Raw genomic sequence first — 72,089 nt, 5'->3', positions numbered from 1 at the left:
ATGTATATGTTTGGGACTTTGCCATGTTACAGTATCTTATTTACTTGATCTTTTTATTTACCCTGTTTGTTATTTCAATAAACCTTGTTCTTTTGTTTGTTAAAATCCATTCCTGGTCTGTGTGACTCCTTATAGGGAATGGTTGGTGGCAGCTTAGTTATAGTGTGGCATACTCCAGTAGGTCTGGGGTTGTCACAGAAACGAAACAGCAATATAAGCTAACTAGAAACACAATGTATTAATTAATAACCTTGTAATCTCCAACAATAATAGGTGCAGGATTTGGTAACTCAGTGAGTGTACCTTACTTCTGGGCCAGGAGTATCATTCATTACTCCTTTTTTGCTGCCACACTTTTTGAGATACTGTAGGAAACCTTTCTGCCTCACTCTTCCCACCATGACCCATGGCACTAAAGACATTAATGCCCAAGTCTCCACAGCAAACCTGTGATCTGTAAATGTTCCGAGAATGGAATTAGGAATAGTGTGTGAACAGCCTCTGACCTGATTTCTATCCAAACATCTGCCATAAAAATGGGACTAAGCCACTCCTGACTGGTTTGGGGTGGCATGAAATGATGTGTTCTCAAATTTCTGTAGGTATTTGTATTTCTGTGTTCCCAAATCAGGAGGGGAGGAAAGCTGAAAGCACGGAAAATTGCCCAATTTTGTGGCCAATTTTGGTAGACATTCTGGTTGTAGGTAAAGCTCCTGCCAGCTGCCTTCGTTCCTTGTACCCCCTATCCCAGGAGCTGTAGTAAGGGAAAATGGGTTCAGGGTGCAGGCAAGATGTCCCCTTAGTGCCCCCAAGGATTAAGCATCTCACGAGTCTCTAATTAGTCCTTATTTAAAAACAACTTTCAAATTAACCGATATGCTTAGGTTTGGGATGTTTCTTTAAGAATCCCAGTATTTTATTCTTCTATTCCTTGCCCCTCATGCCACCTCTTCCTCCATTATATAAGGAAGAATCATAAAATCACACAATACAGAGTTGCGTCTGTCAATGTAATGTATGCACTCCTGACCCAACTTTTCCTGGGGAAATGTTCAAAAAAAATAATAACATACATTTCCTAGAAAGCATTCAAAAGGAATTGTGCAGGGAAGAAAATAAAAAAATAATGAGGTAATAATAGCAGGTTGAGATGTTAGAACACATTCCCCGTAGGCTCAGCTTGCCTCATTGTGTAGATTATATATGGCTTCATTATGAACAAAAAAACAATTTACTGTAGAGCCGTTTTCTAGAAGGCCATTTTATGCATCATATACCTTGCTGACAGTTTACAACCATTTTTAACCTGTATAAAATTAATTATATTTATAGGTGGCACCCAAATGAACCTCAGCGTGTTGAGGAGTATGTCACACATACACAGTTTTCCGAAATAGACGCACAAAGCAGCTATAGACAGCAGGGGAATGGAGGCTGAGTTACATCTTTGGAATCTTTCCAACACATGGCTGGCTGCTGTTGTTTTCCTGAAGCTGGCGAAATAGCTATGAGAGCATCCTGTGCCGGTGATTCATCAAGGAGTGTTGCACCTTGCGGAGGCAAAGAACTGCCATATAAAAGCAGACCGCTCTGGATGCAAATGTGTATCCTCATTTGTATCCAAAAGATGTAGCCAGCCAGTTCTATAATAGGTGAGGAGTGGCACACTTGCAAGGCAGACAGGAATATGCACCAGATGTGTTTGCATTAGCAACATGGGCAGATGGTTTCCTCCATGAATGAACCTCTCTGACTAGGGCAGGGCAGTTGCTGTTCAGTGCTTCTCTTTTTCCCATTGCTGTGCCAGGCAACCGCTTTGATTGTTAGTATTCAATGGCTCCAATCCTATAGAGAGTTATCTGGTATGAAGTGCATTGAAGTCAATGGGAGAAAATACACATATGGTAGAAAGGTTCTGTAACAATGTAGCCCTTTTGAGTTCTATGGGGTTATGGGCTTACTTAGAAATCTATTGATGTTTCTTGCAAACATACTTGATAAAAGGAGTATTTTCTTATTCACAGTTTTATAACAGACAGTGTGAGTAATTATAACAACAGCAAAATGCTAGTTTGTGCACCCAAGGTCTCAGCAACAGCACCAATACAGAAGTTGCTTGTAGAATTGCAAAGTTTAAGTGTCCCTTTAGGCTCAGATAATAATTCAAGACCATTTTCCTCAGCTAGGCTGCGTGTCCAATATATAGAATTATCAGCTCCACATGTGGCATCTTCAAAACCCTAAAATAAAATATCAGTTCAATTGTATGCCATTTATGAATTCACTATGTGGATTCACCCGTCCAACACAAAGAATTGTACCTGAATCAAGCTGACAAGGGCCTTATAAGTTTAAGTGACAAGAAGCAGCTCTGATTTCTTCCATTCTCTAGCTCATTCTGATTCAAACCTCTTTCTTATAGCCCCACTCTTTCTTTGGTCCCCTCTCTGGGGCTGAGCCAATATTTCAAAGAGGTTACAATAGGCACTCTAATAAGATGCAGTTCAGTGGCAGGAAAAGTAAGTTCCTGCACTTAGTCAGGAGAAACCAGATGTACAGGTACAGGAGAAGTGGTACCTGGCTTGACAGTAGTACCTGTGAAAGGGATTTACGTGTCCTGGTGGACTGCCATATAAGGATGAGTCAGCAGTGTGCTGCGGCTGCCAAGAAAGCCAACACTGTCCTAGGATAGTGATAGTGATAGTACCACTCTATACCATGCTGGTGAGGCTGCACTTGGAGTGCTGTGTCCAGTACTTGTCATCACAATACAAAAAAGATGCTGAGGTCCTGGAAGGGGTGCAGAGAAGAGCAACAAAGATGATAAGGGGACTGGAGGCTAAATACTATGAAGAACGACTAAAAGAATTAGGTATGTGTGACGATCGCCCCACATCACTCATGCCACTCATAGTCATGATCTAATTTGCATGAGCCTATGAGAGGATTGGAGGGGAGGAGTCAGCTGCTATCTGAAGGTTTGGCAGGAGGAGGGAGAGTCAGACAATCAGAAGGAGATAGAGAGATAAGAGACTGGTTAGTCAGAGAGAGAAGGTACAGATACTAATAGAGATAAAGCTGGTTAAGATAAATAGAATAGGTGGTAATTATATGGCAAGAGAAAAGTATGAATTGAGAGACTCGTTAATGATTTACTTGTGTACAATGTTCATCTGAAGAACGTCTGTGATTATTAAACTGGCTTCACTTCAATAAATAAATTCTGTTCGCATTCACAAGACAAGTGTTTTGACAAACTTCACGCAGCTCTACATCTCCTTTTTGCCAACCACAGGAGAAGCCATCCTGTGCCTCCAGCGCTGCCTGGGGACTATACTGGAATGGATGCAGGAGAACGGGCTTAGGCTGAACCCGGACAAGACGGAAGTACTGAGGGTGGGCCCCCCCACGGTCGGGGATTTGGGAAACTCCCTCTCTTTTGGGGGGGTGACTCTCCCTGCAAAGGATGGGGTACGCAGCTTGGGGATCCATCTGGACCCGGTGCTCTCCATGGAGTCACAGGTGGCGTCGGTGGTCCGCACCGCCTTTTTTCACCTTAGGCGGATAGCCCAGCTGCAGCCCTACCTGGAAGTGGGGGTGCTCACCATCTTAGTACACGCGCTCGTAATCTCAAGATTAGACCACTGTAATGCGCTCTACGTGGGGCTTCCTCTGAGGTTGCTGCGGAAATTACAGGTGGTGCAGAATGCGGCGGCCAGATTACTCAGTGGAGTGAAAAAATTCCAACATATTTCGCCCACTCTGGCCGCATTGCATTGGCTGCCCATCAGGTTCCGCATCGACTTCAAAGTGCTAACGCTTACGTATAAAGCTGTAAACGGTTTAGGGCCTCGATACCTGGCGGAATGCCTTCTCCCACCAAGCTCTACCCGGGTCACACGGGCAAGCCAGGAGGTGAGGCTGAGGAGCCTAACGCCGAGGGAGGCCCGAAAAGAGAAAACAAGAAATAGGGCCTTCTCGGCGGTGGCTCCTCGCCTGTGGAATAATTTACCTCCTGGTATTCGCGGAGCTCCCTCGCTGGGCACTTTTAAGAATCTACTAAAGACCTGGATGTTTCGGCAGGCCTTCTCACCAGATTACTTTTGATTTTCTTATCTTTTATTGTCTTTTTACTTTTAATTGTTTTGTAATTTGTTGTCTTATTTTTATAGTATTTTATCTCTGTTGTAAGCCCCCCAGAGACCTTTGGGTAGAGTGGGCGGCATATTAAATAAATAAATAAATAAATAAATAAATAAATAAATAAATAAATAAATAAATAAATAAATAAATAAATTATATTGTGGATTGAGGTAATCCACTGGTGGCAGTGAGAGGAAAACACAACTGGAGCCTTTGTGAGGGCACAACACACAGGTGCCACAAAGGGTGAACATCACAGTATGTTTAGCTTAACAAAGAGAAGACTGAGGGGAGACATGATAGCAGTCTTCCACTATCTGAAGGGTTGCCACAGGGAACAGGGCATTAATTTATTCGCCATTGCACCTGAGGGTAGGACAAGAACCAATGGGTGGAAACTCATCACAGGGAGATCCAACCTGAAAATAAGGAGGAAGTTCCTGATGGTGAGAACCATTAAGCAGTGGAACAGCTGGCCTCCCCATGTTGTGGGTGCCCCATCACTGGAGGTTTTCAAGAAAAGATTGGACAGCCATCTGTCTGGGATGGCATGAGGTCTCCTGCCTTGGGCAGGGGGGCTGGGCTAGAAGAACTCCAAGGTCCCTTCCAACCCTGTGATGATTCTATGATTCTATGATGTGTCTTTTTATTTGACAAAAAGCAGCTGTGATTGAGATGGAGCTGCAACATGAAAAGAGGATGATTGCTAGAATGAAAGCCCATAGAGCGACTCCCTGATCTAAATCTCAGCAGCTCAAGACTGTATGGAAGGGTGGGAATCACCAATGACATTTTTGTTCCCCCAGAGGCCCTAGCCAGAAATAAGAAGACAATTTCCATGCCCTCCATTATACATGGGGGAATTGGGTCACCACATGGCTTCACCTCTGAAGCCAAGTATAGCTACATGTGTGTGTCTGCGTACATCTCAAAGCCAGAAATGGTTCCCACCCCTCCAAATCAGAAGTGAGTTTTCAGTCATTTTCTGTTTCATTTGGAGCACCCCGTGTTGGATACTGAGACCAGAAAGAATAGCCATCCCAAACCCTCAGAACTTGCCCACCTCTGAACTATGTGCTTGAACTCTTAGATGAGAACTTGGCAACATGTACTACACGAGTCACACCTCTCAGCTCATTTTGCTGGGCCCTTCCTGTACTGCTGTCACTGTCAGGGCTGGGCCCACTTAGCCCAACTGAGGCACTAGACTCAGATGGCAAAGCATTTGGAGAAGCAAGAGAACTGCCTCTGCTACCCACGTTCCTCTGCCTGCCCATGACTGAGGAAGCACATTAGCTTCACACACCCCATTATCAGTGGAAATGCAGCTGTCTGAAGAGGGGAGCTTGTTGTACCCAGGTAACCTATAAATCAACATCCATACCCCCAAATCAAGGTTTTTGATTCACACAGAAGGGCTACCCTGATACAGCAGCCGCCTCCTCTTTAGATAGCCACATGTCCATGATGCCGGGTAGGTGGGGCTCGTCAGCCATGGAAGGCAGCCCATCTAGGAGAAGGAAAACTCCAATTTCAAACCTCCACTGCCTTGTGGCTATATCCACTCATGGAAAAGGCTTCAGGAGTTAACCTCAAGGCAAAATCCGGAGCTGGAGTCCTGAAGGCAGCATGTGTTGTTCTGCCAACTCCTGCGACATTGCTGAAACCAGTTGTATTGGCTCTTGCCTTTCCATTGGACCATTTCAGCAATGTGGAGAGGGGGGATCTGCTGCTTGGGTAACAGCCTATCCTCCATATTACCTTACCCGGGCTTCATGCTCTGGAGAGGACACTCCTCGATTCAGAGCATGTTACCATAGTCTCTCGAGACTGAAGGATGCCTATGCTATGTCCATGATTGAAGAGATGGTGGAAGAGTTTGAGCTAGGACACTCCTTTGAAGGCTCCACACACTTTAAAGTACAGTGGTACCCCGACTTGAGAATGTCCCTACATAAGAACAATTCGAGTTAAGAATGACCCCATTCGTAAAAAGTTGTTTCGACTTGAGAATGGAGCCTCGACTTAAGAACCTAAAAAAGAAAAAAAACCCTTTCCTGACCTTTTTTTGACCTAAGTTCACCTTAGGTCAAAAGAAAAAGAAGAAAATCCGCCCCCTAGTGGTAGATACAGATTAACCGGCTTTGCATTAGTTCCTATGGGAACTAATGCTTTGATTTAAGAACAGCATCTCGACTTAAGAATGAAAAATGGCATACAGATTATATGGTTTTCAGTGCATTCCTATGTGAAATGGTGCTTCGACTTAAGAACATTTCGACTTAAGAACGCAGTCCTGATACAGATTAAGTTCTTAAATCAAGGTACCACTGCATAACTGGGCAGGACTATAGTGGGTGCACATGTAGCCTGCAGAGTGGTTCCTGATCCTGACCACTGCTCCGCTTGACCTTAAGGATCCAACAAGTCTGTAAGGAAGATGATCCCTCAATTAACCTACTTGTGTTTACAAGCCCTAATCTTCCTTGCAAGATGATGCTTTGAAGATGCTTACTTTTAGTGTTGCAGGCAGTTTATATTTGACAGTCAGGTAACCCAGATAGTAATGGGGAAGTTTTAGAGGGCAGAACTGCATGCATCATTCAGCCTGCCCACTGTCCCCTAAAGCAACCTCTTGCCTCTGGTCATGTGGAAGATGCCGTTTGATCACTATGGCTGAAGGAATATTCAACGGCTAGTTCAAGCAATGTGGCATGGAAGATGCTGTCTTGTCTTAGACTTTAGGCAGCAAAATGTCTCGTGCCAGCACTGATCCATACATGAGGGGACATTTTCAAGGATTAAGCACTCCTCTTTCATCTTCTGATTCTCCCTGGCCACTACTTTCTACTCCTCACTTTTGCATTTATGAGGGACATAGAGGGTTAGGGAAACTAGAGTTGTAAGTAGCCATTTTGGTACCCAGGGAAAACATGGGTATGACTTCTCCAAGAAAAAGGAGGAGGAGAACATGTTATAAGGGGCTTACACTTGCAGGAAGAAAAGGTAGCTAATAAGGCTGTGAGGTGTTACCATGTATTTTCCTAACACTAACTAGTGTGTTCACTAGATCTTGGTGCCTTTTAAATTTTGGTGTCTTGGGGCAAAGCCCTAGTTGGCCAGTTCTCATTACAATCCTGATGGAAATCAACATTTCCTTGACAACATGAGAATATAGCTGAACTCTGCCAAAGACACCCGTGACCAAATTCAAGTAGTGTTTGATGTCACTCATTACAATTTTTTTAAAAATTCTTTTTTACCAGATATACTGCCTTTGTTGACAAAAGAATCATCTCTCTACTGAAATCTTCCTGCAGTAGAGTTTGATTTGCTGTCCCAGGTGACCTTCCCATAAAGTTTATATTGATGGGGTAGACTGAGACAATATATGCCAAAATATGGCATAATAATTCATGATAATGCAACGACTTTCCAAAATAGGGGAATAATCTTCCTAGGATATTAAAGCAATCTATTTGGTTATAACACATCATCAGAGCAAAGTATATCAAAAATCCCTGAGCCGTGTCCCGCTTAAGAGCAAATGAAAGATAAGCTTCGCTGAGGAAAACTGCAATATGTTTTCGTATTGTGGGGTTTTTTTTTCAGTTCTTAAAAAAAAGTCTAAATGTTCTGCAACCTTAGTCTAAGAAAGATTAGATACTGCAAGGACAGGATGGTTTGCTAGCACATTCAGTGAGCAATGTTATCCTAGGTCAATGCGTTCACATAGTGGGACCGGTAGTTGTTGAGTGTTTGGGGTTTTATTTTATTTTATTTATTTATTTTAATTTTTGTTCCATTTGACTTTTCATTTTAAAAACGATGCGGTGTCACAGATGGTGTGTTAGACCTGACAAGTGGAAGCGGCAACTAAATGTTGCCGCGTGAAGTGTTCGTGTTCAGGGTTCCTGCTAGACAGGAATATGGTTTTTATATGTCACTCCCTTTCCTTCCTGGTTTTCCACCATGCTCCCTTGCCTTTCCCAACTCTACTCTGCAACCTATTCTGCATCCTTAGTGGGCTCTTTTGGATGTTTTACTTCCAATGTTGCTTTGTTTCCTAAATATGTTTTGTATTTCCACAAGGCTGGCAGTTCCTTGGAGTTTGCTTCAGCCTCATCCTTTCTTCTTGTTCATGTCGTTTTGACTACACAGGGCCAAAATGTCTTACTGCAATCTTCAGGCACCAGTTCTACCTTCATCTAACCCCACCTTCATAGCGCCCCGTGAACCAGCTCACTTGACCCTGGTGAGTCACTATTCTCTCATTCAGACTACTTTCCGGGGCAATGGTGCCATGCCTCACTAAGATTGTAATGAGAAAAAAAAGCCCAAGCCAGGGGAGGAACCTCACTCAGAAATGTTGAGTTGAGCCCTCCTCCTTCCAGAACATGGACGGTTCTTGGCAGAAAATTTGAACATGGGATGCATTTCTGCCCAACAGTACAAAACACGTTTTGTGTGAAGTCCATGAACAGAAACAAACTGCCTTAAGCTCGCACATACTCATGCTCTTTAAGCCTATATACTCTCTCCCCTTTGTTTTTAGCAGTAGTTGGTGTTAGCTAGCAGACAATGGAACCAAACATGATTCAGAGAAAGGAGTAGTTAATGTTACCTAGCACAAAAGTTTCATGCAAGTGCAATGATGAATAAAGAAGTTTTAACTGTCAGCACATCAAGACAGTGTCCTCATACTGTGTACACAAGGTAGAAAGAATTCCCATCCTCAAGCATTGGAAGTGACAACTACCCTCCTGCCTCCAGATCAAGAATACTGAAAAGGAGTAAATAATAAATCTATTGCCTCAAGGGTGGATTGTTGTTTTTTACTGTTTCATACATGGGCATAGGTAGGAATCAGCAGTTTCCTGTATGCCTCTTCCACTTGTATTCTTTGAACATACCTGAGTACAGAAGCAAGAACAAAGGGTGGTGTTTTGTGTGCTTGTTTCTCTTTTGCTGTGTCCTGTGGGCATGTAAGGGTTGGTTTTCACTCAGCAGCTCTAGATTCCTGCAGGAGGTCTGTGCTAAGGCTTGAAATCTCCTGCTAGGGACAAGAGATCCTGTTCCTCCCACATCTTGTACCTGAAATTTGCTTACTAGGGGAAAGAGTAGCTATAGGAGCTTGTTGCTTTTGCCAGTGGATTTGAAAGCGTTTGATCAGGAAGGAGCAAGATAAAAAAAAATCCTTTAAAGAAAACCCATTCTTGTATCATCTCACAAGCAAAAACTCTACAGGAAGTTTGTGGATAAGATGATATATGTATATAGGATTGTAGATACCCAGACAAATAAAACGGTACTTCTCTTAATGATTCATATTAGTGACAGATTTTCTTAATGAGTGTTCTGATATGATAGGCCCTATGGGGGCACAGCAAGGAGTGGTGAAAGCTGGTCCAGTAGCATAGCTTTCCATTCTTTATGAGTGGAAAAATGTGTGGTGGGAGAGAAAATGAAAGAAGGAACATGAACGAATGAGCCAGCTGCCCAGCTCTAAAACCAGGCATAGAGGGAACCTGCAAAAGGTAGAGCATTTCTAATTGTGACAATGTTATGGAGTGAATAAGTGAGGTGAAAGGTAACTCAGACTGCATGCCTACCTACCTGCCCACCTAGCTCTCTCTGTGTGGTTGAGTCTTTGCGTGTGGAACTATTTGTATAAGTCTATTTCTGTGTATATATAAATACCTTTGCCCTGGCCCTGCCTGACACCCCTTAGTCTGTCCACCATTGGCTCCTGTGCCTCTTGCCCTGCCAGCCATAATAGCACTGCAAATTGCTCTTCACGACCATGCAGAAGGACGAAGGATTAGAACTAGGAAGAATGAATGAACCCAAAGCTCATCGCAGCTTACCCATGCATAGTGCAGTAAACCATAGAAAACTTCAGGATAATAGACAGATGTTATAATTGTCAGTTAATTGTATGCATAACAATTAATTTAAACAATGTACATTCTCTCTGGATGAATTCATACATTGAGAAATAACACTATCTCATATACTTGAATTGCCTTGATAAACTGCATCAAATTATATTATCAGTGGGTTGGGGGTGGAATCCTACAGATGTTTACTCAGAAGTATGTCCCAGTGAGTTCCATGAAGCTTACTCCTATAATAAGTGGGCACAAGATAGCAACATATATCACAACATATACAAAATATTCTATGATAAGCATCTGTATTCGGTAGACACCACTTTCATAATAAAAGTAATTGAAATAGCTAGATCACTGGTTAAAAAAAGGTACGGAAATAACTGGGCTAAAACGGATGATAATGTGAAATGAAACATTAAGAAGACATGTAATGTGTTGTAGAAAGAAATGTCATTTCATACCTTGTAGTTAGGATCTGAGAGTTAGAATGGTTTATCAGGGCCTTTGTGCCCATATTCAAATAGGACTGTGTGAATTCCCAGAAGGAAATCCATCTCTCTGTGATGAATATTTCCCCCCGCAAAATAATTATGTTTCATTTAAGTTACTTCATTTACGTTTCATTTATGTTATCACCGAAGGTGAAATAATTTATTTTCCAAATGAGACAGACCGCCTTAGTTGGGATGGCAACAGCTTCTTTCAGATCAGTTCAGCAAAAGCTGAAATCGAGTCTCCAGTTCTAGTGGAAGACTTCACTACACTCCCATGGGGAGCCCCCTGCTGGCTGAAGGGGTTTTGGAAGCCCCAATCCAAAAGAAGTACAGTACCTTTTCAAAAAAACAAGCACTTTTGTTACAGAGTTTCCATTTGGCCTTGAATGGCTTCGGCAGTGTCTTAAGTAAAGGCAAAATTTTCACCCCCACGTGAAAAATGGGGCTGGGATTGCTAGGCTCCCTACAATCTATGGTAACTCTTAGAGATGATTCAAACTGAAAAGCAAACCAGGAAGTTCGTTCAAAATCACTGGTTCATTGGTTTGGGTCAGCTTGAGTTTGTCAAAACCAACGAACCCAAGCCTACCCAAACCATCAACTTATTTTGTGATTTCCCAGACTTTCTAGTTTGTTTTTCTCCTGCTCCCTTTTCACTGCCCCCACCATCTCCCGATCCGGTTCTGTTGCCTCCTTGTCTTCATCCTCTCCCACTGCCGCCATCTTGAGATACAGTGGCCTGCCTTTCCTTCCAAGAGTCTGGACGGCTGTCTTTGTGCAGGCACCTACCAAGCTGGCTGAAGTGGCAGAGGAAGAGGGGAAGTGCGTGAAACCTCTCTAAAATCTGCTTCTCATCTCTTTTTTTTTTCCTTTGGGTTTCTTAAGAACCTTCCAGCAAAAACTTTACACCAACTCATTCCCCTCCCATGCTTTTCACTGCCTCCAGACAATGAAGTTCTGTGGAGGAACACCTGACCAAAATTTAAATTACAACTGTTTCTTTCCAGTTGCGCCATGGCAACTGATTGATTCTGTGATTTAATGCATATCAGAGAGGGAAATCGGGAGCCTGAGATGTTATCTGTGAATGTGAAGAAACCATTTGATGTGTACGATAGGAATTCTAACAGGTCCCTTTTGATGCCAAATATAAAAGAATTCACATTTCGTTAAATGGCACATCAAAAGTATGAAAATGCAGCCATTAATCTATATTTCATGATATCCTCCTAACAATGCCTGAAAGAACTGCTCTCCATATTGCAGGAAAAAAAACATGCGAGAATCTTCTATTCATCTTGTTTTAAACCTTAAAGAATAGGAGCCTATGTTATTCACACGGCATTCAGAAGTTCTCTGTGATAAATTAAACATCTGGTCATAATAAATATGAAGAGGCCACTTAACTCTTGCCAAACTGCAGCAAAAGTTACATCGAGAATTTTGGGATAGTCTCTTAGAAAGTTTCGTCGTTGCTGGGTTTAGTTGCAATTGGAAAACATGGGGTGGTGGTTTTTTAAAAAAGATATTAAGCAAGCCAAAATTGTTCACACCAGTTAAAAAACATGTCCAAACAGAATTGTGGCTGCAAATAGAAATTCATCCTACATTTTAAAAAAGTGCTTATACATCATCTGATAATAAACAATGATGTCTGTCTGTCACAGTCATAGCTCCTAGTACATGGAAGCTTAGACACCTGGAACTTCCTCCTCATACTGAAAGGATTCTGAGGTATCATCTCAGAGTTATTTAGCTAGAAAAACATAGTACACTTTCATTAATTTATCTGCATGTTTACATTGGGAGCTCGCAGTATCAGTTTCAATCACCATATGGCGTATTTCCCTAACCTATGCATAGGTTCGTAGTTGATACAATTTGAAATGGAGAACAACCTGAACAACAAAGTTGTGAGACTTCCCCTTTCTCTCTTCTGTGGCCCAGACCCCCATCCCCATCTTCTTGAGTCAAGACCTTTTCCTCATAGAGTTGTACAATGCACCCTGCCAGGGTGCACGTCTAGAGAAAAGCAAGAAATCCTCAGACATGTGTACATCCTTAGGTACAAGGAAAATCACCAAATTCTCCCATCCCTGCACAACACTAGTTGAAAGGAAAGGAGGAGCAATATTTTTCTCCCATACTGTCCTGCAATTGGCGTCCTCTGTGGGTGTGAGGTTTGCTACAGAAGAATCAAACTGGAAGCATGGGTGGGTTGGAGAGGGTCACCTCTTGTTTCATTATGATTGCCAAGGCAATTTCTCAGCTTATCACCAACACTGTATTCAGGGAAGAGATAGTCCAAACTTTTATTTCCAGTTGTATACATGATGGAGAGGAACAGGATGCTGCTTGCTAGCCCTACTCCTTTTTGCCAAATTCCATGAGTCATAAGAAGATCATCTGAAGAAGGAAGCCAGTATGATGTTGAAAAGATGTTTCTGGTCTGCTTTAGAACCATGTATAATTTGGTTCTAATACTTGTGGGAAGCTTATATGCAGGGAACAGCCTCCACTTATAGTGGAAGGAGTAGCACCAGCTAATCCCATGGCATATATAAGACAAAACAGATGTGTATTGTAAGTGCCATAAATTTTTCACTGCATAATGAAATTAGGCCAGCTTCTTACAATTCTAGCCACATGAGTAATACAAGTGGTCCTCTGATGGCTGGCTCTAATAATCATTATTAGGGATATGCACTGCCTGGGACAAATATGTAAATAGACTGAATCAGAAGCATAGATACATTTCCAGGGCAACCCTGGTGTGAAGCAGAGAGCCTGGAGGTATTAGTGGGGCAGAGCAGCACCCCCATGAATCCCTTGTGTTAAATCCAGCTTTTATGTCCTGTGATTAAAAGTGAATTAAATAAAAAAAGAAAAGTCAAGAGATATGTTGAGTAGATACGCAGCAACAGAGAAGGTAAAGAGCATGCTCTTTCCCATAAAAATGAACCTTCCTTGTCTTTCCTGCCACAAAGGAATTGATTAAACCTTGAAGTGTCTACAGCATGGCAACAGCACAATTCATTGCGGATCCAAGGAAGAAGAAGGCGGGGAGAAGACAGAAAGGGCAGAAACTGTAGCAAAGTACAGTCTCTCTTCATTGCCCTTTTCAGAAGGATTCAGAGGCCATTGCCTTTCTAAGTCCCTCACTCACTCCCTTCCCTGCAGCTGGCTTAGGAAGGCACTCTACTCACTGCTGAGATTGAAGCTTTTTCCTAGTGACTGAGAAAAAGAGAGGACAAAAATAAAAAGAGATCCCAGTCCTGTCCTTCTGTCCTGCTTGCACCATTGCATCTCTGTGTTGGTCCTGCTGTTTCTATTTCCTTCTTCAAAGAGTTTTCATGGAGGACGACAAATTCACAAATACTGTCACTGAGCCAGATCAAGTTAGCATGTCTCCAGAAGGACACCATGTAGATTGGGCACCTATCTGCGTGCCCTTACTTGGGAATGGACTGGATCAGTGGGGCCAGTGCACATCCTTCCTTCTTTTGATTCACTGATGGTTTCACTACTCTTGGTATCAGTAGATCAGTAGATAAGAAAAAGCAAGGAGCACTTAGGTCACCAAGAATGGTGTCTGCTTTCACATTTAGACTAGGAAAACAGTGGAAAGTAGGGTGCACTGGAATCTTGACAAATGGAGTAAGTATAGGTGATATATGGATACATCATCTCTACAAATACAGTCTTGCCTCGCTTAACGAGGAAATCGCTTTACAATGAGGTTTTTGCGACCGCAAAATGATGGTCTAAATGGGGGAATTTTGCTTAGCGATGATAGGTTCCCAGCTTCGGGAACCGATTTTCGCTTTACGACGATCAAAAACAGCTGATTGTTGGGTTTCAAAATGGCCACCAGCTGAAGAAAATGGCCCCCCGCTGTGCTTAGGGACAGATTCCTCGCTGCACATGCATGGAAAATGGCCGCCCCTGTGGGGGATCTTCGCTGGACAGTGAGTTTTCAGCCCATTGGAACCCATTAACCGGTTTTTAATGCGTTTCAATGGGCTTTTTTTATTTCATTTGACGATGTTTTTGCTCTACAGCGATTTCGCTGGAACGAATTAACATTGTCAAGCGAGGCACCACTGTACTGCATATGTGATATACAGATGTGGATGATATAGCAATATAGGACATGACTAGAAATGGACATGAACTGCGAGTTTGGCAGTTTGTTTCAATTCATTTAGCAGTTGAACAGGTGTTTGGCACTTGAAAGTCGTGCATCTTCTTTGAGCCTGAGCTGCAGCTTTCCTGCTCCACCTCCTCACAGTGCTGTGTCTGAGTGGTGCCCACTGAAACAGGCAGGGCACACCAAACACCTGTTCAGCCACCAAGTGAACCAGGATGAACCACCGAGCTGGTGGTTCATGCCTATCTCTAGGCATGACCTTATATCAGCTAAAACTTAGAGTCCACCTAGCACAATACTATTCAATCCAACCACTTGTCAATGGTCAATCATGATAGGAGGTTTAGTGCAAAGCATCTTGTGAATTCAGGCTCATCAAGATTAGCATGACTGTCAGTAGCTTTCCAGCATTTCAGACAGAGGTACTTCTCAGCTGTATATAGAAATGCAGAGGGTCAAATCTAGGTTCTTTTCATCCAAAACAGATGTTCTGCTGTCAACCTATGGCCTTTTCTTGTGATTTTTTTACAGCAAAATCCTTTATTTCTAATGATCATATATATTAAAACACCCACTTTTTGTTTAGTTTTACATCTCCTTTTCCTTATGGTGTTAGTTATTTTAAATATTTCTAACACACATCTTCATTCAGGCATTGATTCCAGGGTGATATACACAATAAAATGTAAACATCTATATTAAAAATAATAAAAAGAAGTGAGTAAGCTAGGAAATCAGCATCAGTCTTTGCTCTTCTCAGAAGGTGTTCAAAATTAAGAGAGCCACCACTCAAAAGACCCTTTCCTCTGAAGATTTGTCACATACCTTTCATGAAGATGGGACTCAGAGAAGAGCCTCCTTTCGTGAGCTTAGGTACTTCCACAAGTTTGCCTTTTTTTTATCTGCTGATATGCAGCTGTTATTATTATAGGTTCACTCACAAATATAGGCCAGTTTTCAGGATACTTGCCAACTCAGAGCACAGAAGAAGCATAGAGCTGGGTATGTTTCTAAGGTCACCTCAGAGGCAGACACTACTGGGCGCTCACTCTGGCCTGCCTTCTTTGCAAAATATCACTCTTTTTCAACCTCCTGAGCCAAAGCAGATTTCTTTCTGGTTATTACCAAACATATTTCTTTTTTAGTATTTCGAACCGGCTCCCTTTGAAGCAGGAAAGATCCATTCGGAATTAATATCCTTGCCAATTAACATTTGTTTAATTCATAGTATCTCTACGACTGCAGCAGCATTTTACGAAGAACTTGGACAATCCTGCTTCTCTCCCCTCATTTCCCCTCCTCTCTTCTGAAGGTCAAAGGTTTAATTTGTATGCTCATCTCTCTCGCTCTTTCACTTTCCAACGTACCCTTAATTGAAATCTGACACATATACCCATTAGACAAATTTATTCTTTTTCCATGCTTCATTAACAATGCTCTTTGCTATACCACAACGATAATGCTCTTCATAAAATGCTCTTCTGTGTAATGCCGGCTAGTAGGGATGGTGATTGATGGTATCCAAGTACCACAGAAGGAGAAGGTAAAATTTTACTTGCTAAAATGGCAAGCCATGGCATGAATTCTCAACAGTTTTATTGACCGGATCAGACCTCTGCTATGCTGGACAAAGCGCAAGCCAACGCTATTCATGCTAGTTGAGCTCTTGTTGATGTTAAACTGGTTTATCTGCATGCAACAGCTCATTATGTTTCACTTGCCGGTATTGGAACGGGCCACAGGTGCCTGAGCATCAACACAAACTAGATTATTCACCGGCAATGTGGAATCCCATTTTGTTCCTGCTAAACAATGTGCAACCAGGGGCCCGTAAAGTTGAAAATGAAAGTCAGACCCATAAATGCAAATGAACTTCTTTCTTCTGAAATAGTAATTTCCCATTCAGATGCACTCTAGCGCTTGGCCGTGAAGTTTCTCTCTCTTTGGAACATGACATTTCCCCCACTGTGCCGAAGTTTCCCTGGGTTGCCATAGAAACCAGACCACTCTATGGCAGGCTTTTCTTCACCTTGAGAGGGAAAACGGTTGCCATTTAAATAGCATAATTCTTGCAAGTTAAACTTTCCTCCGCACACTGTAATGATAATGAAATAAAATACTCTAGATCAGAGATTTTTGATGGGTGGAAGGGAGAGAAGAGATGAGCCATTGAAGGGCATATTTCTGCTTTCAGCAAGCTTGTTTGATGTGTACAGCAAAGCAGAAACTTTTCTTTTTCTTTCTATTAAGAAGATACAATAATAAAAATCTATTCTTATTCTGGAAGCTCCCAGACAACCTGGTGCCTCCAGTCAAAAGTCAAAGACAATCTACATATTTAAGCCTAGGGTTGTGAGCCCTGACCCAACCCATGACCAAATATAGAATCATAGAATAACTGAGTTGGAATGGACCTATAAGGCCATCAAGCCACCCACCTACTCAATGCAGAAGTCCAAGTCCAAGCAGATCCGACAGCTGGTTGTCCAATTTTCTCTTGAATGCCTCCAATGCTGGAGTGCTCACCACCTCTCAAGTCAATTGGTCCCACTGTCATACTGATCTAACAATCAATACATTTTTTCTGATGTTCAGCCTAAATCTGGCTCCCTGTAGTTTGACCCCATTATTATGTGTCATGCACTCTGGGATAATGGAGAACAGATCCTGCCCCTCCTCTGTGTGACTATTTTCAAGTATTTCAAAAGTGCTATCCTATCTCCCCTCAGTCGTATTTTCTCATGACTACGCATGCCTAGTTCTTCTAGTCTTTCAGACTGATGTTCCACCTTCCCTGTGCCCCTTTGGTGCCACACCTTCCCCCAGTCTTCATCCAGGTTCATGGCCGTATTTGTGCACATCTGGCTATGAAACCAATTTTTTAAAAAAAAATCTTGCAAATGGGGAAATGCAAATATCAAGGCCAGGTGACAGAACAAATGGTGCAAGCCAGATAGAAGGTGTTCTGCCCAGGGCTATGACAGATTGCAAAGTCGAGTACTCCATTTTATTTTTATTTTCCCCATTATTATTTTTTCCTAGTCCTGAGGAGAAAGTCCGACTATTGAGCCACAGGGAAGGGAGTGAGTAAGGAGGCACCAGGCACACTTGTTTTTGATTCTGTCTTAAAAGACTCTCCGGAGAACCTGCTCCTCCCTTTCACTGCTTCCATCTTCTCTCTCTCCTCTTGATCTGAAATTAGGGATGTTGTGACCCCAAGGCTTTGATGATTTAACCGATGACTCAGCACCAGGCAATGCAGGGAAGGTTCTTTTCTAAGGGAAAGAACATGATTTCCTTCTCTGCTGCAGCCGACAAAGCACGCTCCATAGTTTGGTCTTCTCTTTTCCTCCACTTCTGCCTGAAATTTGTTGGTGGCAGATTTCACATGAGTGACTAGTATCATTGCTGCTTCCACTCCATCAAAGTCTCTGGGTTTTTTGCTCTACTCCAGAGTCAGCCTGAATATGCACATACTCTTGATTTGGTTCTTGCTCCCATGTTGGTAAACACTGCATATACCTATTCAAAACTATCATGTGCTTCAGCTCCACCACCACTACATGACATATGGCAGTGGTGTGATAATAGCTGGATTTTAGGCCATAAATTAACACATAAATGGGGATGGTTCACCATATTTTTAACTCAGTACATGAACACACGTTGCCCCAATTGAATCCTGTCCAGTCAGTCTGCTTGAACAACAGAATACTGTGCAAACAGATTTGACTTTTTTTTCTTGCATATGGGAGAGATATTCTGTACCTTCCTATGCAAAGAGGAGCCCCTTATTCCTGAACAAGCAATCTCTGTAGGTACAATAGCAAACATGGTGATCTTGCAGCAATACTGCACTAGCAGAACTGTCCACTCTGCTGGTGCTGAATAGGATCCCAGCCTTTATTATATAGAGAGGGTCACTTATAAGACCATTGCATTCCGAACTTAAACTTGCATAATTGGATCATTGTTGGTATGGATGCTCCCCTAAATTAAAGAAAAGTCCAAGTAGTTTAAAAAATGAGATATCAGAAAGAAGTGTATTTCAGTGAACTAGTTTTCATTCACTTTGGTACAAACATATCTGTTATTGCCTAAACTTTTGGGAGAACAGATCCTGAAGCTGAGGCTCCAATACTTTGGCCACCTCATGAGAAAAGAAGACTCCCTGGAAAAGATGCTGATGTTGGGAAAGTGTGAAGACAAGAGGAGAAGGGGACAACAGAGGATGAGATGGTTGGACAGTGTCATCGAAGGAACAAACATTAATTTGACACAACTCTGGGAGGCAGTGGAAGACAGAACCTGGATCTCAATAAAGATTTAGAAACACTCTTCTATGCTTGGCAGAACCAAAGGGGATCTATAGTAGAAAAAGGAGACTGTTATGTCTCACCCTGGTGATTCATCTTCACAATGGGAGAAACTAGTGAGGAAGGGAAATTAAGTGCCTCAATGATCATTATTGCTCCAGAGATCACTACAGTTTCACTCTTATTTCTATGCCTTCTTTTCACCTTATTTCTCATAAATTGAATAAGTCCAGGTTTTGGGGGGTGGGTGAATGGTCTGTTCCTGATTCCTTCTAATGCTCAATTTTTTAATCCAATCTTATGTTGATTCCATCCCACTTCTCTATCAATTTGTGATTTTTTTCCTTACATCAGCAAAAAAAATGGGTGAATGTTTTCAGTTTACTTTGAATATGCATATATTTGTATGTAGTGTTGGGCAAGACATACATTTCTGCCGCCCATTCCCCTTGGTACAATGAATTTTGATACCACCAATCAGCACTATGTGAATTTTCTATGCAAATGCATTTTTAATTGGAGAATTGTATCACGAAATTCAGAAAGGTGCAAATATAAAAATATAACTGCCTTTCAGTTTGCATGTTAGGTAAATTGTAACATGCAATCAAATGATCTTGTTCTTCCTTAGCATTCAATGCAAAAGAAAGGTTAAAGATCATAAGAATTACAGAAGTATTTAACCTATTTGGAAACCTTAAGACAACAATGAATTTCAAAGGCCACAAGTTTGTCTTTTGGTATGGAAGACATGGGGGAGATTCTTTAAAAATCTGATATGGAGATGCACAAATGTGTGCACATCCCTCTCCCTCCCTCCCTCCCTCCCTCTTTCATTCTCTCTCTCTCTCTCTCTCTCTCTCTCTCTCTCTCTCTCTCTCTCTCTCTCTCTCTCTCTCTCTCTCTCTGTGTGTGTGTGTGTGTGTGTGTGTGTGTGTGTGTGTGTGTGTGTGTGTGTGTGTGTGTGTGTGTGTGTGTGTGAGAGAGAGAGAGAGAGAGAGAGAGAGGTGGGTAGAAACATATCAGTAATGACACCAATTAAAACTTTCCAGAAAATTGCAATAATATACTAAGCTGACCAAAAATGTGTAAAAAAAAGTCTTGAAAAGGAACATTTTTCACAACTTAATATTTAAGTGTTACTGCACTAGTGTGATAATTACACTGCCTTTGGTTTCTTCTTGATTACTTGATGAACTGCCATTACTCCACATTGAATTCACCTTTCTTCCTCAAAGCAATTAGTGCAGGGGTAATTGGCCACAGACTAACAAAAGACTTTAGGATGGGTTTTGTGTTTGTGTGTGTGTGTTTTTTAAGGTGATACTTGATTTTGAAACACTGTGAACTGGCCTATGGGAACACCAGAGCTGTTGTAAGCCCAGCTAAAATTGTAACTGGACATTTTCACTCAAAGGAGACCTAGATAATCTCCAGATAATCATTTGCACTTCAGAAAAAGAAGAGAAAAATTATTCACAGATTAAATCATTCATCTGAACACCTACACTTCATGGTGTGCATTAATCAAGGCTGTTTGTCTAGAGGTGGGGTATGTGCCTTGATTCTTTCCCAAAACTTATGTTCCTACCTGGCTTTAAACTAAAGCTGAAAAGTCCCGTTATATATGACAGTCAGACACAAGCTGAGCTTTAAAGTATTTTGCCCTTCAGTGCTAGATAACGTTTGACTCCGGCATGAACCCTTGAGTGTGGGGTTTCACTTCCCACCATGGATTTCTTTAAATATCTCTGCAATGTTTCAGTTCAACTCAGGAAAATGATTTTGTTCTAGCTCATACATAGCACTACCATATGCCATATTCTATGAGGAGAGAGGCCATGTCTAACCTAGACTTTGTGAGAGCATCATCTCTCTCCTTCTATTTGGAGAGAGAGAAACACCCACCTGGTATGTATCCCGTCTGTTACCCTCAAAACTGTCATAGGTACGTTTAAAGGTCATTCTTCTACTGAAAGCATCAGTGGACCCAGATTCATTTCAATGATGTGCAAACATCTTCTAAGAGAATAAAGTGTGCTGAATTCTCACTGTAAAAATTAGACATAGTATCATGCAGATGGTGGGCTGTAAAGGAGTTGAGTGCCAGTGCAAAATGTTTTGCTGCATGAGACAAAGGAGAAAATGGTCTCCACAAATCTGCTTACACTAACTGGCAGCTGAATTTAGTGGAAGTGTTGGCAGACCCTCTATTACCTGAGGACAGCAGGCTATGTGAAAGAAATAGGGCTGACTCAATAAACCATGATCTGGTCTGTTTTCATACACTGAACAAGATTGGGTGTAAAACATTCTCCCCACTGCAAGGTGGCAAGAGGGTTTTGTGTGTGCAGTTGTTTAGTTGCTTGTTTTCACCAGTCTTGAGGGAACTTCCACAGTCACAAGGGCAATGTTGTACATTTCCATAAATGCACATTTCAAATGGCCATGACTGCTGTTGTATTGCACGGAGTCTTACAAAGGAGAAGCATTAAATGGGTTGTTTGTATCTTTATGAGGAGCAAGCCTGTCCCTTTGGGTTTGGAGTCTGTGCATGTGTGCGTGTCTGCACATGTGCGTGCTTAGTTTTAGGAATGATACCAAAGCCATTGTGCATAAATTGCAGAAAGCAAGTTATTTGCTGTGCCACTTTCAGTATGAAGGCAAAATTAGCCATGGAGGCTTCAGAATTCATGGCAGGCTATCTCACTGTAACAAGGCAATTTGTCTAAACCATAAATAAGAATCTGATGACATTTCTTCACATTCCCTAACTGCTACCCTCCACCCCCAAAGGTAACCTGGCACCTGAGGTGACTCCTCCCTGTGCCTGATAATGAGGCTGGTCCAGAATGTTGGCAAAGCTGCCTCCATCCCTATCTCCAATCAGGAGCTGTCTATATTTGAATCAATTGTTATTACATGTTTAGCACAATACTACAGTATGACTTGACTAGGATATTTTTCTCGTAATTGTGGAGTTGCAATGACTTTTGAACTGAAGCATAAAAAATGTGGAAGACACAGGAAGAACGAAATGAATCCCTCTTCTGGTGTACTGAACATATGGATACAGACCTAGACCAATATTTCAGGAAAATGCGCAAACTAATGCCTTTATCATGCTGATCAGGCTTCCTGCTGATGGCATGAAAAATGGCAGAGCAACTGAAGTGAGAGTATGCCATTCCTTAACCTCCTGTGAAGGTCCCCTGGGAAGAAAAAAATGGCAGTCAACAGCTGCTACTATTTCCAAGAGCACCATTGTTCTTGAGGCCAGAACATCAAAACAGGAAGCAGTGGCAGCAATCAATAGCATGTTGGGGATCGTTTCTGGAAATCTTTCCTTCCCCACTAACAGGACTTCCAAATTTCAGCCCGAAAAGTTTGCTTGAAAACATTTAGCTCAATCTTCAGGAATTAACACTTTCCCCGTGAAAATCACTGGTTTCATACTCGTATGACAATCTGACTTCTTTCTATCTTTGCTATGGGTTCCTGAAGGGCAGGGGAGATCTCCGTTCTTTTACTATCTCCATGTACAGATGGGGAATTAGAGCCCAGTGAAAAAAATGGCTCTTTGAAGGAAATGAAGTGACAAACAGAAAATCTTTCAAGCATTCTTTCATACGGGAAGGAAAAGGAGCATAAAGTCAATGAACAAAGATTAGTCATAAAATAGACCCGGTTAACTTTTCGTTTAAAAGAAAAGTATTCTGAACAGCAACAAACAACATCCTCCCTACTATATTTTTCATGCTTTTTTTGTTTTACAACATTCTTCACAGACAAAAAAAAATGTTTCTTCCTACGTGAAGTGGGTGCTGAGGAGTCAATAGACAGGGAGCAGAGATGTCTAGACACTTTTTTAAAAATGCAAAACAAAACTGAAATGCAAAGAAAGAAACGTGAGTCATTTGTGCTTCGTCTCTTGTTACTTCCTTTGAACAGCCACCCAAAGAAGCTTATCGTGAGAAAAAATTGGTGACAAACTGGGAGCCAAAATGGATATGTTGAGGAAGAGGGTACTATCAGCATCCTTTGAGGAATATACCAGTTGATACTTGAGAGTCACAGAGTATAGTTTACACACACTGAACCAGTACTTTTTGTTTGAGATGGGAGGTTGTGAAATGTGGGTTAGAAATGTTTGGAGCACAAAATATGGTGCAGTCCTTGTATAGTTCTTGCATAGAGCGACATGTGTCTCACCTTACCAAGGACAGTCCTCTATTAGTTAGACTGTCTAATCTGAGTCTTGCTTAAGGATAACAATACAAAAGGAAGTAGAGGTAGCAGCAGTCTTTTAGCTGCCCATTAATAACAGGCATCTGGTGAACAGTTTGAGCAGGAGGCATATACTGTAGGTCATTGGGTTACCATTCCACCCCTATCGCGAGGCAGATTGCGTTTCTATTAAATTATACCAATTGTCTTCTACAAACTCATACTATGCTGGTTCACTTTGGCATATGGGTGACTCTGGCCTTTCAAATACTATCCTAATGCAGCACAAGCTCTGGAGGCTGTCCAAAGCTTGTGACAGTTTGCGTATAAATCTCGGTGGCAGTCCTGTGTCTCCTGAGGGTCACTGAGTACAGAGAGGAACATCACCAAAAGCTTGGAAATGAACTGGCCAAAGCAACTGTGAGGATAAACAAGATCCAGAAATCACAGATCTTCTCAGTATCAAAAGATACTTAGCAATTCATTCTATATCTGCTTTTCTACATAGGCTAGCACATGCAAATATGTATGGATGTGGAGCCCAAATTGCAGAAGTTGCTGTGGTGATCTGATGGGATAGATATCCCATCAGATGTTTTGATGGATGCCACCAGGCACACACAATCAGCACCTCCTCAGGTTGTCATGGCAGTTTCTTGAGCTGGACATCCATAAGCACAGAGATTAAACAGGATATGCGCCCTTCTCTGTCTTGTTTTGATTATATCTTGCCTTCTGGAGGGGGAGATCCATAAGCAGTCACCCCATCCCTGTTAAGCTAATTAAGTCAACATAGGTGAGGGACAAAGGATGGCAATTCACACGCAGTGCATGCAATGCTTCAAACTCAACCCATTGCATCATCTAAAGCTGCAGGACCAAGAAGGGTCTGGATGTCCCTTATTCAGAAAGCACAGTTCATGTCCCAAATAGAACAGCATAAGGCAACTTCCAATGTCCCACCCAACACAGTTTGAATCTGTAGCATGCATAAACGTTGCACACCATTCAGCCAAAGGTCTGCACCTATAAGTCCTGTTGATTTTGAAAGGCAGAGATTTGGGCACATGCTTAACACATCCATTGAAATCCGTGCGACTGCACAAGAAGATGACTTTGGCTGGATTGTGCTCCATGTTTGGAACAGCCTGCAGAGAGAAAAGCAGTAAACGAGGTATTGCACTTTCAGAATAGCACGTACCCACCTGGCAGTTCATAAGGGATGGCATAAATCTGTTTACTGTTGGTGTTTAGTGAAACGCAGTGCTACATTAGCAAGCTGTCGCTGTACTTTAAGATAATTCTTGGCTCTGTATAAAGCAAGGGCACACCATTTCAAATTGTCACTTTATGGCTTCGTTTTCTTTGTTGCTGTTTTTAAACAGCTCACGGAGGCTACCTCAAAACATTTCCATATTAAACTGCAGAATGCAGCTTTTGGTTTTTTTGCTATATTCTGTTCACAGAATCCCAGGTAGTCATAAAATATCTTCTATCCTGTGAAGAAATGTTATGACTCTGTGACCAGCCAGATAAAAGTTGGCTGTCTGATCTGAGAAATCTGGACTGACCTTTTTTAAGCTTTGAGAATGGCTGTTTTCAGGCAGGGATACATGAGGTTTTCTTGTGATCTTCGTCATAGGAGCTGACTGATCAGAAAAACCCACCTTTTTTTTTTACTGGCACCTGCAGTGTGCAAGTCTTATTTATTTGAGGTTGTTTTGAGTCTTCAGCTTTGGATAAAATTGCAGAAGGAAGTTTGTGTCTCTGTTCATTATAGCAGTGGGCAGTTAGGTAATGTTAGGCTCTAGATGCAATAGTTGTCCACATTATCATTCAAAGGGGCGGGGGTATATTATTTCTCTGACTTTAGCAGTGTTGAGAGGCAGAGTAATTCTAACTCAAGACACCAGGTGTAAAGGGTTAGGATTAAGAAGAACCCTTTTCTGCTGACAGAAGTACCGGTTTGCTGGCAGACTCCTTGTGTGCAGTCTGATCTCAGATATCTGTTAGCGGAGTGATCTGCCATCAAGATTCACTCTGCCACCTACAATCTGTTGGCAGAAGAACCAGAAAAGAGGCGGAGGAAAAGGTTGAAGAAAACAGAACCCAATTATGCTAGATCCAAACCAGCTCCTGAATCAACCATAATATTGGCACGGTGTTCTTTCTCCTCCTCCTCCTCCTCCTCCTCCTCCTCCTCCTCCTCCTCCTCCTCCTCCTCCTCCTCCTCCTTGTTTTAAAAGAAAACTAGCTCTTAGCTTTTTTAGTGTTAAGGTATAACTAAGTTTTGATCCTCCTTGCAAGACATCTGGAACAGCATAAGGCGTTGGCCAACTCACCTGCCAGCTGATGAAGCCCACCCCAAGCCAGCCCAATGAGGGGAACAGCCCAACAGGGAGTGAGATCCCACCTGGGAACCAGCCACTGTGTGGCTACCCTGCCCTTGAGCTGGGCATGTCCCTGAAAGCCTCCATATAAAGATCCTGCAAAGAATCCCTGTGGAGCCAGGCGTCTGCTGACATTTTGATGAAAGGCGTCAGGCATGTAACATGATGGCAAGCGAAGTCTTAAAACCTATGACAGAACTATTCTTGCAGTTGTACCACCAGCAAGAGTGTCCTGTATAAGAAAGCTCAAAACTGAAAGGGAGAAGGTGGCCCCTGAATTATTGCAGGTGATGCAGGAGAAATGTTTTCGTACCCCATGAGGAGATCGGAGAGGGGATTTCTCTTCTCATGTCCTCCTGGAGGAGACCCAGCATCTGGTAACCCAAGGCAGAATTCTCTTGGCCAGCTCTTCAGGCCCTTAAGAAGGGAAAGACTATATTTATTTTTATTGATTGATTTGGTTTATATATTGCCTCATTAGTGCAGGCATTGCTCTGGACGGTTTACAGGTTAAAACTTAATAACGCATAAAAACCCACATAAAAAATTATTAAGGTATATAATTTTTATATAGCCTGAACATAATATGTGTGTGTGCAGAACAAGAATAAGATGACGTCATTCCTTCATCCCTGGCTGATGCAATCCACTGCAATATGAAGATTGCCACACCTGTGTGCCTGAAGTCACCTCAGACGGGATTGGACCAGACTGATACCAGAATTGTATTTAAGAAATGAACACTGTACAGTCTTTCTCTTCTCCTGTATACTGATGTCTGCATGTCATGCTGCTGGTTTGAATACTGAAGTGCTGTATGTATGTATATCCTGTATATATTTTGTAAATACACTGCTAGAAAGAAGAAGCTGTTGTGTTCGTTTATCTGCGCTTTACTCTGCGAGAGACAAGATAAAGTCACAGACGCACACTCCCTTAACATAGTTTATGCGCCCAGCAACGTTTCGCTGCGCTGAAACCGGGAGGTGGTGAGTAAATGAGTAAATGAAAGAGGAGGAGAGCCTAAGCAGCAGTGATAGTGAGTCAGAAACCAGTTCGTCTGTAAACCCGGGGAAGGGAAGGATACAGAGAGCTGCAAGGATGGCATACAGCACGGGAGGAAATATAGGTGGCCTGGCCATAAATAGACTGAATGAAAATAATTATAGAATGTGGGCAGTCAAAGCCGAGATGTTGTTACAGAAGGAATCTCTGTGGCGTTATGTTAGAGCCCCCCCAGCGCAGCCCAGTGAGGAGGAAGAGGCAGAGCATGAGAGAGCTTCAGCCACGATCATTTTGGCCATTGAAGATTTGCTTCTGACCCACATTCAAGGACTGACAACAGCAAAAGCAGTTTGGGATAAACTAAAAGGCATTTATCAGAGGGAGACGACAGGCACAAAGATTTCTCTTACCAGGAGATTGTTCCAATGCAGGATGAAACTGGATGAGTGTGCTTCAGAACACTTAAAGAATATGAAGGACATGTTTAATCAACTGCAATTAATGAATGTTGTCTTCCCTCAGGAACAGCGCATGTATATTTTGCTAAGTTCTCTGAATGATGATTACTCCATGCTGGTAACAAGTTTGGAAAGCATGCCAGAAACGGAGCTTTCAGAAGAGTATGTGACAAACCGAATTCTGCAGGAGGAACAGCATTTAAAACAAAGAATGCTGAACAAAAAAGCAAGCCACGTGCGTGCTGACCACGAGAGACAGAGATACTCTGATGGCAGCGTGCCCAGGAGGCGGACGGACGGAGAACAAAGAGGAAGAGTGATGATGACGAAAGCCTGTTTCCTCTGCGGATCCACCAATCACCTGCAATGGAACTGTGACAAAAGCGGAAGTCTTCCAAGCAACGGAGACAGTAGAAAGAAAGTCTCCAAACGGTTTCAACAAAGAGACGACATGAGGCCGGTCTCCTTGGTTACCAGAGGAACGAGGGACAAGGTTCCCGGCAAGACAAAAGCAGTGGAGTGGCTGATTGACTCTGGCGCTGTAGGGCACTTGACTAATAACAAAGATTTGTTTTGTCTTTTAGATGAAACCAGCCTCAGAAGTGTGATGATGGCAAATTCACAAGAGACGGCCGTCGAAGGACAAGGAACTGTTTACATTCCTTCGTTGAAAACTGAGATAAGTGGGGTATTTTACGCTCCTGAATTGTCATTTAATATAATAAGTGTATCAGCGTTGGCTGAGCAAGGGTTCACTGTCACTTTTGAGAAACAGGAGTGTATAATTAAGAAAAATGGTAAAATAGTTGCAAAAGTGAAGCAAGAAAATAATCTGTACATGTTAAAGAGCCAGACACATGAAAGTGCACATATGATACATACAAACAAACCACAACATGATAACTGTATACATTTATTGCATAGGAGGCTGGGTCATGTAAATTTCAGATCATTACAGAAAATGGAACATTTTGCCAGGGATATAAACATAAAGGAATGCAAAAATTACTTGGACTGTGATGTCTGTAAAAGAAGCAAAACGAATGTGGCCCCAAAAGGGAGGAAAAGTGACAGAGTCACAACCAGGCCATTTGAATTAGTTCATGCAGATTTAATGGGACCATTTCCTCCATCATTAGGAGGAGCGAAATATGCAATGGTTCTAGTGGATGATTTTACAAGGTTTTCTTATTGTTATACACTAAAATCTAAAACAGAAGTGTTTGAAACATTTAGAAAATGGTTGTTTTCAGTAGAGAGGAGATTTGGCCACAAGGTGGCGCAGTTGCAAACGGATCGAGGTACGGAGTTTACAAACACTAGGTTTCAAAGATGGTTAGAAAGTCTGGGAATTAGACATAGAAAAACGAGCCCATATAGCCCATTTCAGAATGGTGTTGCTGAGAGACGGAACAGAGTGTTACAAGAGATGAAAAATGCTTTGTTGGCAGACTCTGGGTTGCGTCACGGTCTGTGGAGTGAAGCGATACTAACTTCTAACTTTTTGGTTAACAGAATTTATTCTTCCTCGATAGATGACACACCATATTTCATGTTATACGGTAAGAAACCATATTTAAAATATTTGAGGGTGTTTGGATGCACGGCATGGGTGCATATCCCGAAACAACTCAGAAGAAAAGGTAAAAATAAAACAAGAAAAATGACATTTGTGGGGTATGAACCCAATTCAAAGGCATACCGGTTTTTTGATGGGGATAGAAGTGTGACAATCTCTAGGTCAGCCAGTTTTAATGAAGGGGAAAACTGGGACCAAGTACATGCAAACTCACAGTTATACATCCCTCTACACGAAAGAAAAAGTCAATTAAGACAGACAGGAACACATAAGCAAGGCGTGGTGTCCTGTGCTGATGATGAAGAAGGAAGAGCTACTACAGATGATGAAGAAGAAGAAGAAAAAGAAGTTAGTGATGAGGAAGGACACGATGAGGAGGAAGCACACACAAGTAGTCAGATAGAAACACACACAAATTCACATGGTCCCAGAAGGTCCCAGAGGGCAAATAAAGGTGTGCCACCCAATAGATATGGAGTGGGTGGTATTACAGTGTGTAATGTTTATATTGAGCCCAGAAACTATAAAGATGTTTTGAAGCTTCCTGATTATGAGAAGAATAAGTGGTTAGAGGCCATGGAGGAGGAGATGAAGTCCATGGAGGAACATCAAGTGTTCACTGAAACCAAACTACCAGCAGAGCATAAGGTAATAGGTAGTAAGTGGGTGTTCAAAAGAAAATTGCAAAATGATGGAAACTACAGATATAAAGCGAGATTGGTTGCACAAGGTTTTACACAGAAAAGGTTTATACATTATGCTGAGGTATTTTCTCCGACAGTTAGGTCCGAGACATTGAGAACAACGCTTGCCTTTGCTGTCAGTAAAATTATGTAATTTACCACTACGATATAACAACTGCATACTTAAACGCAGACTTAAAGGAAGAGTTATATATGGCAAAAGCACCGGGTTTTGAGGGTACTAAACCAGAACTAGTGTACAGGCTAAACAAGGCAATTTATGGTTTGAAACAATCTGCTAAAAATTGGAATGATTGTTTACACCAAGTTTTGATGAAACTAGGATACAAGAACGGTCTAGCAGACCCTTGTTTATATACCAAGAAAGTTGGGAATGATTTAAATATACTTCTGGCGTATGTTGATGACCTATGTTTTATAGCAAAAGATCAGAGCCAAGTAGAGTTGTTTGAAAAACAATTAAAAAAGGAATTCAAATTTAAAAATCTAGGACCAATACAAAATTATCTGGGTGTACAAATAAAGAAAACAGAACATGGACTTGAATTAAGTCAAGAACACAAAATAAAACAAATGTTAGAAAAATATTGTATGGGAGAGTGCAAAAATGTGAGTTCTCCCATGACAGTGGATTTTCAAAAGGAAGATGAAATAAGTAAAGATTTTGAAAACAAAGAATTATATCACTCAGCAATAGGGAGTTTAATGTACCTAGCGAACTGGACGCGCCCGGATATAGCGGCATCAATAAACATACTCAGTAGATATATAGAAAAACCTAGTGAAAAACACTGGCAAGGATTAAAAAGGATTTTTAGATACCTAAAGGGAACATATAATTATCATCTAACTTTGCAACCATCAAAAAATTTAAAACTGTCAGCTTATGTGGATAGTGACTGGGCCAACGATGAAAAAGACAGAAAATCTATGACTGGATTTGTCATAAAATTTGGAAGTAATATAGTTGGTTGGAAATCACGAAAGCAGAATTCTGTAGCAATCTCAACTTCTGAAGCAGAGTTTGCTGCATTGTCAGATTTATGCTCTGAATTAATTTGGTACAAACAATTAACAAAACAGATAATGCAATAAAAGTAATGGAAGATAATACCACTTGTATACAAAGGGCCAAAACAGATAGAGTAAAAAACAGGAGCAAACATGTTGATATTAAATATCATAACGTAAGGGAAGCTGTAAAAGGAAAACTAATTGAATTAGAATATTGCAAGACTGAAGAAAATATTGCAGACATATTGACTAAACCGTTGTGTGCTCAAAAGCATGAAATGTGTATAGATGCATTGGGAATGTGTAATGGGTTCAGGCAATTTAAAAATTAGGAGGAGTGTTAAGGTATATAATTTTTATATAGCCTGAACATAATATGTGTGTGTGCAGAACAAGAATAAGATGACGTCATTCCTTCATCCCTGGCTGATGCAATCCACTGCAATATGAAGATTGATGAAGAAGTGCTGTGTGTATGTATATCCTGTATATATTTTGTAAATACACTGCTAGAAAGAAGAAGCTGTTGTGTTCGTTTATCTGCGCTTTACTCTGCGAGAGACAAGATAAAGTCACAGACGCACACTCCCTTAACAAAAATGAACAAGTACAGGTCTAAAATTCAAACAAAAAGAGGGGGGAAATTAAGATTAAAATTAACAGCATCCAGGAGAATCAGTAGTTGACTGATTGGTGTTTAGTGAAACGCAGTGCTACATTAGCAAGCTGGAATAATTCTGTTTTCACCAAGTTTCTGAGCATAAAGAGAGAAGGAATCTGGCATAACTCAGATGATAACATATCCCAGAGATTGAGGGCCACCACCAAAAAGGCCAGATTCCTTTTTCATCCCTTTTGATTTCCCTCAGTGTGGCCACTTCAGCAACATAGACCAAGAATAGGGGATCAAACAGGAGGGCTGATTTCTGAGAAAGAGAGATTCCAATACAGTAAGTATCAAGATTCCAAACCATTAAGGGCTTTATAACATAACTAGCACCTTGAACTGAGCATAGAAATGGACCAGAAGCCAATGACGGTCCACCAAAGGTGGGAATATGTCCTAGTCCCAGTAATCAGACTGGGCACGATCCAATGAACCTGCTCAAGTTTCTGCACTCTTTTCAAGGGCAACCCTATATACTGTAGAGAGTGTTGCAGTAGTCTATTTTGGAGATTACCACTGCATGTGCTATGGAGGCCTCCTCTCTTCCCTTGCCTCCACATTGCATAAGAGGGTGGCCAAAAGGGTGGTCAAGCTGACTTAGGGCCCCATGCTTGCAATTAACTTTTCCCCCCTCCAAAATGATGACACTTTTTAAAGCTCCTATGTGGAAATCTGTTTATAGATTTATTTTTTTATTTGAATTTACTTTTTTTTAACAATCTATGCATTTTTGTAAACATTTATCCATTGACTACAATGTGTTTGCGTATATTTTTCGAATATAGACATTTTCAATTATGTAGATTTTTCAAGTATATGGTGAGCATCATACTCTTCTTTTTCTTCAGCAAAACACATCAACTGTTTGGAAACTGACAAATTTTGAGGGTAAGGTGTCTTTCGTCACATTCCAGGCCTGAAGAGATATGGAAAAGATGTTTTCGTAAGGGTACACAAACTCAAGCAACTGTCTTTTCCATTCTATTAAAATACAAATTTTGTTTTTAACCAAGGAGTAATAACTTCCCAGTTATACATGAGGAGGAATATAAACAGTAAGAATCAAGTATAATCATTGGGGGGGGGGGTTATTTGTAATTATATGCCAAGAACTGAACCTTACAAAACAAAACAAAATACCTCAATTCAACCTTGTCAGCTTGGATCATCCATTTTGCTTACAAATCTTCTGCACACACCATGAGTTGACCATCTTGGGAGAAGAGGGCAGTCTCACTTAATGTCAAAATCTGCACTAATTGACTTCATGTGATGAGCTGATAGCTCTCATTATCATTTGCTCTCTTTAGGAAACATTGTTAAGGAGCTACATGGAGATTTAGCCATATGACTTCAATTCTACCAGACAAAATGGAGGGTATTTGTTCCACACATAGACACACACACATGACTTTCTCTGCTTCAGTGCAAACCTATGAACTTCTAGGTGACTTTTGGAACCATAGTACCTCTGAAGCTCTTCTAGAACTCAATCCTGATATATTTGAATGTAATTTGAATGCAGGGACAGCTGGAGGCTGTTGGAGGCTGCCAGAGGCAAAAGACAAAATATTTTCCCTACAAGCTATACAATCTATAAAATGAAAGAAAGATATTCCGCAGAAACACACAAGTATGTTCTGTAAATGCATACATATATACAAAGCTGACTAGAGTGACAAATAAATCTTGCTTCAGCATCTGTGAAGTGACAGCATCTTCCACCTCACCTGAGGACAGCAGGCCATGTAGAATGCATATATCAGTCTTCCAATAGAAGGGGGTGGGCTGAGGAAATGCTGACAGTGAAGTCACCACATTACTCATTATCCTCTCTCTGAGGTGACTACTTTGTCTAATGACAGGGCCAGCTCTGTTTGTGTGGCAAAGGCAAATACCTGCTGATCTTTTCTTCAGATATCATCTTTTCTGTTGACCCATCAACAAAGGATAATAAATGCTCACATATCCAGCTATATAGCTGGAATGAAGAATCTGTTCACTATAATTCCACCAAGGATTCACTAGGTTAAATTGACATTGAAACCATCCCACTAGTGTAGGAACGTTCATGATGTAAAATCAAGTAGGGAGAAATGTGAAAGGGCTCTTGCCTCCTCTATATGTAACACACAATAAAACTGACTTCATGTTTGGATAACATCACATTGCACATTGCCCTATTCTGCCTTTAAACCTTAAAACTGTTTGTGTCTCTCTACAGGTATAACCCCAGTCAACAGTCCTACTGTATATACATAGACCAAACCTACAGCAGGGTGTTTTGTTTCCCCTTTTGCTCAGGACTCAAGATTTCCAAACTCACTCCTGACACCAAGGTGCACAGTCCTCTCAAATAGTTTATTTGTGGCTTGTAAATTCAGGTGTGGCCACACCAATTAAGTTACCAATCAGTTAACAACTTGGTTTGATAATCTGCTTTGACAATTCTTTATAATCTAAGGTGTGTCAGTTGGATATAGGTTCAGATATAATGCCAAATCAAAGGTTGACATATGGCTGAACTTACTAGAAGGCAACATAAGGTGGCTGCTACATGTGGTAGGTTTGGGGCAATGAGAATGGTCATGAGGTGTTGGACAATAGACCTTTCTGTGCTCTATGATCTGCTCTACACCTCCCTCAGCTGTTGTAAAGGCATTGGCTATGTTGTCACTAACAGTGAAGTATAACTTAGCTACCCACCCAGTTCACTCTAGCAGTTGTCCTATTTTTTAGGCAACAAAATATTTCGAATCAGCCTTGAGCTGTTTTTTTTCTTAATATAGGGATGTTGTTGTTGTTTAGTCATTAAGTCGTGTCCGATTCTTCGTGACCCCGTGGACCAGAGCACGGCAGGCCCTCCTGTCCTTCACTGCCTCCCGGAGTCAGGTCAAATTCATGTTGGTCGCTTCGATGACACTGTCCAACCATCTTGTCCTCTGTCGTCCCCTTCTCCTCTTGTCTTCACACACAATATAGGGATAACCCCTATGAAATATTGATTCAGCCCAAAGAGGTGGGACTAAGAAAGAGAATAGCAGTGAGTAATTCTCTTTGAATCTCAGAATCTTTGAATTCTGAGATTCTCTTCTGAATCTCAGAAAGAGCAGGAGAGCTGAAGCTCGAGCTGATGTTGCCAGTTGAACTATTAAAGCTCTTGCCAACTTGGTTTAGGCATAATCATGTGTACATGTCAGAGAGGTGAATCTACATAGTGAATTCATGAATTGCATATCATTGTATTGGTATTTTATTTTAGGGGTTTGAAGATTCTCTTGTCTTATAGATACCCAACCCAGTTGAGGAAGGTATCTTGGATTTTGGTCTAATTTTGAAATCAAAGGGGCACTTGAACTGTGCAAATTCTACAAGCAACTTTTGCATTGGTACTGCCGCCAAGGACTTGGGTGCATAAATTGCAACATGCTGTTCTTATAATTGTTCATGTTGTATATTATATGAATGCAAATAAGAAGAGACTTGTTTTGTAAAATTGTGTTTCAAAATTGATCAATAGTATGCAAATAGCCCCATAGAACTTAAAAATGTAACATAGTCGATTTTTATCAAATTCATCAGGAGAACATTTTTCAGGCTACATAGTGGTATGTCAACATAACTCATATAGTGGGCACTTCACATTGTAGTGTGCAAGTCTATGTATGTTAAAGTAATAAATACATTTAGTGCTCTGAAAGCAAGCCCACCCTTTGGCTTGAAGCTCACCTGTGTTTCCTACACATGAGAATGCTTCTGTTTGAAATGCCAGAATGCTGCCAGACATTATGTTTTCTTCAACTAAATATATATAGCACCTTGAAGTAACTGGTTACAATAACTAGTAGCTTGCAATTCCTTTTTTGTAATGTGTAAGACGTAACTACAATAATTACATCACAATTGTACTTTAATGGCCAGAAATGGTATTAAGTCTTGTTTGAAATGGTATTAAGTCTTGGTAGCAAGTTGTCCCTAATTAGCAAGGTGCTGGTTGTGTTCTTGCATGCACAGCTGAACACATAACTGGGCACAAGCCAGGAATGCAACTAGCTCCTCAGTAATTAGCAGCCGTTTGCTGCCGTGATTTACACCATTTCACTTATATGAGCATTAAATGGATTCTGACCAATGACAATGAACTTCACCACTGTAAATGTTTACTTAAGTTTCTGGTTTGTTTGGCCACACTAAACGGTGGAAGAGGAACATGGTATGCCTCTTCTGTTAGCACCCGCGGCTGCCTTATGTTGTGAGTGTTGAAGCAACGAGGAGGTGGAGGGGAGGAATCCTTTCCAAATCTGGCGACCCTAATCCACAGTGCAAATACAAACAACAGGACCCGCGTGCTAATATTTGGGCAAAGGAAGAGGACAGAAAATGGAATCAAGACAACTTGAAAGATTTAGCAGAAAACAAAACAAAAAAAAATATTGGATGGACAAAGACTATAAAGGAGCGGCGTGACATAGCTATAAATAGGAATTGTCATACTTATTTTTCCTTCAAGGGAATGTATCTCAGAGATTAATTTGGGACTATTTTAATTATTTAACACATTCTAGAGGAGTTGCCAGTATTAGTTCAACTATCACTCTTGGCTGAGGTCTAAATTGGGGGCAGGGCAGAGAGAGAAATCGAATAGGGTTATAATAGATTAGAAAAGGAATCTAGGCCTGGAGTTGGAGTTCTCCCCTTCCCACTTGTAAATGAAATCTATAAATTTCACCTTGGGTCTTCATTAACCAAGAAGCTTACATTGGTACTTAAGTGAATAGTCATGAATTACTATATCTAAGGTACACCATGGTTCACTCATGCTTTGCGGAATTGGTTCTCAGTTACCAAGGAGAGGCAGTCCAGGTGAATCATAGGTTCAGAAATAAATGCCATCCAAGCACTACAAGCCATAAAGTTGCTATGTGGGATGTTGCTTCACAGCATGGAGTGATGCCAGCCATCCTGGGCCTTCTTTACTCCATATCATTTCACCTCCCCTCAGAAATGTTTGTTTCCTTCCTCTAGCAAAAAGTCAGCATTGGGCGCCTGCTCTGCACAGTTTGCTTTCATGAGGCTGTTTCTGGTCCCCGTTTTGGGCAAACAATGGACTTTCTGCAAGCCTACAGAGATATTTCCTCTCCCCTATGTCCTCTTGTACCTACATAATAACAGTACTTGATAGTGCTTAGTGTTACTGTATATTGGGGTGATTACAATACAAATCAAAGCCCACATGCAACCTCTAAGGGAGAGGCCAGGACTGTGTTACTCCCCTCCATTGTATCCTTATTCAGTATACCTTAAGATATACTTAAGGGGCTTCCCTTTCTATTCATATTTATACCCATTTTCCCTTAATATTAGGAATGGGGGAAAATGTCACTCTTGCTCTCTCACCTTTGCCTTTTTCTTTAAAATTCATATCCTTCCTATCCTCAACATGTCATTTGCAGATTGTAGAAAATCATTCAGAAATGAAGTAAAACTGAACCCCCCCCACACACACTCCATTTGCTCCAGCCCACTTCCATAGGGATAGCTATTTCCAGCACAATCATATTGTTCCTCTCTGCCATATAATTGGCAGAAGCCTTCTGGTGTTTTCATAAAGTTTGTTTAACTTAGCATAGCTAATTGAAAAAGTATCCCGGTACATTTCAGTCATGTGCTTGGTCTCACACTTCATTCAAGATATGCCCCAGCAGCCCATTAATTAGCCACGGTAAGTTCCACACATTTTAGGCGAACACTGTAGGATTTGGATTAGTATTAAAGAATAAAAGCTTCTCAGGACAAACAGATGGCAACCCTAAACATGGCTGGATAAACAAGGATTCAGACTAAGATGCTTAAATACTCAGAGTCCTGGGTCTGAGAGGATGAAAATGTCAGTTTTACTTTCTATCACATTCATTTTTTAAAAAAGATCTCAAGTACTTTGCATCCTGAATATGGAGAAATTTGTAAATTTTGCTGAAGTCTTGAACAAAAGAAACTGAAAACATGTTCTTACCCATTCCTACTTAATTTTTTTCTACACAACTTTTATACATTTTCTAAATAACTTCCCTAAGACAGGTATTTTTGTACAAAATGTTTGACATCAAAATGTCTCTGCAAAATTCAGAGCACAACACAATCTGAAAGGAAACAGCATTCTGAGATGTGCAAATTGGGCTGGTTTCACTTAAACATGTGAACAAAATTGTCCATCATTACTTCAGATTAAGTCCCTAGTATTCAGTGGGACTGTGAAATGAATATTACAGGATTGTAATTTTATGCTTTCTGTTTAATATGGATATTTCAAATTTTATGGATACCGCCCTGGAATCCACATTTGAATGAAGGCACAAATTAGGAATCCCAAGCCGGAATCAAGATTGCCGGAAGAAATATCAACAACCTCCGATATGCAGATGATACCACTCTGATGGCAGAAAGTGAGGAGGAATTAAGGAACCTTGTAATGAGGGTGAAAGAGGAGAGAGCAAAAAACGGTCTGAAACTCAACATCAAAAAAACTAAGATCATGGCCACTGGTCCCATCACCTCCTGGGAAATAGAAGGGGAAGATATGGAGGCAGTGTCAGATTTTATCTTCCTGGGCTCCATGATCACTGCAGATGGAGACAGCAGCCACGAAATTAAAAGACGCCTGCTTCTTGGGAGGAAAGCGATGACAAATCTTGACAGCATCTTAAAAAGCAGAGACATCACCTTGCCAATGAAAGTCCGCATAGTCAAAGCTATGGTTTTTCCTATAGTGATGTATGGGAGTGAGAGCTGGACCATAAAGAAAGCTGACCGCCGAAGAATAGATGCTTTTGAATTGTGGTGTTGGAGGAGGCTCTTGAGAGTTCCCTGAACTGCAAAGAGAACTAACCTATCAATTCTAAAGGAAATCAACCCTGAGTGCTCACTGGAAGGACAGATCCTGAAGCTGAGGCTCCATTACTTTGGCCATCTCATGAGAAGAGAAGACTCCTTGGAAAAGACCTTGATGTTAGGAAAGTGTGAAGGCAAGAGGAGAAAGGGACGATAGAGGATGAGATGGTTGGACAGTGTCATCAAAGCAACCAACATGAATTTGACACAACTCCGGGAGGCAGTGGAAGATAGGAGGGCCTGGCGTGCTCTGGTCCATGGGGTCACGAAGAGTCGGACACGACTAAACGACTAAATGAACAACGACAAATTAGAAATGCTTAAACAAATGGAAAAAATAAGATACATTTTTGAAAAAAAGGAATGGGGAAATGTAAAACTATGAAAGAGATAGGATGCAACTGGATGACCCAATTATACCAGCTGGTATCATGCTAACAGGATCACTTGAGGGTGCAGGGAGCATTTGCAAAGATTGACCACAGCTCATCTCAAGCAACATTTTTTAGCAATTTTTAAAGAAATTTTTCCCTTTAAAAAGGAAAGAAAAACAAACAAAAATTGGAACAACATGAAAATGAACTGGGAACATTGAAATGAAAGCCCATATCAATTATAAGAAAGCATGTTGCTAAAATTAGAAAGAAATAAAGCTGTATTTCATACGATGAGATTCTACCAAAGGGGTTTTAATAAGACATTTTACAAAAGGCAGCTGTAAGAGGGTCAGACAGAAGGCTCTTTAAAGATCCAAATCATCTATTGGCTATAAAATAAGATACATTCTTCTAATCAACATTACAAATGGGCCTAATTAATTTTATAATTAACCTTAATAATTTAAAGAAAAGTTGGTGACCTTCATTCCAATTGTTCTGAATTCAGTTCCTGACTACTGTATAGGCCAACCCATTTTAGTTAATAAGGCCAACTAGTCCCAAATGTTAGTGTTATAATGGAAAAAAATAATAATAATTAGTCATGCAAATGACATATTACTTTTATTACACAATATTGTCGTTCTCAATCTACTTTTCCTCATTGCCCCATTTCTGTAGTATTTAGAATGCCACATTGTAGGGTATACAAAATATAGACAACTAATCTGGTTTCTGGTTATAAATGGGTATAAAATTTAAATTTTTCAGACTGACCTTTGCTATGTACAGTTTGGCGTGTGTGTGTGTGTGTGTGTGTGTGTGTGTGTGTGTGTGTGTGTGTGTGTGTGTGTGTGTGTGTGTGTGTGTGTGTGTATTTATATGTATGGATCAGTATTTCAGCCCCTGCAGTCTGGATTCTTTCCAAATAAAAAGAGGGTGCACCCAACCATTCTCTTTCAAGATAAGCAAGACTAGACTTTTCAATTTATGTGATTTGTTCCAAATCTGGGAACATCTGGGCAACTTTGTTCATGTTTTATCTGGCTTACATAAGCATCAGCATTCACCCTTGAATCGTCGCTAATCTGAAACTATGCCCATAATATGCCCATAAATACATTTTAAAAGAGAATATTATTTCCTGAAAGAAAGCAAAGCAAAGTGTGCTGCTTATATACGGCCCCATATCACTTAAAACACTCGCCCCCCCCCCCCCGCGAGCTGGGTACTCAATCTACCAACCTTGGAAGGATGGAAGGCTGAGTCAACCTTCAGCCGGCTACCTGGAATTGAACCCCACATCATGGGCACAGTTTTGGCTGCAGCACAACAGTTTGACCACTGCACCACGAGGCTCCTACACTTGAACATTATCTTTAAAAAATCATTAAAATCAAAGCCTCTACCACTATTGCTTAGGGAAATGAGAAATAAGACCTGACATACAGGGTTGCTACAATTTGTGATCCCTTTGTATTTATCCCTTTATTGTCTCAAAACCTGCTGATAGCATATTGTCCATTATTATATGCCCCTGAAGTGGCCTCCACTCTGCTGTTGCGATTCAAACAGTTACTAGCTTAAAGTTAAGGCTAAATCAAATTCAGCTTAACCATTAATTTCTTTCAGAAGCATGACCTCATTTTGAAGCTTGCAGGCCTCAATTTGTTGAACAAAAGAAGAGAAAGAGGCCGAGAGATTGGTACATAATTAGTCACATTCAAATCAGAGCAATGACTAAGAAGCAAGACAAACACTGAGATGGACAGGTGGTTTGTACTGGTGCCAACAACTACTGCTAAAGGAGCAGTTTGGAGTAACATTGTTCTGTTGTCACTGCCAACCAACCACAGAGGCTAGGCATCAAAGTGCCAAAGAGAATGAACAGCCTTTATTTAATGTGATTTTCTACCATTTTCTGACTATTTCCATGCAACTGATCACCTGTTCTCTTAAGATACATGGATGAATAACGGGTGCAGTGTTGGCGCAGGAAGGAAAAGAGGAGATCAGGAGAATGTTCCTTTGTTTGTTCCTCCTGCACAAACATGTCAGGGATTTCAAGACTCCCAGAACTGCAGCCCACCAAACAACCAGAGTCACAAGAGTATTTTTGTATTTGCTGCAACACACTAACACAACTAGCCATCTGGATTTTTGTCCTTGCCTTCTCTGATTTCTCAGTCTTTGTAAAAGGAGATGATGAAGCAATATAAGCAGTGATAAGAATCTCACAGCTTTTCTCTTTCTTTCAATGAGAAACTGAGGGAGGAAAAATCCCTTTTTTCATAGCAGTAAATTTTATCTTTGCTAAATTCTCTCCCCAACTGCTTGTTCCCAAAGAATTCTCACAGAATGTAACACAGCATAAGTATTTTCAATAAATAATAATATATAAGATGGAAAGAATTCTAGACCATGGAGACTCTTTCCTTGACAAGTCTTATCATTATAATTTATCATTATTCTGGAAATGTAGACAATACTAGAAAATGCCCACAACATTCTGAAGTAGTGTGTCCATTATCTGTTTTTTATCTCCATTCCTCATCCCTCTACTTTTTAATGTAAACTTTATCTGGACTTCATTAGGTTTCTTGTGTTCTAACTCAGTGCTGCCAAGTTCCAGATTCTGAAGATTTTTCTGCCACAATTTATGGGTTTTTCAACGTCACCAAATGGGATAGTAAAGATCAAAACATATTCCACACAAAAAAACACATTGAAAAGGTATATCTACATGTGTATGTGCTATGCATAGCTGCAGACCACCATATTGCTGGACTGTGAGTTGTGCATCCCTGTACTGGGGTCAAGGCAACAAGCTCATCCCAGTGCTTGAACTACAGGGGAGAAAGGAAAGCATGAGCCCTCGACTCACCAAATGGCTGCAACGATGGCAGTGGACGGGGCAATGAGGAAGCCGCCATTTTGAAGCTGCCAGCTGTCTCCTGCCCAGGAGGCAGCATAGCAGCACGGAAAATTGTAGGGACAACAGCCTCTGGCCAATTAGGTGGGCTGTGGGAGGGGTTCTCCTTTCACAGGAGGTCCGGATTGGTGAATTCAAATCCAGGCCATCCGTGTGGGAATAAAAGAGAACTTCAGTCTTGAAGCAAGCTTTCTGCTCCAGACCTTCTCCCTCCTACCTCCCTTTCTTCATTTGACAAATAAGAAGCAAATAAAAGGGTTGTGTTTGTTCTGTCACAATTTTGTTGGGGTCTATTGGAAGCATAAGGTTGGATCAGATCAGATCAGATCAGATCAGATCAGATCAGATCATTTATTTATTTATTTATTTATTTATTTATTTATTTATTTATTTATTTGCCGCCCACACTACCCAAAGGTCTCTGGGCGGCTTACAGTATTTAAAATACAATAAAGATATGTAGCAATTAAAATACAATTAAAATATATATAAAATTGCCATCAGACCCACAGCTAATATTATTTCAGTTAAAAGCCTTCTGGAACAGGAAGGTTTTGACCTGGCGCCGAAATGTCATCAGTGTCGGCGCCAGACGAATCTCAGTCGGGAGGGCATTCCATAGTCTGGGGGCAGCTGCCGAAAAGGCCCTTTGTCTGCAAGCCGTCCCTCTTACCTCCTTGAGGGACGGCTCTTTCAAAAGGGCCCCTTGGCTAGATCTGAACTGCCGGGTAGGCTCATATGGAAGGAGGCGGTCCTTCAGGTATCCAGGGCCCAAGCCGTTTAGGGCTTTATATGTCAAAACAAGAACTTTGAATTGGGCCTGGGCAGCAACTGGTAGCCAATGTAACTTATACAGAGTCGTCTTGATATGTTCCCTGACGGCCACACCACTCACCAGCCGCGCCGTTCGATTCTGAACCACTTGCAGTCGCCGGACCGTCTTCAAAGGCAGCCCCACGTAAAGCGCATTGCAGTAATCTATACGGGATGTTACCAGTGCATGTGTTACTGTCATGAGACTCCGCTCGTCCAGGTAGGGCCGTAGCTGGTATAGTTTCCACAGCTGGAGGAAGGCGCCCCTGGCCACCGAGTCCACCTGGGCTTCCAGTGTTAGACTGGGGTCCAGGAGCACCCCCAAGCTGCAGACCCTGTCCCTTAGGGGGAGTGTAACCCCATTCAGGGCAGGGAGATGGCCCGCCAGCCTCTCTGGCAAAGCACCCACTAACAGCACTTCCGTCTTTTCTGGATTGAGTTTCAATTTATTGACCCTCATCCAGTCCATTATCAGGTCCAGACACGAGTTCAGCACAGAAACCGCCTCACCTGGATTGGTGGAAAACGAGAGGTAGAGCTGAGTGTCGTCAGCATATTGCTGACTCCTCAGCCCAAACCTCCTGATGACCTCTCCCAGCGGTTTCATGTAGATGTTAAACAGCATGGGGACAGTATTGAGCCCTGAGGAATCCCATGACATGAATGCCATGGGGCAGAGCAACTGTCCCCCAGCACCACCCTCTGGACACGGTCAGCCAGGAAGGAGCGGAACCATCGTAAAACAGTGCCCCCAACTCCTAACCCAGCCAGCCTATCCAGAAGGACACCATGGTCGATGGTGTCGAAAGCCGCTGAGAGGTCCAGGAGTATCAACAGGGTCACACTCCCCCTGTCTCTCTCCCGGCAAAGGTCATCATACAGGGCGACCAAGGCAGTCTCAGTACCAAAACCCGGCCTGAAGCCCGATTGAAATGGATCCAGAAAATCCGTTTCATCCAGCAGCGCCTGGAGTTGCCCAGCCACAACCCGCTCCAACACTTTACCCAAATAAGGGAGGTTCGCTACTGGTCAGTAGTTAGCCACCAGCCTTGGGTCCAGGTTTGGCTTTTTAAGGAGTGGTCGAATTACCGCCTCTTTCAAGGTGGTAGGGACCACTCCCTCTCTCAAAGAGGCGTTCACGGCCTCCTGGACCCAGGTGCGAACCCCTCTGGCTGATCTTCTAATTAGCCAGGATGGGCAAGGGTCGAGCGAAGTTGTGGTAGAACGGACAGATCCAAGCACCCTGTCCACATCCACATCCTATTTATTTATTTATTTATTTATTTATTTATTTATTTATTTATTTATTTATTTATTTATTTATTTATTTATTTATTTATTTATTTATTCATTCATTCATTCATTTATTTATTTATTTATTTATTTATTCATTCATTCATTCATTCATTCATTCATTCATTCATTCATTCATTTATTTATTCATTCATTCATTCATTCATTCATTCATTCAATCTGTATCCGCTCCTATTAGTATCACAGCATTACTCTGGGCTGGTTACAGCACATGTAATAATAAAAAAATTAAAATAGAGACATTAAAACCAGCAACAATAACCCTAAGAAACAGATGGCACCACCTAATCCCAGAGTAGATAAAGGAAAAGAGGGGAGCGAAGAAGAGGAGGGGACAGGAAAAAAAGGAAGGGACGGTGGAGAGCTGCGGTTGGTGTGGAAAGCCTCCCTGAGAAGCAATGTCTTCCTAAAAGTCCACAGGGGAGGAGGCTAGGTAGAGCTCCTCCTAAGCTGGTTCCATAAAGTTGGAGCCACAGCAAAGAAGGCCCTGCCTCTTGTCGAGGATTTATGGGCCTCCCTCAGGATGGCCACCCAGAGGAGCCTTGACTGGGATGATCTCATGGGTTGGGAAGCTGACATTAAGTATGGGGCTAGGGCCAGGCAGAAGCTTGACCTTCCTTAGTGGATTACTTTTAAGGGCATGGGGTGAAGAGACATTGCTCAGTTCAGGAGACTGTGAACTCTCCACTCTAAGGGTGATGGAAGGGGACACATAATGGCAGATGTCAACACGGTTAGCCCCATTTCCTTGTTACCTTGGTTACACATCAGTGGGCAGATGGGTCAACTGATGTTGACCTATCCTCCATGCTAGTGCCAGTACTAGTAGCAGTTGTTGTATCAATAAAGCTGTGGCTTGTTTTTAATTCTAATGCTTGTATGTCTGCATTTATTTCAACCCTGCCTGCTGGCTTGGACATCACATCCTTTTACTTTTCATAATGGCTGCCTTCAACTGTTGTTTTCAGCCAGCTCCCAGGGATGGTCCACTTCTGTTTAAACCACTGTGGGCCAGTGAATTGAGATTCTGGATTTCATTCAGGCTACCTTATGTTTTCCCAATCTAATAATTTTTATTCCTTATGATCTATTTAATACCTTGCCACCCTGCTCTTTAGCCACACCAACTCCCACAGAAGCTCCAAAGATCAACAACAAGATGATATTTGCCCTCCAGATTACTAAAAGACAGGATGCAAAGGGAAAAGGATGGGGAGGGGGAAAGCTAATTCAAGGACTGTCCCACCCAGCCTGATGCTTGGATTTTCTGACTCTGAGCAAGATACAGCGAAATGGAAATGAAGGTCAAGCAGTTAATCAGTACAACTGATTTATAACCTCTTACCTAACTGGCATAAGTGCCCTGTGCCATCAAGAGGTACTAAGTCAATCCTTTCTACTCTTCCATCACTTTTGTTGCTAGGTACTCTCCAATTTATCAGTGTTACCATGAACAAATTGCATTACTCAGATTTAAATAAGTATTTCAAACAGAGTTTCATTGCAGTCATGCTAACCCAGATGTATTCGGCCTCCTATTTCATGTCAATCACAGAAGGGCCCAGCTCCTTAAAAATTTATCAAATCAGACATAAAACCTCTATCTTTCCATTTGTTTTATGCTCTTCAAAGATACTTCGTTTAATTGAGATATAAATTTGCTTTAGCGCCTTGGTCAACAAAGATATATTTCATAAGATTGCAAAACAGCTTGTACCATATAATTTCAGATCCATTCCTGGTATGGGTTCTGCAGGTTATACATCAATTTTCTTGGTAGGTTCTATGCCTTCTGTATCAATCTTTCAGGAATCATATTATTATCCATGTGCTAAGGAAACATAGCCTTCATGTGTGTACTTGCTGATCACTTCAAGACTGCCTATACTAATCAGAAGACTACAATTAACCAAGATAGAACAGCTTTCCTAAACTTGTCTCAGATTAGTGTACAGATTAGGATATATCTTAGAAAGCATACTACTTTTCCCACTCCCCAAAATCAAAAAAGATATATTTTTTTCTAACCTTATCAAAGAAAGGTTAGAAAAATATGTTGAATGCCTACCAGCTTGTACTGTCATACTATTTCACATGAAGATACTATCTATCTATCTATCTATCTATCTATCTATCTATCTATCTATCTATCTATCTATCTATCTATCTATCTATCTATCTATCTATCTATCTATCTATCTATCTATCTATCTATCTATCTATCTATCTATCTATCGCCTTTGTTCACAAAGAGTCCCAAGTGATATAAAATGAAAAATATTTTTAAATATTTTTAAAACTTTTCTTACAAAAATATTCAAAACGAATTTTAAAAACAGTTTTGAGAACTGCTTACAAAACCTAGAATCTAAGGGAAGTAATACAACTTTTATCTCCCACCAGAGTTTCAATAGGGGTGGAGGCAGTTTGACTTCTCTTGGGAAGGAGTTTCACTATCAAGATGCAGCTATACAGAAACCAACATTCAGCAAGGTTCACATGGAAGGAGGAGGTTTTTCAGATATCCTGGCCCCAAATTGTTAAGGATGTTGTAGGTCAAAACTAGAACCATGATATGAACTGAGAAATGAAGTGAAAGCCAGTGGTTCAAGTGTAACATCATGCATTCTCAATACTAAGCAGATGCCAGACAACAGCCTGATCGCCACATTTTCTTCTAATTGTAGCTTGCCATTGTTTTTGAAAAGGAGCCCCATATAGAGCAGGTTCCAACAGTTTAATGTAGCAATCAGGAAAGCCAAATCTTCACTTTCCAGGCACTGCCAACTAAAGCTAGACATAAACACTCTTGCCCATAACAACCAACTAATCTTCCAGGAGTGGTGCTGAATCCAAGATTGTGAAGCTGATCCTTCAGAAGGAAAGCAACGTCGTCAAGAATAGATTGCAATCCCAGTGGTTTTTTTTGTTTGTTTTTTTTTTTTGGTGAACAATAAAACATCTCTGTTCCCATGAACACACAACATGCAATTCTTCAGTACACCAAGACAGCACTTTTTGACTGAGCAGTTCCACAATCTCCTACAGAGCTCAACCTGTTGGCTGTCAAAGTAGGGTCTAGAAAATGCTGGAATAAACTGAAGACCACCATACGAAACCTCATTCCCAACAAATTGAGATGGCAGCTAACCAACAGGAAAAACCTCTCCATATAGCTCATGGCCTTATCTCTTCTGGACAAAAACAATCCTTATATCCAAATGTGAAAAGTTGTAATGGAATGGCAGCCCATTTTAGAGCTATGGTGGAAAGCATCCATCAGGTCCTTGACTTCTTGTTCATACCAGTATATCTGAAGGAGATGTTCAAAGTACTGCCCAGTCAGGTTAAATCGGATCAGTTCCAGTTGGTGCAGCCTCACATTGTAGACAAGGCACTTGGGCACTGCAAACCTCCTCCTCCTCCTTCTTTGTCCATCATGGCACCTAAAATCAGCTAAGGAGACAGCTAGAGAATGGGTTACCTACACTATCCATGCATCTCTACAGGAGGGATACTTACTTTCCCTCTTAAAGGAGACAATTATAAGGTCCATTCTGAAGAAACCAAATTTAGCACCAGATGATCTTAATAACTATAGACTTGTTAATATACCTTTCTTGGACAATTTTATCAGCTGCAGGCATTCTTGGAGGAAACGGATAGTCTAGATCCATTTCATGCCATGCCATGAAACCGAAACTGAAACACCCTGGGCAATGATGTCCTGACGGGGGCAAGCTGGGGGTGTGGAGGATTAACCCTGCTTGTCCTCCTGGATCTTTCTGTAGCTTTTCATACCATCTACCACAGTATCCTTCTGAGGCATCTGCTGAGTTTAAGGGCATCCTACTTCAGTGGTTCCAGTCCTTCCTCAAGAGTTATTCTCAGAGAGTATAGTTTGGGGAGGCTATGTCTACCCCTCATGACCTCAGTTATGGGGACAACCCTTGCCCCAATTCTTTTCAACATCTATATGAAGCCATTGGGGAAAGTCATTCAGAGAGTTGGAGTTAGTCCTCATCAATATTTATAAATAAATAAAATAAATATGCAGATAACCCACAGCTCTATCTGTCCTCTGTATCTGCAGGTAATGCAGTGCAGGTCTCTGAGTACTGTCTGGTAGTGATAATGGACTGGCTGAGGGCCAATAAACTGAAACAGAATCCAGATAAGATGAAGATTCTACCATTGGGAGGATCATCAGTCTGACTAGAGGGACATTTTCCTGGGGTTACACTTATCCAAAGGATCAGGTTAACTTTTTGGGTGTACTCTTGAATCCAGTTCTCTCTATAGAAGCACAAATACCTGTTTTGACAAAGAGTGCTTTTCATCAAGTTCGATTGATTACCCAGCTGCACCCCACCTAAAGAAGAAATACCTAACAACAGTAGTTCATTCTTTCGTAATTTCCAAAACAGACCACTGGAATGCTCTCTGTCTTCAAACCAGGCCTGAACACAAATTGGAATCGATCCGAATTTTTATTTACTTTGCTTACCCGACAAGCAACAGGATCAGTGATTTTTGATAACTTCATTCACACTGCTTTGGGTCAGAATGTCCTCAAACTCACATTGTTGCGCTGATATAACTATATGTTTTATATTAGCCATGTGCTTTGGATTTAGAAATTATTTGGAAAAGTAAAGCAAAGCAAGAGTATCTGTACATCTCCAGATCAATTCAAAGTGAAGTGAGAAACCGTGTAATGGCACACAAATTGAGTTGTAGCACTCTTAAGTGCCAAATTTTGCTTCAGCACTTTGGGGGCTTAAAAAGCTGAGATTCTTTCAGTAAACCATTCACTAGGAAAACAAAACTACTTGTGTAACAGAAGAATGGGGAAGCTCAAAACAGAAGAAGATTGACAGCACAAAAACCAATCAAAAGCCCAAATTCTCCTGGACCTTCCAATCATAAGTCCCTTGGCCCTTTGATCAGCAGTAGAGATGGGGATGAATATAAAAACAGGTCGGCTTTTTCAACAAAAATAGCCAATTTATTAAATATTTGTTGATCCATATTCGTCAAATTTTAAGTCCCGACGAATACAGATAGATGAATATTTTACCATTTTTATTTATCCTTTGTAAATTTTTAAAAAACACAACAAACCATTCTGCCTACCAGCCACCAAGCAACTGATCAACAGGCCAATAGGCAGCCACCCAGCCCCACAGTTACCCATCCCCACAGCCTACTCCCCCACACCCCTTCCTCTCCCTACCTTAGCCACCCCCACTGCTGCCGACACACCATTACTGTAATCACTGCTGCTGCCGTCAAGGTCTCCATCTGGCTTCTGCAGCCACAGCGTGTAAAAAGAGAGATTGGCTGCCCTTTGCAAAGATGGCTGCTATGGCTTCATTTAGGGTAGGGAAGCTGCAGCTGCCATCTTTGCAAAGTGCAGTCTGGATTCCCTTAAGGCAGGCTAAGGGAATCCTTACGGGTGGCAGAGCAACAGTGGGGGGGTGGCAGTGGCGGGAGTGGGGCAGGTCTGGTTTTTTAAATAACACCCCCACCCCACCCCACCCACCCCCACACAAATCAACAAATAAGTTTGTTATTCATTGCTTCATGGGGGCAACCTTGTGTGTTGTGTGTCATCAAAAGTTGACGACTCACGAACCGGGACAATCCAAAATGGTGAGTCATTCCCATCTCTAATCAGCAGCCATTTTGTGATGCAAGAACAGGGTAACGTAGGGAATTACATCTTACAGACAATAAGATACGTAGAATGTGCTATATCTTTCTGGAAACAGAAGATTATAGTTAACCTCCTGTCTCAAATTGTGGTAAAAATTGAAATACAGCAGAACAAGTTGAAAAGTTTCAGATCCGTGACGGCAGTGATTCTTAATCACTGGATACCTGTGGGATCTTTTCAAAATGAAGGCAGAAAGCAGTGCATTCACAGGAGTCAATAAAAATGAAGCTTTGTACTTGTACATTGTGTGATTTCTTAAACAATTAGCCCCCAAAATCCTGAATAGGGAAGAGATGCCAAAACAAATAGAAGAACAGAATTTAGATGCTAATGAAACCATGTCTTCACTGTCAATATTATATAATATTTGAGGCAGCAATGTAAAAGCTCTTGCTTTACCCACAGGCAGAATTTCCATTGGGGAAAATATCACTAATAAAAGTTTGAAAATGACAACCTTAAGCCAGTTCTTCTATATAAATCATAGAAAATCAATGTATGATATGTAGAAATCTCACTTTTAGAGCAAACATGGAGAAGATCAATGCCCCAGCCACACAAAGCCTGTTTACAGACACAGAATTGCATTTGCATACTTAGGAAGTTAAAGATGTATCTAAGAAAGAGTGACTAGATTTTTTTACCTGAACGTTAACACATTTTATGCAAATGAATAAAGCAGGACCCCTATATCCGCTGGAGATATATTCTAAGCCACCCCCGTGGATACTGAAAACTGCTGGTAATGGTGAATGCTACCATATTTGCCGGCGTATAAGACAACTTTTTTACCACATGCCTCCAAGTGGGGGGGTCATCTTATACGCCCAGTGCACCCAGAGCGGGCAGCACGTAGCGCAAGGAGGAAAGAGGAGAGGTGAATGAGGAGGAGGAGGAGGAGGAGGAAGAAGAGGAGGCAGTGGAGGCGGCGCCTCTTCTCCCGAGGAGGCAGCGGGTGGCTCCAGCTCACAGGCGCCGCATGGCCCAGCAGGAAGCAGCATGGAGAGGTGAGCCCAGCCTGGGAAGCGGGCAAAGCTCGGTCCCCACCAGCTCAGTCACTTCCTCATACAGTTGCCCTCATGGAAAGCAGCAGCAGCAACACCAACTCCTTCTTCCCCATGACCTACCACCATGTTGCCCGGGCGGAGAGAAGCTGGCAAGCAAATGGCACCTGCGACAAGCCAGTGCCGCCCCAATCGTTGCCAGCGCCAGCGCCGCGCCAGGCTCCTGAAGAGACTTCCAGAGGCCGGGCGAGCCAGTAGGCTCTGGCCTCTGCCTCAGGCCAGCTGGTAGCCCACCCCAGAAACTTGCTTTCCTTCTCCTCCCTCTTTGGCCCCTCTGGTGGGGTAAAACCAGAGGGAGGGGTAGTCTTATACAGCGAGTATATAACGAATGCTAGATTTTGAATGGAAATGTTGGGGTCGTCTTATACGCCCAGAAATCTTATACGCCGGCAAATACGGTGTATATACATAGTGTGGTAAAAGGGAAAAAACAGAAAAAAGCTATTTTCACATATATTACCCACAAAATGGTGCCAGAGACCATGCTATGTATTCTGCACTAACAAATATTGATAGTACAGTCTCTGGCTCCCTCTAACAACCAGTTCTGTTTTAAAAAAATATTTTTAGTATCTTTGGACCATGGATAAGTGAATCAGTGGATACTGAACTCATTGATAAGGGGGTCTAACTGTATTCTGTACCACTGCTTCCCAACTTTGAGTCCCCAATTGTTCTTGGACTAAAACTCCCTGGTGAGTACACTACTGGTGAAGACTTCTGGGAATTTTAATTCAGGAACATCTGGGGACCCAAGTTTGGGAACCATTGCTTTATACCAGTGAATTTGCTGTTCCTTTTATTTATTTCAAGTATTTATATGCTGCCTTTCTCCTAAAGAAAATATTAAAAGAAACAAAATTAAAAGTTAGATAATAAGACGCATCACTTCCACCAGAACAGGATGTGCAGCTAAGTTTTGTTTCTCGCCTTGTGGAATGTAAATAGGGTGATAAATGCCTTTTTCTCTACTAGAAATGTGAGTAAAATTGCTTAAATTCTTTGTGAAAACCTCAAGCAGAGATAGAAGTGCTTTTTAAACTGTAAAAATCTGGCTGCTTACCTGGGGAATGTGCTTTCGCTCGGAAATAATGTCTGTGAAGTTAAACAGCTAATGAACTGTTAAAGATGGCTTATGAGGAAAAATAGAGCTTGTTTGTTTGTTCAGTAGTTTAGTCGTGTCCGACTCTTCGTGACCCCATGGACCAGAGCACGCCAGGCCCTCCTATCCTCCACTGCCTCCCGGAGTTGGGTCAAATTCATGTTGGTTGCTTCGCAGACACTGTCCAGCCATCTCATCCTCGTCGTCCCCTTCTCCTCTTGCCTTCACACTTTCCCAACATCAAGGTCTTTTCCAGCGAGTCTTCTCTTCGCATGAGATGGCCAAAGTACTGGAGCCTCAGCTTCAGGATCTGTCCTTCCAGTGAGCACTCAGGGTTGATTTCCTTTAGAATTGATAGGTTTGTTCTCTTTGCAGTCCAGGGAACTCTCAAGAGTCTCCTCCAGCACCACAATTCAAAGGCATCAATTCTTCGAAAAAGCTGGACACAGGAATCATCGGAAAAACCATCAAATTGTAGCCTTGAACGCCTAAGAAGAGTGGAGGAAAGCCCCCCTAAAGAAGCTTCTAGAGAGATTCGGGAAGCTGATGGAAAGTAGGAGGGAGGGGCTACCTCTTTGAGCTGTTTTATTGAAACTAGCATGGATTTTTTTTTTTTTTTTTTTTTTTGGAATTAGCTGTTTGTGTAAAAGGACTTGAGTGCCAGATTGATAAAAAACTGGAACACGTTATCTCCAAAATGGACTCTTTTATAAAAGAAAATCAACGAATGGGAAAGGACCTGAAAGCAGTCCAGGGAGAGATGCAAAACATGAAGGCAAGCTTAGAGAAAACGTAGGGCAGAATACAGCAATTGGAAGATTTCCAAGGGGAAACAAAGAAGCAACAACAGAAGATAGATGATTTGCAAAAGAAAATTATCTATCTGGAAGATAATTCAAGATGTTACAACATCAAAATAATGAATTTTGAAGATCAAAAAGGAACTGATCTTAAACAGGAAGTGGTGGCTTGGATTAATTCTATTATGAAATCCCAACATTTGATAGAAGAAGATATTGAGAGAATACATTTTGTTGGGAATCCCAGAAGGAAGAGATCAAGACCTATAATATTGAAATTCTTCAACTATGTCAAGAAAGAGCAATTTCTCAAAGTCATTAAAGAAAAGCCATGACTGCTAGTTTATAGATTAAACCAAGTTCAAATCTACCAGGATTTAAGCAATGAATCTATACAATGGAAGAAAACAATGGAACCCATTACTTCAATTCTGATTAAGAATGGCAGGAAATACAACTGGGGTCATCCTGTTATTTTTAAATATGGAAGGATGGAGTCCTTTTCAAAATCTACTCTTTTGAAGAAGGCAAGGATTTGCTGATTGTGTAGGGGCTTTGACAAAAAGAAGAAGGTGACTAAGGTGCAAGCAAGTAGGCCTGCGAGGAGTAGAAATATGAAAGAGAAGTTATTGTGATGGGAAGAAAATATTGGATGTTATCGGATGTTTTATGACCCCCCCCTACCCACCTCCAACCCATTTTTTATTTTATTTCATTTTATTTTATTTTTCTGTTGGGTTTTTTTCTTCTCCATTTTTCTATTTTTTAAATCTTTCTTCTTTCTCTTTCAACATGGTCTCTTTTATCCATGAGTTTTTTCTTTTAATTTCTTTTTCTTTTTTCTTTTGTGTTTTCTTTTCCTTCTTTCTCTTTCAACATGGTCCCCCCTTCCCGTGGGTGGGTTTGTTTGTTTGTTTGTTTTGGGGTTGGAGAAGTGAGCGGAAAAATTAAGGGATAAGGACATAAATAGAAACAAATATGTTAAATGAAAGAGGGGAAGGCATTAGAGGAAAGTGTGTGTCTGTGTGTGTGTACACACACACACACATAAATATATACACACATATATATACATATCTATATATCTATACATATACATATACATATACATATACATATACATATACATATACATATACATATACACACATATATACATATATACATATATATATATATATATATATATATATATACATATACATGTAAGTATATCTATCTATCTATCTATCTATCTATCTATCTATCTATCTATCTATCTATCTATCTATCTATCTATCTATCTATCTATCTATCTATCTATTTTTCAGTAAATGTAAATGGCCTAAACTCACCCCAAAAGTGGAAAAGGATCTTTCTACAATTGCAGAAACAGAAATCTGACATTATATGCATCCAAGAAACTCATGTGAAAAGAAAAGACTTGAAATTGTTAGAATGGCCAAGGTTAGGAAAATTATTTGCAGCTTCGGATGTAAGTAAAAAGAAGAAAGATGTAGCTATCTATATTAAGAAAAAATTAGAACCAAACCTGATTTTTGCCTCAGACAACGGAAGGTTATTAATGGTGGAAATCCAAAGAGACTCAAAGAAATTGCTAATTGTTAATATTTATGCACCAAATGGAAATCAGGAAAACATCTTTAAACAACTGCAACTAGAATTGGCAAATAAAGATTATGATCACTACTGTGTAATTGGAGATTTCAATGCCATATTGGTTAAAGAACTTGACACAAAATCAGAAACAATAAGTAAAAAGAAGAGAAGCACAATTTCAAGAAATTTTTTACAACTGGCAGAAGAAATACATATTATAGATGCATGGAGAACATGTAATCCAAGGACAAGAGATTATACCTTTTACTCTAATAGACACAAATCATGGTCAAGAATTGATACATGCTGGATATCAACAAGCTTAATGAAAGAATTGGAACAAATAGATATTTACCTAATACATTTGCAGACCATAACCCAATCTCATTACAAGTAGGTAGTAGACCAAGAGAATTTAATTGGAAGCTTAACACATTTCACTTAAAAAAATGAAGATTTCAAGAAACAAGCAAAAGAAGAAATGGATTTCTTTTTTAAACAGAATATGAGACCAGATATCTCAATGTTTATGGTCTGGGAGGCAAGTAAGGCATTCTTTATAGGAATAGCTATAAGATTTGCAGCAAAACAAAAAAGAGAAAGACAGAAAAAATATGAGATTTTGGAAAACAGATTAACTTCAGACAAGAGGCAGTTGAAACAGAACCCAACAAATACAGAATTGGAAGAGAGGACAAAAGGTGTACAACACCAGATAAATATATTACTCACCGAAGAAACTGCAAGGAAGTTTAAATTTGCAAAGCAAAATTTTTTTGAGAACGCAAATAAACCAGGAAGATGGCTAGCATATAAATTAAGGAAAGAGAAGGACAAGACAATAATATGAACTTTGAAAGATGAAAAAGGAGCGGACAAATTTAAACAGGAAGAAATAAAAAAGATTGCTGAGGACTTCTATTGGAAGCTATACAAGAAAAAAGAAGTTGACAAAGAAGCTCAGAAAGAATATATATGGAAACACAACAAAATGAAATTGACTAAAGAACAAGTTCACTCCCTAAATGAGCCCTTAATATATGCAGAAATTACAGGAGCTTTCAAAAAACAAAACAAATGGGAAAGCACCAGGCCCAGATGGGTTACCAGCGGAATATTATAAAGAATTGGAAGAGGTATTACTTAAGCCACTTAAGAAGCTTTTAGAATGTGTCGAAGAAGAGGGGAAAATACCAACAACATGGACTGAAGCGATTATCTCCCTTATCCACAAGGAAAATACGGAAATACAACCGCAAAGTCAATTAATGGAGATGTTGGTGTTTTTATAATTTCTCCCACAGCCGACTATGGGCGAGAAGATAAACAATGTATTTTGGGTCTACAACCCCTGTGGATAGTTTCCTAGTATGCTTCTGATTTTAGAGGGTAAAATCGCCTCTTCCCTTTTGTCAACCAGACTAAAAACCTTCAGCATCCAGGAGAAGGAGGCTTACAAACACTAACGTGTTTAGAGTTCCTCCACATAAGTGGGGGTTAGTCTAGAGGGCCCCAGACATGCCCCACTTTTATCTTTGAAATACATGTGCCAAGATGTTTGTCATGTATCTTCTAAAAGTCATTGTAAACATGTGCTTGGTCAAGGGAGTATGACCACCAAGAACACGAGGGGGAGACCCACACTTTCCAAACTCCCTTCCCCAAAATTAATGCACTTCTCCCTTGAATTGCACAGGTCCGATCAGCACAGTTTTGCTTATAAATGGATTTTTTAAAATCAATCAATAAAAAAATAAATATTTCAGTAACTATTCAATAAATGTGGTGCCCCCGGCCACCCAGAGCCCCAGGAGTTCAACATTGAAGGCATCAAAGTGCCCCCAAACACAACATCTCTAATTCAGCCTCTAGATCAGGGGATTACAAGGACCTTTAAGGCTCATTACACATGGTACTGTGTGGAAACTATTGTCAACGCTATGGAAGAAAACCTTGATAGAGAGAACTGACATAAGAGTTTTGTACCTGGAGTTTGAGCTACACGGGGGGGGGGGGCAGTTCCAGCTCCTCTAACCCCAGCATTGTTGAAAGGAGAAGATACCCCTTTTGCCACTTTTTGACCATGGTGTTTTCCTTTCCTTTCACCAATTGGAGAGCACTGCCTCATGTGCATTGCAAGTGCATGAAAATATCTGACTCTTGGATTGTGGGTTATCCACTTTAGAGACACGCATGGGATGCTAGCAAGGGCCCAGGGCCATTTAAGAGTTTTGTTTCCTGGATGGAAAAATTGGCTGCCAGGAAGTGGTGCCAAATGAAGAGAAATGACGGTTTTAAAAGGATGGTTACATGGCAGATCTCTTCCTAATAAATAACCCATGTATCAACGGTGGCGGATGTATTTGCACAAACATTGATACGTATACTTCTATATATCATAAGAGCTGCCTTGTGAGCAAGACATATAAATCATCATTTTATGGGCAATCCAAGGAGGAATTATTTCCCATGATTTAAATGCTGTGTCAATAGGAAAGAAATGTTGTAGGAAAATCGTACGGGATTTGCTCATCTGAACACTCATAAACATACTCATTCCTTCATTCTTTTCCACTCACTTGGCACTGATTTTGTTGAGATCATTCGCATAAGCAGAATTGCACATCTTCAGTGGTATATGACGAGTAAAAAAGAGAAAATTGCACAGCTAAAATTTCTGTTCCATTTTTCATAGATCTTTTGCATAGACAGCACACTTTCTGCTAATATTTTCTCATCTCTCTCCTCTTCTAAAGTGGCAATGTTTCACTCTGCCTCGGTATATTACCATAGTGTGGTGGTTGTTTAGTCATTAAGTCATGTCTGACTCTTCGTGACCCCATGGACCAGAGCACGCCAGGCCCTCCTGTCTTCATTTACCATAGTATATTACAGTATATCTCAGCTGATTTCATGGGATTAAACCAGTATATCTTCCATGCTTGAAACCATTTCTTTTTGGATCATGTTGATTTTGTAATGTCGATATTTCTGTGTGTGTGAGATCCCACTGATGCATTGCTCTGCTATGTTTAAAATGCACCTGCATTAGAGATGGGCGGTAATTGCCATTTCAACAGTTCGTGACAGTTCACTTAGTGGTTGAACAGGTGTTCCCAGCCCTGCCAGCAGGTACCTACTCAGAGGCAGCACCTGGAGGAGGCAGGGTTGAGAAGTGCTGAACACCTGTTCAGCCACTAAACGAACCAGTATGAACCATCAAGCCAGCAGTTCATGCTCATCTCTAACATGAATGCATGAGTGTACCCACACAGCAATGTTCACAGCATTTTTGAAGCATTTTAACATAAAATGTACATGCTTATATGTATTGCATTCTAAATGAAGTGGTGTTTATTCTAATTTAAATGAGACATATTTTGGATATGTGTTCTATACTAAAATACATAATTTTAGGCGTATTTTGTACACTTATTGGCAGCCAGGAACCAAACTGCAAAAAAACTTTTAAAAAGCAAAAACTGAAGAATGACTGCATTCTGTTCTAGAGATTAGTGGAGAAATAACCACAACGCCCCTATATTGTTATGTTATTACTTGCCATATAGACATGAGACATCATACAGGGATGATCTGGAGATCGGAATATCTGCCATAGTGGTTCCCAATATTTTGGCGTCGCATTCTCTTTTGGGATTTTTTCATAGCCCTCCCACGGAGCCCCACCTTTCCTTTGCCATACTCCAAAACTCTTGTAGAAAAAAATTCAGTCCCTAATTTAGAATGAAAACAAACATGCACACGCAACTCGACAAAATGATCTGAATTTTTTTTAAAAAAAATGAGCCCAAATAACTTTCCTCTCCATGAAGTGATTGCTTTAAAAAAAAACTTTTAAAAAGAGAGCAGAAACAAAATGAACAACATGGGACACATAATGAACCTCTCACAGTCTTCTGCCTCCTTTGAAATTATTTCTGACCCTCCTCCATGGGGGGTATGCATATCTGACCATGGTTAACCTGTAGTCCTCAAAGGCCTAGAAAGTGGTGGTCCTGATGGGAGCAGCCTCAGTAGAAAGGTCTTTCCTCACCCTTTACTGCCTCATGTTTTCTGCCACTCAACATTATTTCCCTCTCCTTAAAACTGTTCCTAAATATCACTCTTGCAATGATGATCCTCCCCACTGTGTCCAACATTGCTGAGTTGTGGGTTGAGTTCTTAAGCATAATAAAATGGGGGTGCCATTTTATTATGCATTCAACAGCAGAAAGAGTCATGTTGCAATTACTGTACTGTGGCTAGGTAATCAGGCAAGAGTTTGGACAAAATTACATGCTTGTGTGTCTTAAATACCGTAAAGTGCATTTTTTGTCAAAGGTGCCGTTTGTGAAGAGGATTGTTACAAACTGCAGAGACACAGAAATCAGGAGTGAAGGACTATGTTGGAAGATTACATTGCACCCCTATGTTTATTTTTGTGGATACCAATGAAAAGGGGAAGTGACAAAGGAAGAGAAAACCCCACAACATCTCCTAGCATTCTCATCCAAAGCATGAGGAAGAGAATGAGTAGTTGCTGGAAACCCTGACTATAACTTGGAGGATAGCCTTTTAAAGCATTTTCAAGTCCTCCCACTCCAAGGCTGGTAGGAGACATCAGCACTTTAAGAAAATTACTGGCATGTACCTCAAAATAATGTTATTCTCTGTATGCCTGGATAGTCCAGTTAGGCAAATGTAACTAGGATACTCAGTTTTCTAACTCCAACTTCCTCAGTACTAGCTCCAGGGAATGTGTGATACCCCAGCTGTTAAACTGCAACTCTCCTCACTTCGAGCCAGTAGAGGAAATTGTGACTGGTGATGGGTATTGCAACCCATCTTCTTAAGACCTCATCCCTCCCGTACATACATCCTGGGTGTAAGTCCCACTGATTTTTGACTGGGTTCGCTTCTGAGTATATGTATAAGACTGCACTGTTACTCAGTTAATCCCCTTGGACGTGAGGAAAAGACAGGCATTCTTGATTAAGTGGCACACCCTTTTAACAAAGTATTTTTAAAAATTAAATATCTAGAATAAGTGCAGATGACATACAGGATCTTGAAGGAAGGAGATCTTCTGAAATGATGCCTGATGGTATCTGGCCCCACTTACATAGCAGAGCACACGCTAGACCTAGTTTTCTATGCTGAGCATCTTAATAATGTCAAGTGGCCCTTTGTGGTTCCATTGTCATGCACAGATCACTACATGAGCCTCACAGCACAGTGGTTAAAGTGCAGTACTGCAGCCAAAACTTTGCCCACGACATGGGGATCAATCCCAGGTAGTCGGCTCAAGGTTCACTCAGCCTTCCATCCTTCGAAGGTCAGTAAATTGTAGCTTGCTGGGGGAGGGGGGCAATATGTAGCCTGCATACTTAAATTGTAAACCATCCAGACAGTACTTGAAGCACTATGGGGCGGTATATAAGCAGCACACTTTGCTTTGCTTTTGGCAGCTGATCCTCTCAAAGTGCTTGTTGACATCTGGAATGGAGACACGGCTAGGCTCTGCAAATGATCATTTCTAAGCATTGTTTCCCATTGGGGTAAGGCCAAACCAGCCCTTAGTTTACAAGAAAGTGGGGGTGATGAAAACAGTGGGATGGGACTAGAGTAATAATGTAAAAAAAAAAAACCACAGCAAATCCAACCAGTTATGAGCTAGAGCTCACCGTAAGGCCTATTCTTCAGATATGTTGGCAGTGAAGAAAGCTTTCTTCTCTGCTACCATTGCATCCAGAAAGAGTCATCCAGCAGAGCTGTTTTGAGTAGCTCAGGGCTATTTACATCCTGGCCAACAGGAAGAGAACGGGGACAACTCAACTGCCCACAGTGAAGAAATAATATGAATATATTCTAATTCATTGAGATTTAAAATATGCGTACATTTTTAGCTGTAGTACATCACCTTGAGTCCCTTCATCAGGAGGAATAATTAAATAATCAAGTCAATAAATGATAGTGTGTGGGCAAGGAAAAGAAGGGGAAGTCACCTTTTCCCTTCAGATATACTGTCTCAGTTATAGGCTAATGTATGCGGATTTACAATGCAATCCTATGCATGTTTACTCAGTTGCTTTCAATAACCTTTGAATAATAATAACTTTTGAACTACAGAGCTGGATGGGACCCTATGGACCATGAAGTCCAGCCCCTCTCAAGGAAGCACAGTGGGGAATCGAACTCCCAACTTCTGACAGATCTGGTACCAACACCAAACATGTTGGTGGAGCAAATGATTGAGATCATAGCATCATCTCCCTTTTAATATTTTATTTTCTCCCTTCATTTGAACTAGGCTGATGACACTCATCTCAGCATCTACATTTCTCCAATATCCCTCTGGGTCCTGCTATGGTTTGGTATGCATGACAGTCTACCTTTGGGATTTAAAGGGTTTATAAGGGGTTCTTAATCAGGGTCAGAGGTTCCTTTCCACAACTACTTCACAGGGCAAACCCATCCAGTTTAAGATATTTTTCAGAGGAAAAATTCACAGAAATGTCTCTTTTTCTGTCATTTTAAAAAGTCACATTGTGGACTTCTCACAGAATTATCTCCACCATATTTTACGTATTTCTATATATATCAATTTACTTATTTGTGAATGATGGGTGCTATTTTCCCATCCTGCTCCTACAGGCGTAAAGGTCATGCAATGTCCCCAAATGACCCCAGATCTAGGACACAGTGGAAGATGCAGATTGAGAGTCAGGCTGGCGAGGCAGTTAGCACCACTGCCATTTGCACCAGCAGAAAATTGCCGGCAACAAACCCTGAGGTGAAAAAGTAAGAAGTTTACTTTTAGGTAAACTTCTTCTATTGTTCCTAACGATAAGAGCCACATTTGAGAAACTCTTGGAGAATTCTTCCTGTCCCTGTGAAATAAGGTCTCTTCAATTATTCTGTCCACCAATAGTGGAGAATTTCAAAAAGCTATTTGGGAACAGCACAAACAGTAGGAAATGATTGCAAAGCACCTTGCGAAGTAGCTGTAGTACAACTCAAAAGAAAACCAACCTGTCTCTTTTGTCTATTCTTTATCTTGCTGGATTTTACATCATCTGTCTCTTGACAACTTTCAGTTCTCACTATTCTGAAAACACTAGATATAGACGAGAACAATATGATCGCTCCAACATGGCATGCCATCGCCATGTCAGGGATGCTTTGCCCTCCCACTGGGAGGCTGGTGTCACAGTTGTGACATTGTTTTCTGAGGGGAGTATGAGTATGAGGCTTTAAGAAGCCTCAGTAGTTGCAGCTCTACCTCTTTGGCCAGCAGCCCCTCTCACCCACCCTTAGAGTAAGAGTGAAATTAGCTGGTTGCCTTTTGGAGCCGGATGGGAATTTTTGGCCTGCATCCTAATTGGCTGCAGGTACATTTTCACCCATCCCATTCTTACCTAACAGGTGTGGTTTTTATAACAGTTTACAGTTTAATGTTAGTTAAAGTCCTTATCGGTCACAGCTTTGAGTAGTGTGATTATAAAGTGGGGTGATTCATGATTGACACATACATGGTCAGAAATTTTAGGCCATCTCTCTGTCACGTTGAGATAATCGATTATCAGGTGAGAGGTCATTTTGCATGTGATAACCTCCCCGCCTGCTGCCCGCTTAGGGTCATGAGGCTCGATGGGATGAGTTGGTTGGGGGGTACCATATCACAGAACATCTGAAGCCGTGTTGTATAGCGGACAGCACGATTTCAGAATTAGATCGCCTTGCTATTGGAAGCGTCCAGAGATCTAGGACTATCCGGACATTTTTGATCACACTACAGTAGCCCTTCTTGTATTTTGGGGGGATTAATTTAAATAGTTAATAAAAGTTGTGACCCAAGTTTTACCCAACAACTTGTGTCTCGCCTCATTATTTCTAGGCTGGGAGGGCAATTTGCCTAAATCCAATTGTTAAATCTCAACTTGATTTAGACCCACTGGCTGAAATCCAGTAGTAAGTCACAACTAGATTAGGCCCATTGACTCAATCGAATGTATAGAGGAGTTGACTCATCAGATCCCAACTGATTCAGTGGATCTGCTCTAGTTGCATCCTTACTGGGTTTTGTCCACTGACTCAGTGGGAACTGCCGGTCAACACCAAGTTCCAGTATTTAAATGAGACTAGAAGTTGGATTTAGGCAGATACAAGCTATGCATTATATCAAGATGGAGTCTCTCATACCTTCTTTCAGACATATAACAAAACAACCACAACCACACAGTATTATCATATGCTTTTATAAGACTAATACATTTATATCATTGTGAATCTGGAAATTGAGTAATGGCAACTGGGCTTCTTTCTTATTAGGTTGAAACATTTTGCTACTCATCCAAGTAGCTTCTTCAGTCTCAGGAGAGCTGGTAGGAGATCCCTGAAATATCCTCCATGGTGGTTTCACTTCCCCCTGATCTCAATAGACTTGTTAGAAAGACACGGGACTGGGGGTGAGTGAAAATCCCGCTTCTGCAACCCATCTCCACCCATTGTCATAGTTCATTAATGGTCATTAACAGTGGTCTTTCTGATGTGTGTGGTCCTGATCTTCCCGGGGATGGATGAAAGGGCAGCATGCTGTTAATGATTGTTAATGACTCATGACAATTAAGTATGACCTCATTAAGTATAACAGAATTGAAGAGCTGTACAATTACAAGAAAAAAGGGGTGAAGTTATGCCTTGCTGCATTATGGTTGGAGCATAACTTAAGTTATATCCTAGCTGTTGGAAGAAAAAAGTCATTACATGCAACTAACTTATTTGTGATTAGTTCCTTCTAGCCTGTGACTTTTACCACTTACAGTGGTGCCCCGCATAGCGACGTTAATCCATTCCGGATTAACGTCGCCATGAAGAAACATAGCTAAACGGATCGAAAAAACCTATAGGAACGCATTAAACTTGGTTTAATGTGTTCCTATGGGGCCCAAACTCACCGTTCAGCGAAGTTCCTCCATAGCGCCGTCATTTTTGCACCTTCGGTAAGCGAGGGCAGGGCGCAAAAACACTTGTGGCAGCCATTTTGGGCACCCGGAGGCCATTTTGGAACCGCCGATCAGCTGTTTTAAAAAACATCGCAATGCGAAGATCGGTAAGCGAAATGCTTACCAATCATCGCAATGCAAGTTTTTGCCTATGTAAACATCGCAATGCGGTCGCTTTGCAGATTCGTCATTAAATGGTGCGCTCGTTAAGCGAGGCACCACTGTACTTACTTCTTCAATCCATATGTTAGTCTCAAAAACAGTAATTTCCACTGGAGGTAAAGGACTCTTTAAAAATGCAGGTGTGCAAGGCCTATTTGATGCAGTCAGTCTGTTCTAGTTGGTATGAACAGTTGGAGCAGGCCAATTAGCTTTGGACTGCCTTTTTAAGTGAACTAACCTAACCATCCTTTTTATAATAATATGCAGATTGTAATAGTTATTCCTAGCATCCTATGCCTCTTCGTATGTTGTGATGCCAATTTGTAGCCGAATAAGGCAAAAGCAGGCTGATATGAACTTGTGAATGGACACATGCAAGAGTAACAAAACAACAAAGGGATTGATCCACTCCTCTCTATAGATACCAAAAACTAATCATTCTAGAAATGGGTAGAGTTCTCAGTTTCATCCCACTGACAAAACAAAGCACAGAATTATTTGTACGACTCATTATAAATGTCTAAAGATGGAAAATGCTACAGACGTTTTATCTTAGCTTATCAATGTGCCTGCTAATTGACCTCCAACACCCATCCCCACTCAAGCTTTTAAGCATCTCTAAATATGCCGCATGGTCCATCCACTTTCGGAGCATTCATAATAAATTAATAGGACATTGCAATAAGTGGTTTGGTCTGGATCAGTGAGAAGGCATTTCATAGACGAATTTCTTCTTTTTAACACCCCACTGCATTTGGAAAATTGAATGACACTGTGACTTGCTGCTTTGAACATTCTCCAGATGTGTTTATCTATCTGAGATCAATCTCATACTCAGCAAAGCCAAGCTGAGCTGTGCAAGGACACCACAGGGAATTTCTGTGAGGGCCAGTGGTTTGCTAACTACCTTTAGAAGAACCCCAAAGTTCCTTAGAAGCTTATCAGGATGCCTGGATGAATGTATTAAACGCTGTGCCCAAGATTGCCTTCTCCCTGTCTATCTTTTCATTACAGGCTTGAGTATCTTTCAGGGAGGAATGCTCTCCAAATGCTCCCCATCCCAGGATCTTCTTGGATTTAGGAATTTTGAAGCTGCCTATCTCTGAACACAATTGAAGTGGAAATAATGCAGCCTTGCTCAATGGAATCTCAAACCCTACCAGATGGTGGTGGGAATCCTGTTGCTTAATGCAGCAAATCGTAACTAGAGCATGCCCATCAAATAAGTGGAAGTTCCAGATGAGCTGACTCACCAAATTCCCATTGATTCGATGGGACTGCTCTAGCTGGAATTTGCTAAACTAAACAGCACGATTTCAGCCTATTTATCTATCCAGGCCAGGGTCATCTGCTCTGACTGGAACCAATTCCCCAGAATCTCAAATAGTGATCCTGCCAGTCACGTGTTACTTGTCAGACATTGAACCCAGGATCTTAGAAGGGAACTAAATCCTGTGCATGACTTAATAGTTGGTTTCTTCAGCACTGAAATGAACGATGTATGTCTCCCTTAAGGTAGAACATTTCAAAACCATGGATGCAGAGGAACATAGAATTATAATTCCTTCTTACCTTAAAAACTATGGGAATATTCACATCCTTCTTAGAGTGTTCTCTACTTTTTAGTTTATTCTTTTTTTAAAAAAATCTCATCCGTTCCTCATCGTCATTCTTTTTTAACACAAAGGTGGGGCAAAAGTATTTCCAGTCAAATCAAAGTAAGGTGAAGAAAGGTAAGTAAGTAAGTAAGTAAGTAAGTAAGTAAGTAAGTAAGTAAGTAAGTAAGTAAGTAAGTAAATAAATAAATAAATAAATAAACAAACAAACAAACAAACAAACAAACAAACAAATCCTTTTTAATGAACTTTTATCCTGTGCCAATAATAGTAGTATTTCCTAGTATTATCATCATTGTGGTTCTTTTTACCTCAGCCTTCATTTGGCATTTTGCAGGCTTATCTGGGAGGAGAGGAGAGATATTTCAAACTGTTTTTCTCCTCCTTACCTGTTTTTTTTCCTATTAAAGACTGTTCCAAGGATTTCTCAGCCTCTTATTCTCGTCTTAATACTTTACAAAGTAACGAAGATAAGACCCAAAGGCTTGCACACACCATTTAATTGTAAGTGTACCAAGTGCTTCCTGATGGCGTATCTCCTTTTGTTTCAAGGGTTACAAACCTTCCAATTCATTTATTTTTATAAACAATGTTTCCACTATATTACATGCATGGATTATTAAGAGCTCCTCCCGGAGGACTTCTGTTAATGCTTTGAACATAATTAATAAAAAGCCTCAAATTTACCTTTTATGAAACTTTCATAGAGGTTTAGCATATCAGAAATCTCTCTCAAAAAGAATTCCATTTAGAGCAAAGGGCCCTGGCTTTCCCCAGTAAGGTAATAGTCTTTATTTTATGGGATATTTTTTTAAAAGAAAAGAGGAAGGATTAAAGCTTAAGCAGAAATCACCTAGGGCAGAATGTGGTTTCACTGATAACAGAATTATATTTCACAGTCAAGGAAACCAAACCCTAATTAACACAGGGGCTCGGATAAAATAAGTCAAAAGAGAAAACCTCTAGTCTAATAACTATGGTCTTACCTGCAAAATATTCAAAGCAGAAGAAATAACTGACCCCTACATGTTAATTTGCTTGGAAATCAACACAAATGTTAGAGAAGATGATACTGGAAAGTTCCATGTTGAATAAGGTTTTGCATGGATTGTGGATCTTGTCTACTGAGACAACATTGCTTAATCCATGAATGCTCTCTCTCCCTCTCCCTCTACTTCCCTCCCTCCCTCTCCCCACATCTCCCTCTCTCTCTCCCTCTCCCTCTCCCCCCCCCCTCTCTCTCTCTCTCTCACACACACAGAGAGAATTCATGAATTGAGGAATGTTGTCACAATAAACTCACCCAAAAGGGACCCTTACTCAACATGAGACTTTCCAGTGTCCTGCAGGACTCAACCAAGTCCTTCCTGAAAATGTTTATGAATGCACATTCTGCAATGAGATGCTGGACAGCTGGTCTCCTTGTTCTCTATTTTGCAAAGTCAACCATGCTTTCTAAGGAGCACATCTGTATCTAGTCATGTCGAACTGGACCATTTTCTAGAAAATTCCCCAGCCTTCTAAATCAATATGGATCCAGTTTCGTGTGTGTGACTCACACACCGAAACTCAAGAGTTCCTCCTATCCAGAGGAGACCCACTGACATTCCTGGGTCAAAAGGTTATCCTGACTAACAAGTCCCATTTGTTTGAATGGGTCCACTCTGTACAGAACTAACAATGAATGTAGCCTATTTGCACCCCACCCAGAATAATGACACAAGACACATGTGAGGGGTTAAACCAGGGCCATATTTTATCAAACTGAACAAAGAAGAGGGTCCTGCTGTAATGCAGAATGAACATAACTAGATCTCACCAGACCCTTTCCAATACGGGCGAGTCCCCTGCCCTAAGCTTGCGCGGTCCCATAGACAGCGCAACCCAGGCTGACCTGCCACTGACCTCATCCGGGACTCATTGGTGGCCCTTGGTCAGGGTGTGGCCCCAGCGCATCCTCCCCCTTCCCCCTCCACATGCTGTTGTCAGGATCTGCAGATGAAGCCTAGTTGTAGGGATCTGCAGATGAAGCCTAGTTGTTGGGATCTGCAGATGAAGCCTTCAGATGAAGCCTTCCCCCCCTCTTGACCAGCAAGGAGAAAGGAAAAGGCGAAGCACTCGAGTGTGGTTTCAGGACGGGATCTGGATGATCCAAACAGCATGCCATGCAGCAGCTGTTCAGTGGTAATTCCTCCCGATCCTTCGCCGCGCCCCCCTTTTATTGTTTTCTACTACCTTTGCACAAGTTAATCAAGTACCATTCTAAACAGAGGCGGGTAATATCCTGAATACACAAGTAGGGTAAACAGAGGGGCCGGTAAACAGAGGCAGATAAACCCTAAATACACAAGCAGGGTAAACATTCCTGAATACACGAGCAGGGTAAACAGAGACAGATAACACCTTAAATACACAAGTAAGTTAATACAATTTACCCAGAGACAGGTAATATCCTAGATACCAAAGCAGGTTAATGAATCATCCTTTACTGGAAGCTAGCACACTGTATATGTGACCTGCGCACCCAAGCACAATGTCTGCTACTGCCACAGATATATACATTGTAAAAGCATACATTTTCCCCACATGCTGTAACGTCACAATCTGCAGCAATGGGAGGTTGGATGAGCTATAATCGTACTGTTCTCTTACCAGGACTCATCAATCCAACTTCATTCCACACTACCCACCACTAGCCCCACTAAGTCCCTTGCCTGCCCACACTATCTATCAATTGCAGGCCCTCTGAAGGTCGTGAAGGAATACTTCCATTCCCAGGTTCAACAGATGCACACCATCATTCTTGAAAAACTTGAGCCTATCCAAACAATCACAGTTCCCAAACCACTACAAACTGCCCAGCAAACTTCCCCGTTAACACTTCTGGGGGCCATGTTATTACGCTGCGGCAAGCAGATTGCTCACCAGTGAGCCCTAGGAATTATTGTTGACCACAGGATGGTCATCGACAGATGCTCTGCTTTCACCAAACTCAAATCATGAATGACTGCATCAGAACGCCTTCTTAGGAAAGCTCTGCCTGGAGCCACTGCATGACAGGCAAAGTTCAAGTGGTCCACTAGCTCCTGTATCTCCCTAAGCAAAACTTTCCTTTTTTTTTCTAATACATTTCTAAGCCTCTATTGCAACTCCCTCAGTTTGGAAGCAAGTAACCTGCAAGCCTGTAATGGAATATCCAATTCGATTCCCAAGAAGGTCAGTACCATGGACGGACCTTCTGTTTTTAACTTGGCTAAGGGTAGCCCCAGCTCTTTTGCCATTTCCTGGAAGGTCTCCAAGATAAATTTGCATCTACCTGACCCTCGTTCTCCACAAAAAAGTTAATAATCCAAATAATGGACCATGCTCCTACGCCCTACCCTACGTCTGAGGTTCCACTCCAAAAATGAGCTGAAACATTCAAACGCAGCACAAGATATGGAGCAGCCCATAGGCAAAGCCCTATCTATATGGAACACACCCTGGAATTGAAAACCCAACAAATTGAAATCCTCTGGCTGTACGGGGAGGAGACGGAATGCCAACTTGATGTTACATTTAGCCATCTCTGTCCTAACCCACATGCCCTGATCATGCACACTGCAGTGTCAAATGATGTATAGCTGACTGAGCACAGCTCCTGTGGAATGGTGTCATTCACTGAATTGTTCTCTGGGTATGATAGGTGGTGAATGAGCCTGTATTCTCCCTGGGCTTTCTTGGGTACCACACCCACCCTCACAGATGTAGCAGTAGAGGGTGCCAAAAAGGGCCAAGAACTTGGCCCTCTTTGACTTCCTTACTTATGTTCTTTCCCACTATAATCTCCATACCTTTAACTGACTTCAAATTTTGAGCAAAACAACCCTTCCTCTCACCAACAACAGGTATTCTAAAACCAAACCTAAACTCATTCAACAAGTATTCAGCATCATCAATTCAGCCACATAGAGTGGTCACGATGACCAGATAGGCGGGATACAAATAGAATCAATCAATCAATCAATCAATCAATCTTAGGATATGCTGACAACCATTCTTCCAATATGTCTTAACTTAATTGGACTGGGCCCCGTTTGCAGAGGCTCCAGCACTTCCATCCTGGAAAACAATTGGTACCGGCATGTTGCCCTCCACACAAGGTGCACTCATGCCTGAACTTATAAGCCTTCCTAGTGCACACTCCACAGGAATTAAATTCACAGCAAAGCAAGTGGGCCAGCACCACCTGCAACATCCCAGTGTATGAATTACAGGTGGGATGGGTAGATGGTTTCAAGGAGAGGCTGTCTGAAAGGAAGCAAGGCCCTAAGCTGTTAATGGCATTAAATGTTAACATAAGCACTATGAACGTGGCCTGGAAACATATAGTCAGCCAGTGCAGACTCGCCAGGACAGATGAAATGTGATCAAACTGTGATGCTCCAGAAACCAGCCTGCTGCAGCTTCTGAACCACCTTCAAAGGCAGCGCAATGTAGAGAGTGTTGCAACAGTCTGTTCTAAGGATAGTAGGCACATGGATCAGTGTTGTTAGGGGCTTTCCATCAAGAAGACAGAGGTGAAGGTGTGGAGGAACGTGATGAGTAGCTGAGTAGCTGAGTGGTTTAGGTATCTGGCTGCAGAATCAGAGGTTGGGAGTTCAATTCCCCACTGTGCCAGTAATTCCCAGTGTGGTGTAGTGGATAGAGTGACAGACTAGGACTCTGGAGAACAGGATTTGAATCCACCACTTGGCCATGGAAACTCACTGGGGGAGTGGAACTGGTAAAACTACTTCTTTAATATCTCACTTAACCAAAGAGTCCCATTAGGATTGCTATAAGTCAGTTCCAACTTGACGGCACAGGACACACACAGTATATGGAGGGAGGAGATCAATAAAGTGCATATAAGTTAGGTTAAAATAAAATGTGTGCTGCTTATATTCTGACAAATGTGATGACTGACTGGGTGATCATTTTTATTGGAACAACAGGAAATATTTTAAGTCATAATCTATCAATAATTCCCACTTCCTCGGTAATGATTGTACATGCTGCCAGGGCTAGTCATTAGAGGGAAAACCGCAGCACTCAGACTGCCTAATTTGACTGATACTGTATCCATTCCTTTTCTAACTAATCAATTTTATGAAACAATGTGATTTTTACAAGTGAGAAATTTTCAGCAGGAGAAAAATACATAGAACAGTGTAATGTGCCTCTCTGCATGAGGCAGACTTGGCCTTGCACAGGTGCTAAGTCACCCCCAAATTATAAAGCAATTGAAACACATAGAAAGTATAAAGGTTCTGAGGCCTTTCCGGACGTCACAGCATTCTAATACAGTGGTGGTCTTAACATTTCTATTATCCATCCTGCCACCTATGCTTTAATACTATTTTAATTAATATTACTTAATTTTTGTTGGTGTTTGTGTTTAATTTCAATTTTATAAGCATTATGGTTATTGCTTGGAACTGTTCTCTGATGTCATATTTGTTTAATATGTAAACCATCCAGAGTGGCCTTGGCAGCCAGATGGGTTGCTATAGAAGTCAAATAAATAAATAAATAAATAAATAAATAAATAAATAAATAAATAAATAAATAAATAAACAAACAAACAAACAAACAAACAAACAAACAAACAAACAAACAAACAATGAAAAAGATACGATGACTTCACACACTCTTAGCATATTCTCTTCTTCTCTTGGCCAAGATATATTCAGGGGTTCTCCTCAAATCATGTAGGAGGAGATAGCTCAGTGGTTTAGGTATCCAGCCATGGAGCCAGAGGTTGGGAGTTCGATTCCCCCATGGCGCCTCCTTGTGAGGGGCTGGACTTGATGATCGAAGGGGTCCCTTCCAGCTCTGCATTAGATATGTCCCATATCCTAATAGTGAAACAGATTCAGGGAGTTCTGACACATATACCTCCATAATGGCAGCATTCACAAAGAAAATAGATAACAGCATGCGCAAGGGAATCTCAAGATTTGCAGTTGACGAGTGTGGAGGACAACCTAATTGTGTTCGTGTATTGGGGCATCTCAGAGCAGCCTGGTGCAAACTTGCCATGCCTGGCAACTGCAGAATGCTGAGGAAGTCACTGCTGAAAATTGAAGTGAGAAGGGTGAAACAGGATGGCTGGAACAGGCATCGCTGACTTTCTGAACAGAACCATAGAAAGAAACATTTCAGCTGAGATCCCTTTTGTGACTTCATAATATACAAAGACAGCAAGCAGGTAACTGTGGATCAAATCACCTATGAGAGCAAAACAGTGCTTCCTCCTCTTACAAGACTACCCCTCCAGGCAATGCAAACCTTTGTGCTCTGCTACCCAGAGATCATACATGCAAGCACTGCTCTGCTGTATCCCAGCCAACCATTAACAAAACAGAATACGCTAACTAGCCAAATGCTGACTGAGGCAAGTTATTGTTAGGATAAGCCTTTTCCTCATAGAGGTACACTGCTTTGAGACATGGAATTAGCATCCTGTTTAGTAGGGTCCTAAGAATTCTGTTTAATAATTTCTGCAATTCCAATCCCAGTAACAATGACGATTTTCTTCTCCCATCGTCGTCGTTTAGTCGTGTCTGACTCTTCGTGACCCCATGGACCAGAGCACGCCAGGCCCTCCTGTCTTCCACTGCCTCCTGTAGTTGTGTCAATTTCATGTTGGTTGCTTTGATGACACTGTCCAACCATCTCATCCTCTATCCTCCCCTTCTCCTCTTGCCGTCACACTTTCCCAACATCAGCGTCTTTTCCAAGGAGTCCTCTCTACTCATGAGATGGCCAAATTATTGGAGCGTCAGCTTCAGGATCTGTCCTTCCAGGGAGCACGCAGGCTTGATTTCCTTCAGAATGGGTAGGAGTGTTCTCCTTGCAGTCCAGGGGACTCTCAAGAGTCTCCTCCAGCACCACAATTCAAAGGCATCCACTCTTCGGCGGTCTGCTTTCTTTATGGTCCAGCTCTCACTTCCATCCACCCCCCCCAAAAAAAAAAAACTGAAATTGAAGCAAATTCTTACTGTAACAACAGTCTTATTTTAATTCATTCAAGGGCTTATATATATTGCAAGGTTACTCCTGCAGGGGGTTTGGAGCACCTTCAGAAGGCAAGGGGACATCTTTCAGAAAACAGCATCACTCAGGATCCTTTATGAGAAAGAAATTGTCTATCTAATGTCCTGTGGACAGCAGGTTTTTCTCCAAAGCAAAAGTTATTTACTTGCTCATTTGCTTTTACAGGAGAAAGTAGAAGGGTGAATAGGCATATTGCCAGGGTGAAACTAAACCTGCTCTTCTGTTTTCTCTTCTTGCTCATATTATACTACATTCTCTGGTTTGTATCCACTGGAACTGATCCACTGCTTGTGGGAACCTTCACCAACGCACAAGGGTCAAATCCAATACTTTGGTTTTGTCCATTTGAGTCAATGCATAGGATGTTCCACAAGCTGTTGTGCATGTGGTTCCACAAGGTGTTCCCTACGGTGCTGTCCAACTCATCATGACTAGGAATCATAGAATCATAACACTGGAAGGAGCTTATAAGGCCACTGAGTCCAATCCACTACTCAGGAATACAAATCAAAGGAAGGGGGTTGGACTTGATGGCCTTATAGGCCCCTTCCAAATTCATGATTCTGTGATTCGATGT

The sequence above is a fragment of the Pogona vitticeps genome, chromosome 1 (genome assembly GCF_051106095.1).
Source record: "Pogona vitticeps strain Pit_001003342236 chromosome 1, PviZW2.1, whole genome shotgun sequence".
In the NCBI taxonomy this organism is placed as follows: domain Eukaryota; kingdom Metazoa; phylum Chordata; class Lepidosauria; order Squamata; family Agamidae; genus Pogona; species Pogona vitticeps.
Note: the sequence above shows the minus strand (reverse complement) of the source record.